The sequence below is a fragment of the Mesocricetus auratus genome, unplaced genomic scaffold, assembly GCF_017639785.1.
Source record: "Mesocricetus auratus isolate SY011 unplaced genomic scaffold, BCM_Maur_2.0 Super-Scaffold_100004, whole genome shotgun sequence".
NCBI classification, from domain to species: Eukaryota; Metazoa; Chordata; class Mammalia; order Rodentia; family Cricetidae; genus Mesocricetus; species Mesocricetus auratus.
In genome coordinates, this window is record NW_024429189.1 from 95997045 (window position 1) to 96069133 (window position 72089).

A 72089-nucleotide genomic window follows, 5' to 3' on the forward strand; every position below is an offset into this window, starting at 1 on the left:
TTTCCAAAAGTGTAGGATGCCACTGTCCTTTCATCAGTCCCTAGAGTATATATTATTGCTAAAACATCCTCGATGTATCTTAAATCTACCTGTTTTTATCACTACCAACTGACATCAGTTTCTGTCATATCACATTCATAGTGTCATGTCAGACATTTATTATGGTCTTTTCCCAAACCAAGATCATAGCTATCTGTTAAGAAACGCAGGCATGACCATGTGACCACCCAGAATAGAAATACTTGTTACCCTTAGGACAAAATCAAAGCTCATTAACAACGTCTACTTACTGCTTCTGCATCCTGCTTTTGTTCTGCTATATCCCACATTCCCTACATTTACTCTAACTGGAACCCTGGCTCTCCAGCAGAATCTCTTACTTGATATGTGTCCTTGTAGGAGGCACAGAGGTCTTTGCATTCATAGATAAACACTGGGAAACCTGGAATGTTAAACACACAGGGTTGTCCCTTCAAGGGAAGTAATGCTGTACCTGTTATCTGTGTGGCTAGAGACTTTTCTGGTACCAGATCCTCTCCAAAACCCTTATCATAAATATGCTTTTCTCAGTCAACATACTATCTTTATGGACTTTACAGTTTTATATTCAACTTGTATTTAGCTTACTTTGTTCCTCAAAGAAATTTATATATGCTTTGTTGTAAATGCAGGATTGGGTTAATTATCATCAGAATAAAATTTCTCCAAATCGTTCTGTGCTTAAATATGCCTAAAATACTCAGAGTCAGACTCTAGTAATTTGAACCAACATCTACTACTGAGACATGTTGACCAAATTGCCTTCTTGTCTCCTATGAATTGTCACTATGAAGGTCCTGGGGCAGGGTCAAAGAGACCCCTGAAAATGGTACCCAGTATGTGGGACTTGACCCTTGAAGAAGCTTCATTTTTTTTCCATAAGTAGAAGTTGAGGGTCAGATTTCGGTCATTTCACCCAACGGGTTTTGACATAAGTAAAAGAGTGAAATAAGCACGGGTCCTACCCATTGAGGTAAAATATTTTATACAATTATTGTGATGTCTGTTAATACCAGGGGAGCAAAACATTCAGAGCAGCATCTCTGCAATTTTGTGTAAATGACTGTAAAATTCAATCCTTGGTGTTCTGAACAGAGAACCACGGATGTTCAAAATTGAAGATGCATAGGGGCTAATGTAAAAAGAGACCCTGAAAAGGGGATAAAAGCTGCCCATTATTTCACAATCTGGACTGCAATAATGTACTACTACTTGGATACGCTCCAGGAAGACTATAAAGAGGAAAACCCTCTGGACACATCTCTGCAAGAGGGACCCCGAGGCCACCCCAGCCCTGCACATGTGTCTGCCTGCTGAGCACAGGCCACTGTCAGAGGCCTTTTGCCTTTGCCCAGGGAAAACTGGACTAAGGAATGATGAGGCCCCTTCACATGGAACACTTAAAACAGGCCCAACTTCATTTGGGGGGATTCTTTTTAAAATTTTTTTATTATATATTGAAATTAGAAATAAGCTTGCTTCACATGTCAGTCCCAGCTCCCTCTCCTTCCCCTCCATGCCTGCTCCCCATCCCACTAGCCCCACTAGCCCCCCCAAACCCGTACCCAATCCCCACTCCATTCCCCAGGGAGGGTAAGGCCCTCCATGAGGGATCTCTAGAGTCTGTCATTTCCTTCCAGGCCCTCCCCCAAGTGTCCAAATTAAGAGAGCATCCCTCATTGAGGGATGGGCACCCAAAGTCTATTTGTGTGCCAGGGATAAATACTGATCTACTACCCAAGACCCCATAGATTGCCTGGGTCTTCTCACTGACACACACATTCAGGGGGTCTGGATCAGTCCCATGCTGGCCTCTCAGCCATCAGTCTGGGGCCCAAGATCTCCCCCTTGTTTAGGTCAGCTGTTTCTCTGGGTTTCACCAGCCCAGTCTTGATCCCTTTGCTCATCACTCCTGCCTCCCTGTCACTGGGTTCCAGGAGTTCAGTTCAGTGTTTAGCTGTGGGTGTCTGCCTCTGCTTCCATCTGTCACTGGATGGAGGTTCTAGGATGGTATATAAAATAGTCGCCAAAATCATTATCAGGGAGGGGCATTTAAGGTAGTCTCTCCACTACTGCTTAGTTTGCCAGTTGGTGTCATTCTTGTAGATCTCTGTAAATCTCACTAGTGCCAGATCTCTCTTCAAACCTAGAATGACTCCCTCTATTATAGTATCTCTCCTCCTGCTCTCCTCTATTCTTCTCCCAACTCAACCTTCCTGCTCCCCCATGTCCTCTCTCCCCTCCTCTTCTCCCCCTCTCTTTTTCCTGGCTCCCCCCATGCTCCCAATCTGCTCAGGAGATCTTGCCTTGTTCCACCTTCTCTGGGGTACCATTCATATCTATCTTATGGTCCTTCTGTTTCCCAAACTCTCTGGCAGTGGGATTGTAGGCTGACACTCCCCTGATCCATGTCTAAAATCCATATATGAGTGAATACATACCGTATTTGTCTTTTTGTGACTGAAGTTTCTTCTAGTGTCATCCATTTTCCTGCAAATTTCAGGATTCCATTGTTTTTTCCACTGAATAGTACTCCATTGTGCAAATGTACCATATTTTCTCTACAGTTGAGGGGCATCTAGGTTGCTTCCAGTTTCAGGCTATTACAAATAATGCTGCTATGAACATAGTGGAACAGACATCCTTGTTGCATGAATGTGCATCTTTTGGGTATATGCCTGAGTGGAATTGCTGGGTCTTGTGGTAGACTGATTCCCATTTTCCTGAGGAATCTCCATACTGATTTCCAAAGTGGCTGTACAGTTCATTCAAGGGTGCCCCCCACTTTCTCTTCTAAGAGGTTCAGTGTGACTGGATTTATTTTGAGGTCTTTAATCCATTTGGACTTAAGTTTTGTGCATGGCGATAGACATGGATCTATCTGCAATCTTTTTCATGCCAGCCTCCAGTTATGCCAGCCCCATTTGTTGAAGATGCTTTCTTTTTTCCATTGTATAATTTTAGCTTCTTTGTCAAAAACCAAGTGTTCATACTTGTATGGGTTAACATCAGCGTTTTCAATTTGACTCCATTGGTCTACCTGTCTATTTTTGTGCCAATCCCAAGCTGTTTTCAGGACTATAGCTCTATAATAGAGCTTGAAGGCAAGGATGGTGATGAACAGGCCCAACTTCTAATAATTTCAGCCACAATGTATGGAACCTTCAGTCAGTCCTTGGAATTTTCCTATCTTTGTAATTCATAAAAGGGCAAAGAATAAATATTCCACCGTTACATGATCCTACTTAATGCTTTTTTCTGGTGGCTCTTCAAAAGGACAAGGAGCTTGTTTTATATACAAACTCTATATTCTGCACAAAAAGATTAATCACCCCTACTTCTACAGCTCAGCAGTCCGACTGACTGCAATCAATCAGCTGTTATTTGATGTTTCTCAGCCATTGATTGTTGTAACCGACTCTACATATTGTGTTCAAACTGTTTCTTTTAGAAATTGCAAGACTTAAACCTAAGCCACTACTAACATTATTTCACAATTATTTCTCTCCCTTTAGACATCTATATGACAACAAACTCAACCTCCCTTAATAACTCATGTTTGTTCTCATTTCATCTGCCAGGTTTGTGAGTATCCACGAATGCTCAAGCTAATGCAGCAGCCCATTCTTACCCCCAGTGCTTTCATTCCAGACAGCTCAAAAATCTCACAAGTGTCATCTTCTTGTTCTTCCTTCACACCACTGCCCTCTGCTGGCATAATTAATCCTTGAGGGTTAAAATCTAACACCATTTGACCAACATATTACTCATATCTTAGAATTTGGATGTTTAAAATATGTTCAAATGGTTGGTACTTTTTAAAAAATTATGATTGTTGCTTTTGCTCATGGGGTGAAACAACCTTGGTTACCACTAATCATTTATTATTCATCTTCTCCTTCTATTATAACAGAAAACTGATAATAGTCCTGTTTGTTCTAGCAAATGTTTTAAGGTATTTTGCAATTTATGGATTAACCATCTTACTGATATCATTTATGGTGCCAGTCTCTATTACCAACTTCTGTCTTCATTACTGTTCTGTTACTGTGAAAGAGATGCCATTAATGTCAAATTATAGAAGAAAGCATTTAACTGTGGGCTTGCTTACAGTTTCAGGGGGTTAGTCCGTGACCATCACGGCAGGAACATGGGGGCAGGCAGGATAGCATGGTTCTAGAGTAGTAGCTGAGAGCTTACACCCTAATCTACAGACAGCAGACAGAGAGAGCATGACTCAACGGGTGTGTGCTTTTGAAATCTCGAAGACCACCCCTGGTGACACACTTCTGACAAGTCCACACTAACAAGGTCACACCTTTAGCCTTCCCAAACACTCCCGGACTAACTGGGGAACCAAACATTTAAATATATGAGACTATTGAAGATGCTCTCATTCAAACCTCTACAGATCTATAAAAGTTTTTCTATCTTTTCTGAACTAGGGCTTTGAGAAGGGGTTGTAGAAAGACTAATGCAGCCAAGGAGATAACGTAGGAGAATGATTAGAGGGAAGGTGAGAGAAGAGTAATTTTTGAAAGAATGTGGAGTTCAGGTGTTAATAGGGGATCAGTCTCCAAGTCATTTAAAGCCTTAATTCTTGTCATTAAGTAAATAAGGACAAAGAACAGCTTTACAAACTATTACATGTCTTGTATATATGCATTAGACTGTGTGTGATTTCAGTGTGGAAGCAAAATTGACAGACACATGTCTGTCAATATATATATGAAGAGTTCAACACAGGAGCTAAGTTCAGTGTGTACAAAGATGCCAAAAACATCAGGAACAACAGGCAGAATATAACATAGATGCTGACAGACCATGAGCTTTAACCATAAGCTATAGCTAACCGCCTGTGTAATGCAGATGCTTGTAGGTCATGACAAGCACAGCATTTCTAAAGCAGCACAAGAGAACATGTATGTGTGAATACAGCAGAACACACAGCTGTAGTAGTACAGCACTACACATGTTTGAGCTGGTACTGCACTGCCCATGGATGCTCAAGTACCACAGCATCTATGCACATACTCTTACAACACTGCAGATGCTGGAAGAGTGGTATACAAGAGTGTGGTAGTACAGATGGGCACAAAGATGTTCTAGCAGAGAAATGTGCGTGAAGGTAGCACAGCCACAAACACAAAGGTGGTAGGAAAGTGGTGCACTTGGATGAATTAGTACAGTAATACACACGGATATGGTAGAGTAGCATCTATCTGTAGTCTAGTATAATAGCAAACACAGAAGAAAGGAAGTTGACAAAAAGGATGGACTGTAAAAAAACAGACAAAAAGAACAAAAGAAGAAATGAAGACAAAGGAAGGAAGAAAAAACTCTGAAATAAAGGCAGAAAAGAATTAAGAAACATGAAGACAGGTGGATGGAAAAATAGGAAGAAAGGAAACAAAAATGAAGAGAGAGAGAGAAAAAACAGAAAAAAGAAGGAAAGTAAAAAAGAAAAAGGAAGAGAAAAATAAAGAAATGAAGACAGAATATAAAGGATGAAATCAAGGCAACTAAAAAAAAGCCAAAGAAAGGTAGAAGAACAGAATGAATAAAAGAGAGGAAGCAATGGAGACAGAAAGAAAGACAAAGAATAAAGAAAGAAAGACATGGAAATGGAGAAACAAAGAAGGAAAGGCAAAAAGGAGATAAAAAAGAAAAAGAACAAAAGAAAGCAAGATAAAGAGAAAAGAGACAGAAAATGAAAAAAGAAAGACAAAGATGAAGAAAGGAAGAAATAAAAGGAATAACAGAATAGAATATGAAAAAATAAAAAGTAAATGTGAAAGCAAAAAGACAGAAAGAAAAGAAACAGAAAGAATAGAAGAAAAAACACAGAAAGGAAGAAAAAAGGAATAAAGGAAGAAAGAAAATTGAAATAAAGACAGAGAGAAAAACAACAACAGGAAGAAAGGTGTATAGAAAGAAGAAACAGAGAGAAGGAAAGAAAGGAAAAAGGAAGAAAAACCACAATAATTAAATGAGAAAGAAGAAAACAGCAGAGAAAGAAAGGAAAAATCAATAAAAGGAAAGGAAAAGAAAGGAAGAAAGTAAAAGATAGAAAAAGGAAAGAAGAATAAAAATGGAAATAAAAACAGAAAGGAATGGAGGAAGGCAGAAAGAAACAAAGAAATAAAAGAAAGAAGGAAAACAATGAATACAGAAGTTAAAAATTTGAAGAAAAAAAGACTGAAAGCAAAGAAATGAGAAAGAAAGGACAAATGAGTGACAGGGAGAAAGAAAAACAAAAAGAAATAAAAAGATAACAAGAAAAGAAAGAAGGTAAAAAAGGTAGAAAGACAAACAGGAAGAATTAAAGAAATAGGAAGAAGGTAAGTAAAGAAGAAAAGAGAAAGGCTAAGGGGAAGAGAGAAAATGGGAAGAAAAGGAAGAAAAACACAGAAATTACAAAATGAAAAAAAGAAAGCAAATAAATCAATCAGGACAAAGGGAGAAAGAAACAAAAGCAGGTAGATAGAAACAAAAGCAGAGAGGCAAAGAAGGAAAAAGAAAGACATAAAGAAATAAATGAGACAGTATAAAAAGAAAATAGAAGAAAGCAAGACAAATAAATGAAAAAAGGAAGAAATGAAAGAGAAAAAAGAAAGGAACCAAAAAAGACACAGATATGGGAAAAGGAAATATGTAATGACAGGAAAAAGAAAGAAAAGGTTAGAAAATTATGAAAGACAAAAAAGACTGGAAGAAAGAAAAATGAAAGTGGAGGGAAAATGAAGAAACAGAAATAGAGAAGATAGAAATTGCAAAAGAAAATTTGAAAGGAAGATAGGAAGGAAGGAAAGAAAAATAAAAGACAAAGAAAGTAAAAAAGAAAGGAAGAAAAAATTAAGTAAAGATGAAGAAAAATGAAAAAGAAAAAAGAAACTAAGAAAGAAGGAAATGCAGAAATACAGAAAAAGGGAGGAAAGATAAAAGAAAAAGAAAATAAAATTAAAAGATAAAAGATAAAAGAACTGAATCAAGAGAGGAAAAAAGGAAGAAAGAAGTGGTAGAGAAATAAAGACTGACAGAGGAGAGAAAATAGGCTAAAAGACAGAGTGAAAGATAAACAGATAAAAAAGAAGAATGAAAGACAGACAGAAAGAAATACAGAAGGACAGTCAAAAAATATAAAACAAAGTAAGAAAGAGAAAAAGGATGGATGAATAAAAGATAGAAAATATGAAAGGAAGGAAAAGAGAAAAGAAGAACAAAAGACTAACAGCTTTTCTGAAGGTCATAAAATGGAGCTTGCCACTAGCTACCCATAGAGATTTGGAGGTCTGTACAGACAGACAGGAAGTGAGGTAGCTGGGCAGAAAAAGGATATAAGGAGGGAGAAACAGGAACTCCCTCTCTTGCCTGCTGAGCCAGGCTGGCTCAATTGGTAGAGCATGGGACTCTTAATCTCAGGGTCATGGGTTAGTGCCCTACATCGGGTGCAAAAATGTAAATGGAGTTCTTAATTGGTGTAGATAATAAAAACCGGGAGCCAGATATAGAGGAAAATATTGGGAGATCCGAGAGAAGAAGGGGCAAGCCAAAGCCACACGTTACCTCCTACATGTTTCAGCAGACAAGAGAGGAGTTCCTGCTTCTCCCTGCTTGTGTGCTGTTTCCACCCAGCTACCACACTTCCTGTCTGTCTATTTCCACCACCCCACCTCTTGGGAATGTGAGTTTCCCATTCTTAAAATCAGTTCCTGTTGTCTGTGAGGGGCATTTTTAGGGGGCCCTGTAATAGTAAGTCCTGGAAGAGCTATCTATATAATTTGTTGTCCAGTCTCTGTGTTATGAGAAAGTTCAGGGCTTAACTGGGCAATCTTAGCTAGCTACTTTGAAGTTTTCTGGATGCAGTTTTTGAGGAAATGGTAATGGAGGATTCTGTGAGGCTGGATCACCTGGGTTACTTGTCTCCGCTGGTGACTGGTCCTTTTGTTTGAAGACACACGAACTCTTACAGGTCACACACATATCTGCGTTAACACAAATATAGAATGTGTGGTGTGCACAAATCAGTTAAAGATGATTTTCTGCTCTATGTTTGAACAATTCAAAGGCATCTGTCAACTTTATAACAAATATGCATTTGGATTGCATAACCAAACTGTAATATAAATCTCCATTAGTGCCACATGAAAGGATGGCATGTAATAAGTCATGAGGACTCCATAGCCAACAAGATTTGTCATGTCTTATCGAGTGTGAGAGCTGTTCTCATGTAGATGGATCAACATGTACATCACCTGTCTTGTAGTTTTTCTTGGTTTATTCCTTCATGTCTGCAGCCAGAATTCTCAGGTCTCCCCTGGTCAAATCTTTATGAATTTTGAAGGAATCCATAACTTTTCATTATCTGTGGAAACAAAGATGCAACCTCACCCTCAATGCAATCAATGTATTTCCTGACTTCCTGTTGGGGCCCATAAAAATGGTTCCCTTCCATATTGACTTAAGGTTAGAGAGTTCAAAACTATCCTTGCTCTTGTACTCAGTTGCTTTCCAGGAAAATTAGCAGAGGTCTCCCTGGGCTCTCTTTCATAAATTGTAAGCTTAGCTTGGTAGGGTCTTGTCTTAAGGGAACCCTTTGCTTTATTATAGTGTGTCTTAGTTAGGGTGTCTAGTGCTGTGATCAAACACCATGGCCAAAAGCAACTTGGGGAGGAAAGGGTTTATTTGGCTTACACTTCCACATTGCAGCCCATCCTTGATGGAAGTCACAACAGGGACTCAAGCAGGTTAGGAATCTGGAGGCAGGAGTTGATGCAGAGGCCATGGAGGGGTGCTGCTTACTGGCTTGCTCCTCATGGCTTTCTCAGCCTATTATAGAACCCAGGACTATTACAATGGGCTGGGCCCTCTCTTATCTATCATCAATAGGAAAAGGCCTTATAACTGGATATTATTAAGGCATTTTCTCAATTGGGGTTCCCACCTTTCAGATGATTCTAGCCTGTTCTTCACAGCAACATCCACTCTCTGGTACCAACTTCTGTCTTACTTTTCATAGTTTACTTTCTATTGCTATGATAAAACACCATGACCAAAAGAAAAGGGTTTGTTTGGATTACAATTCCCCCCGAAGATCCATCTTTGAGAAAGGCCAAGGCAGGGCCTCAAGTCAGGAACTGAAGCAGGGGACATGGAGTCAAGATGTTTACTGGCTTGCTGCCCAGGGCTTGTTCAGCTACATTTCTTATATAACCTAAGGCAGCCTGCTCAAGGGTGGTACCTCTCATAGTAAGCTGGACCCACCCATATCAATCATTTATCAAAAAATGTCCCCACAGACTTGACCACAGGCCAATCTGATGGAGGCATTTTTTTCTAAGTTGAGGTTATCTCTTCTCAAATGACCCAGCCTGTGTCAGGTTGATAGAAAGCTAATCAGCATACCAATTTCATGATTTCAGTAGTTAAACACCATGATCAAAGCAACTTATATAAGGAAGAGTTTATTTTGGCTTATGGTTCCAGACGGAGTTCATGATGGCAGTGAGGCCATGCAAACATAGCATCAGAAATAGGAGTCGTAGAGCTCCCATCTTGAAATGCAAGCAAGAAGTAGAGAAAGCCAACTGGAAGCATCATGGACCTTAAAGTCTCAAAGACTGCCTCCAGCAGTTTGCTTTCTCCAACAAGGCCGTGCCTCCTAAACCGGCCCATACAACAATGGACATTTCTCATTCAAACCACAAGTCAGTTTTAGTGGAAGAGAGAGAGGATAAGCACAGATCAAGAGTGGTGAAAATAATTAAAATTACCAAGGAATAAAAAAATAGAAATCAGGAAAAAAGTAAATGTGGCCACAATTACTAACATTCATTTCTTTCTGATTTATGCTCCTGGTTAGGTTTATTTAGGTTACCTAATTTCAACTGTGAGGGTTTTGATATAAAAGAACATTTTATAATGACATTTAAGCCACATTGATTCTACTGATATTTTAGGAGCACGTTTGATGCCATTTCTAGAATGCTTATGCAATGAATAATTTCCTTTAAAATATAAAAGCACAGCCACAAAGAAACAATAAAAAATAAATAACCACAATAATTTGAATGAGAAAATGTAGGTCAACAAAAATTATAAAACTATTCTAAGGCAGCATAGTCTTGATAGACATAGACATGTAGATTAATGGAATAAAGTGCTTATCAACACAGCTCCAGATTATAGAAATTTAATATGTAGTAAAGGAGGAAACAAGTATCAGTTTATATTGGATCACCTAACCTTGTAGAGAATAAAAGGTCACTGACACCTATTATACATACATGACCATCATAATCAGGAAGAGAGAAAGAGAGAAAGAGAGACTAAGAGAGTGAGAACACATGTTCAAAAATTGAGATTTTATTTTTGAGGTAACAAAGCATGGAAATGTTACCTACACTGCTGCTTTCTATAACCTGATTGAGGAACAAGAAAGATTCTCCCATGTGTTTAGAGATTAAGAAAAGAATGTCACAAAACTGTAATAGCAAAAGCATTGAACAAAGATTCAGTGTCCATTGTGAGATGGATTAATAAAATATGGCATACTGTTACAAGAGAAGACTGCACAGCAGTGCAAAATGAATAAAACAGCTATATGTTTCAACATTAATAAATTTACAGGGTGCATTAAGTATAAAATGAAATAAAGTTTCACAATGCTAAATGCAATATAATAGATATGAAAAATAAAAGCAAAAATACTATATGATGTTTAAAGGTTATGCATGTCATAACAGTATAATACCATGATTGAAAAAGAAAACCAGCAAATGCAGGGCAATGTTTAAAAGAAACTTGAAGACATGAGCAAAATGTTAACATTTTGCAAAATGTTATAGTAAGTCCAGAGATACTTTATGTTGTTTTTATCCATTTAAAGATAGAAAAATGCTTCTTTAACACTGCAGTAATTTTAAGTTTTGTGTCTGCTAAAATTAAATCATAAACTTAAATTTCTGTAAGAAATTCTACATACTAGTGAAAACTGGAAAGTTAAGGGTTGACCACAATCAGAGACAGTGAACATCTGTTTTCCTTGTCATTGAATTGCCTTTGGGTGTAAACAGAGCTCATTTGAAGTTCAGCATTTCGAGGCTGGAACATCCCTAGGTAACCCAAGTCCATGTCTGACAATGTACGGAGGGAGCACATCTGTGGAGAAGGTGGAAGAGTGAAGAACAGGAGTCTTGCATCATCAACAGGTCCTTGAATCTTCTCTCCATTTGAGCTCCCTAGAGAGGGTAGAAGGCAACATGTTACAGACCATGTAGAAGTGGGACAATCATTTTCTCATTTGTTTCTTCATTCATGTATTAATTCTATTGATTGATGAATACACAATAAGTAGTGGCCAGCTCTCTCTCTCTCTCTCTCTCTCTCTCTCTCTCTCTCTCTCTCTCTCTCTCTCTCTCTCTCTCTGTTCTGAATTCCTTATCAAAGCAATATCAGAAATGAAGCCTCTATTTATTACACCTCACACCTCTTTCTGGGTCCTGGCCTCTCTTCCATATGTGCAGTCATCTTTTCCACCAGTTGGTACATCCATTCTTCTGGATATGTCTTATTGGTTGACATCACAGGAAAATTTAATGTGTGGGCAGACTCTTTGGAGTTTGGGTCTTAATTATCATTCCATTTACACACTTTCAACTTTTATACCCAGAATCCCAAGGAACATAACTAGAAACATTTTCAACTCCAGGATACCACACAATTCACAGGGTTAGGAACCTCTAAGAACTCCAAATGATAGTTGGAGAAAAAAGAGATACTTGCAATCTCTTCTTGACACCAGGGAACATTTGTTGGACTCTTTGAAGGGCATATCCTGTGAATTCTGTGTATTTATTCTTAAGTCCTCTCGTACCCATGGCCAAGGCTGCAACCTTGTTCTTTAAGGACTAAGGCCCATTTTCAAACTCACTTGTTACAGGTTCCACCGCCTATATATGTAGATAGTGAGTACAGTCAGCACCAGAAGTCCCTTGAAGCATAGGAGGAAGGCCACAAAAATATGGACAGATTTCTCTGAACCTGAAATACACAGGGCAAAAATGCCAAAAAATGGGCTTATGTGAGTTGAAATGATCTATCTGAGGTTGGTAGCCAGGGAGTTCCCAGTATTTCCCAATTCTGATTCCATTCTTGGGTTCATTGTTCTATGGTTAGCTCTCAGAAATAAGAAACCTGTGAAACTTATCTTGAATTGTTTTTACAACACACACTGCTTAAAGATCTGACATTCATCAGTCAATGTGACAACATGAATATTATCAATCCCTTGTCTCCATGGTCTAGTGGTTACTTAAAGTAACCTTTGTTGTAATCTTCAAACATTGGCATTATTAGTAACATCTTATAGATGGAGAAATGGGATCTCTGAGAGATGGTTGACTGTGTTGCCTAAATTTACACAACTATAACTATTAAAATTTAATTTGAAAACAATTTTACATAAATTTAAATAGTAGTAACAGCTTAAATTTAGTGTAGACAACATATCAACTACATATCCATTGTATATTAACATTTAATCCTCAAAGGATTCTATAAATAGAAACTGATTTATACACTATTACAGGTAAGTAGACTGGTGAACAAAGGATATATGTTTGTGAAGTAACTACATAGAAATAATTATCATTAGAGTAAGCATAAGGCTGTTCTCAGACATGGCTGTTTAAATATTACAGAACAATGTACAGGCAAGCTTACCCCAATACTCCTAGGACTACCTTAAGCCAAACTCTTAGTGACAAACATCTCATGGTTACTAGTGAATCAGCAGTAAGCTAAACTTTCTCTAGGGCATTTTCAAAGAGGTTGAACTGACAGAATGTTCTCCCAGTAGAAATGGAAGAACTGTTCGGGGTGGTCACTCTACAGGAAGCCACTGGCTGGAGACCAGTCTGCCTATTCAAGAAACCACAGACTCCCAATTTGGACAAGACATCAATGATTATGAAACTCTTTATTTTCCTAGGGTCTTCTGCAATGCAACGAGGAAATCAAGGTGACCCTGATATGCCCAAGAGAGAAGAGGTGAACTTACTTAGGCTCCCAATGGCTTTGGACATGATACAGGGTGTCATAGACAATATAATGCTGGCCTGGATGGGAGGCTGAGCCTCATGTTCTACCTTGCACGTGAGTACTTGATCAGGCCTCTGCAGTGACGTGTTTACCGACTGTGAGATTTCCAGAGTGTAGGACCCATCCTCATTCCTCTTAGGTGTAGTTTGCTCTATTCTCTTGAGCACATGGCAATCCACCAGCCAGGTGAGATACACTTCCTGTGGATAGAATCTCTGTACTTGGCAAGTGACAGCCACCAAATCTGGGGCAGTTGAAGACTGGAACACTCTCACTGAAGGAGGAACTGAGACAAAAATCCATTTAAAGCAAATAATTACTGTAGGAAATCTACTGGAAGTCCTTTGAGAATGGGGCCATTTGCTAGGGGCCAAGCCAGTGCCTGCTACAAATAAGGATCTGGGTATCAGTTAGTAGGTGCAGGAATAGAGAAGTGCACAGTGGCATGAGAGTGAGAATTCAGGTTTGGATAGATGGCTGGGAAGATGAGTTGAGAAGAGACATCCCAGTATTTCTTCTTTTCATTTTGAGCTATAGAAAATGTATCAAATTCGTTTAGCAAATTACAAAAACAGTTGGCTTACTCCATGACTAGATAATTCTAAGACTTGAAGATTCACAGACACTAAGTGTTAGAGACAAAGATACTAAGTTTTTTTAAGTAGAAAATAGAACTCTTCAGTTTGGAGAAGTTAAATAGTACAGCGTCTCAAGTAGCAACTCTTGGGAGTAAAGCAGAGACAGAAGTTACATTATATTACAGTGACAAACCAAACCATTAGTCTTCTGAAATTAGGACCTAATGGCTTCTAGAATGGATTCGGTCGGAGTTGCCAGCATACAATACAATGTGTTCACAATGGCAGACAATGGGTGCAGGGTTGGAAATCCCATTATGATCCTTTACAGTGTCTTCACATGAGGTAGCAGCATGGTAGAAACAGCACACTGGACTGAAGGCTGGGTGGTCCAGATTCTGGACTCTATGCCAACATCAAAGCCAACCACACTTTGCGTATGCTGTTTTTGCTCTGTTTCTGAGATTTTGAAATTAAGACATTTTCCAAGGCCAAATCAGCTCTCTGATGTCTAAATTAGACAGATTTCAGCTCTTGGTCTAGTGTAGATAATGTAAAATCCTTATTATTACAACTTGAAGGGACTCAGGGTGTGATCCCAGAAGTCCTGCTTTTAGACCAAAGACATTTCTACAACAGAAAATCTTGCTGGAGACGAAGGTGCTGAGCAATGAAAGGTTGGAACCACAGCTAATTTGATAAGCAATCTGCTCATTTGTGAACATTTCTACGCTCAATGACTTTGCTTTCTTACACAATTGTCCTAGTTCCAGGGAATTATATAAGAAATACTTGGGTAAAGAGGCCTCCCTGAGAAATAGAAGAGATTTTGTGGGTGGACTGGGGGTAGGTGGAACTAGTAACATGAGGGGTCGGGTGGGGTGAGGTGGGGGGTGAGTACTGAAAGAGCCAACTGGAAAGGGGGTCATTTCAGGGTGTGGTATAAATCTGGTGCAAAGGAAACTCCCAGCAATCTACAAGGATGACCCAAGCTAAGACTCCAAGCAAAAGAGGATATATAGCCTAAACTGGCCACTTCCTGTGACCAGGCAAGACTACCAGTGGAGGCATTGGGACAACAAGCCATCCATATAACCTTTGACCTACAGTCTGTCTGGCTTATAGGATGTACTGGGGTATGGGTAACTCAGAGATCCTGGGAGTGGCCAACCAATGACTGGTCCAGTCTGAGACCCATGCCATGTGAGTGAGCCCACCCCAATACTGCCTGGAGTGCCAGGACCCAGATGTTGAATGGCCCAGAGACCTAGGATAGAACCTAACACAACTGGAGAAAAAATGATAATGTAATGTTGCCTAACGATAGACTGATATACTCATAGACAGGTCCCTAGCCCAACAGCCACCAGCGGGGATTCATCTAACAACTGCTGGAATCAGATACAGACCTGCAGTCAAACATTAGGCCAAGCTCAGGGAATCCTGCTGAAGAGAGGGAGGGAAGATTGTAGGAGCCAGAGCGGTCAAAGACATCACAAGGAAACACACAGAATAAACAAAACTGGGCTCATAGGAGCTCACAGAGACTTTCACAACACTAAAAGGAAGGCAGCAATGGATGGGAGAACATGTCCAAGTCCATAATCAGTGGCACATACAGGAGTTCAAAACCAGGTAGTCTAGTCCCAGGGTCTAGGCCTCTGACCTTATACTCAGTCTTTCCTTTAGTCATTGCTAAGGAGAGATCTCTTAATGCTCAGGCAGGTCATATGGAGAGGCTGGCAACATAGATTTTGGGGTCCACTCAAACTACATCTGTATATCTCACACACACACACACACACACACACACACACACACACATGCATGCACACACCAGCAACTTAACTTCCCATGCGTCTGACTCCTCATTAGCAAAGTGGGGTGAATCTTATTTCTTGGGGTTTTAAGGAAGCTGATGTTGAATGTTTGATGAATGGTAATCACTTTCAAGTATCAATGACAACACTAAAATCTCAGAGGATCTGAGAGAGTGTTATTATCTTTAAAAAAATAAACACAGGTAACTCATACATTGTTTTTTCCTGAAAAGTCTCATAACTCTGAAAGTGACATTTTTATGCTCTCAGGTTTAGTTCTGGGAACAAGAGTCACCCACTGGATTTTCCTGATGAGTTCTCCCTAGCCCATTTGCATAGTTCTGGCTCTAGAAGTACAGCTATCACAGTGGATCTTCCTAGTAAGTCTACCAAGAATCAACACTAACCATTCCATCTCAGAACCCAAGTCTAGCTCTTGTCACAGTTCTTGCACCATCTCAGTATGAAAGCAGGAAAGAATCATACTTCATACTTCAGACACTCAACCAAGGAAAGAAATCCACATGCCTAGGTCACATTGCAAAAACACAACTATGAATGACCAAGATGGCATGCCTTGCCCCCACAATCAGTGGTCCTATAGAAATATTTCCCACTGAAGGATACCTAGATGAACCATGAGACAAAAATGTAAAGGAAAAAATATAAACATTATTGAAGAATTCAGTTTTTAAAGAAGACACAGGCAGCCCAAATGAACTTAAAGGATATATTAGTAAATGCCTGAAAGATACTCAAGAAAAGACAAATGCAGGGATGAACAAAACAAGAAAAAATCCAGAATTGCAAAACTAAATTCAGTAAAAAAAAATAGAAATGTTAAAGAAAACTCAAGCTGAAATAAAAATGGGACTGAAAAACTCAACAACCCAATTACAAAACTCAGAAAAAGAGTTACAAGTAGGATGGACAAAATAGGAGCTATATTATCAGAATCTGAAGATAAAGTTGGACCACTCAAGAAAATAATATGAACAAATATTTTAATAACATTTAAATAGCATACAGAATTATGGGATGTCATGAAAAGACAAAATCTTTGAATTATAGTCATAAATAAAGAAGGATCTGAGGTCAATGGCATAGACCAGATCTTCAACAGAGTCATAGAGGAAAACCTCCCCAAATTAAGGAAAGCCATACAGATACAAGAAGCACACAGAATACAGAGTGGGACCAGTAGTGAAATTCTTCAAGGCATATTAAAATTAAAACATTAAATGTAAGCTGCAAGAGAAAAGGCACAAATCACATATAAGGGAGAATCCATCAGAATAAAATCTGACTTCACAATGGAAATAAGAAAAGCCAAATGAGCCTAGAATAATGTATTTCAAGTTCCAGAAGAACTTGTAAAAGTCTGGAATATATCTCAAAATAACAAAGGCTATGTGCAACAACCTAAAGCTAACATAGTTTTAAATGGGGACAAACTGAGAGTGTTTCCTCTAAAATCAAGAAAGAGACAAAGATAATCACTCTCCCCTCTCTTATTTGGTATCATGCTCCAAGTCCTACCTGTAGCTTTCAGATCAACGAAAGATGTGAAATTGATAAAAAAATCAGAAGGGATGAAGTTAAATTATCCCTACTTTCAGATGATATTATTCTTTTTTTCTTTTATTGAAAATAGATTTTCTTTTCATGCAATGTATCATGATTATGCTTTCCCCTCCCTCCACTCCTCCGACTTCCTCTCCACCTCCCCTACCATCTGGATCTACCCCTTTTCTATCTCTTGCAAGAAAACAAACAATGATGCCATGATTCTTTAAAGACTCTATTAAGTCTTCTAGAAAACTTTTGGACCTAATAAAAGTTTACAGTAACATTTCAGAACACAAAAATTCATTTTAAAAAGTAGTCTTCACTTATACCAAAAGTACTCTCAGAAAGAATTACATAACATTGGTATGCTCTTTCCTTGGGAAAACTGTTTCTTCCACTCCTAGCTTTCCTTAGTTACCTGTAGTTCTTTGTGTAGCATCAAGCCTCATGGTCTTTTCCTCATCCATTTTAGCATGTAGGTTGTTACTATCTTTGTTAGGTCATATTTAGTCAGTCAAGTTGGCAAAGCATTATGAGTATAGCTCCTGTCATTTCTAGGAGACAGAATCTCATAGTGAACTCCCTAATACTCTGGCTCTTATGATCCTTTCACTCCCTTTCACAGTGTCCCCCAGGCCTCATGTGTTAAGCCATTTTATAGATGTAGCCATCAGGACTGGACTCCACAACTTTGTATTTTTATTGATTGTGGTTTTCTTAATGGTCTACATCTGTTGCAAAGAGAAGGTTCCTTGATGGAGGGGTGAGGACTACACTCACCTGTGTACAAGGACAAATATTTAAAATGCAGACAGGGGTTATGATAGTTTAGAAAGTGTGGTTGTAGGTTCTCCAAAATCTATGACTTTACTAGCCCTGGGTAGTTGGCACCCAAGACAATAGCAATAGCCTGTATGTTTTGGGGTGTCTTGATCAACAACTCAAAAGGGGGCTTCTCATGCCTAATATTTACATTTTTCTTAGTCTTTGAGTCTTGGAGGGAGTATTGTTGGTTACCCAGTACCAAATGGTCAGCCCTGAAAATGTATCTACAAGCAACATATAGACTGAGCAGATTGTGTTTATGTGTTTAGGAGTATATATGTCATGTATTCAGAAAAATATATGTATACACACACACATACACAAGTGATGGTTGTTAACTATTCTTGGTTTTTAACTTGTCTACATGTGAAATTATCTAAAACCCAAATGACTGGCTATACCTGTGAAGTATTTTTTTCCTTAATTCTGATCCAGATCTTTTGAGGTGGGATGATCTACCTTTAATCTGTGTCACACCTTCTGTTAGAAGCCTATATAAAGGACGTGGAGGAAATAAGCTTTCTCTTTCTTTGCTTGCTCGCTCCCACACTTGCTAACAAGTTCATTCCTTAGCTGGTATTAGAGTCTACTTCTTTAGGATTCCGGTGGATATGGAAGACTAACTGAGACATCCAGCCTTGTAGACTGACCAACTACTGGATTCTTGTACCTTCCGTTAGTAGACAGTTATTGTTGGGATAGTTAGGTCACAACCTGAAGGTCATTCTAATAACCCCCCTTTATATATACATTAATAATCACCCCCATAGGTTCTGTACCTCTAGAGAACCTTGGCTAGTACAGCATATAACAATAATTAATGAAAAAAAGAGGCCATGAATTTGAGAGACCAAGAAGGATTATATAGAAGGGTTTGGAGGGAGGAAAGGGAAATGATGAAATTATATTATGATCTCAAAAACTAAAGGAAATAATTCTGAAAAGAAAGAAAACAAAACGGTATCCCAATTCAAAATAACTCCAAAAATATTTAGTGCTTAGGAATATATCTAAACAAAGAAGTAAAAGATTTCTACAATGAAAACTTCAAGGTATTGAAAAAGAAAATCACAGAAGATACTAGACAATAGAAAGACATTCCATGCTCCTAGATTTGTAGAATATTGTGAAAATGGCTAAACTACCAAAATTAATTACAGACTTAACATAATACGTATCAAAATTCTGATGTCATATTTCACAGATTTAGAAAAAGCAATGCAAGGGATTAATATGGAACCACAAACAACCATGAATAGTCAAAGCAACCCTAAGGAGTAATAACACCACTGAATTCTTTATAATATCTGACCTCAAATTATAGCACATAGTTATAGTGATAAAGTACTAGCATAGTACTAGTATAAAATAGACAGGGAACCAACTGAAAAGAATAGAAGGCCCATGAATAAAAAGTCAAAGCTATGCATGCTTAATTTATTTTTACAGAGGAAGTAAAATTATACATTGAAAAAAGGTAGCCTATTCAATAAATGATGCTAGCAAAACTTGTTTTCCACCCGTAGAAGAATTAAATTAGATTTTTATTTTTTTACCTTGTAGACAGATCAATTAAAAAATAGATCAAAGACCTTAATTTAAAGCCTGAAACTCAAATTGCAGAAGAAAACATATTCAAGATACCTGGAGATCAAGAACTTGTTGAGTAGATCACTAACAGCACAAGAACCAATCCCAAGTATCAACAGGGGGAACGACAGAAAAATAAGGAAACAATCATCAAGCAAACAGCCCAAAGAATGGAAGAGAATCTTCACCAGCTTCAGACAATGGGCTAAAATCCAGAATTGATAAAGAACAGCACAATTTAAACACCAAAGAAACAAAACTGTCAATCAACAAATGGGTAAATGAACTAAACAGAAAGTTTTCAACAAAGGAGGCACAAGTGGCCAATAACTATTAGTAAAATGTACATTAAAACTAATTTGAGATACCACCTCAACCCAGTGAGAGTGGCTATCACTGATGAATCTGAAAACAAATGTTGGAGGACATGTGGAGAGAAAGGTACCCTATTTACTGTTGGCAGAAATACATATTAATACAGCCATCAAAGAAAGCTATTTTTTGAGATTTCCCAAAATAATTACAAAAGGAACTACCACATGAATAGTGATTTCATTCCTGGGTACAAACCAGAGACCCTCCCACAGAGATATTTGCAGGTCATATCTATTTAAGTAAACATACATACATACACACATAAATACATACATACATAACAATAATTAGGAGATTATGAAGCTGAGAGGGAATGGGGGCCATGGGAGTAGTTGGGGAGGCAAGTGTGGAGTTGAAATGATGTAAACACAGTAGTCAGGTATAAATTCTCACAATAGTAATAAAACAGAAAAAAATTTAAAAATTTAATGCAACTTGCTTTCCATGAAAAAGCATTATTTTGGAGTTTGTTACCTAGATCTGTACATCCCACTAGGTGGATATTTTTCTTATTTCTGCTGGGAAACCAAAATAGGACCCAAAGAAATTTGAAGGTCTGTGGAATCATTACCTCTGAGAATTATCACAGAAACCAGAAAAGGCTGGTTCTGCCACAGAGCTGGATAGAAATCAAGATGGAAGCCTGCTGTGGGAATGGGCTATTTGGTTGCCTGGCATCTCTCCACTTCTCTGTAGCAGCTACCTGCTCTGCAATATACTGCACAGAGCCCACATGCACAGTAAAGAAAAGCTCACACATTGCCTTACTCAGGCCTTGCCCATGCCTGACCTAGTATTATGTTTCCCTGACTGTGCACCTGCACCAACACCACTGCTTCAGAACAGGAGTTTTGCCTCCCTTATATGAAGCATGGCTGGATCAAAGGAAGCTCTGGGTTGTAGCGCCACAGTGCCCCCTTGTGGGAGAAATAGTATGAGTCTGGAAAGACTGAAATGGGGAAGAAATAAAAGAAATTACCACCAGCAGCTTGTGTGCATGGGAAAAAAAATAAAAGGAGCAGAGAGAAGGGAGTGACAGGGGGGTTACACCCACTTTGTGTGACCCTTTTTCTTAGCTGAGGGAGGCAATGATTATTGAGCTCCTCAAACTTAATTTCCAGAAACATCCAGCTAAATTCACTGTCCTGATTAGTTAGTTGTCTTCCCAGAGAATATCTGGAGTCCAGATACCTTTAATCTTGGCAATGTCTTGCAACCAAGGGTTAAGAAGAAAAACCTGCAATAGTGTAAGTGCAGCAAAGGAGAGTCCTTTCATGGTGGAAGGATCTGGAAGAAGGGGGTGCAGCTGGGGTTAGCCATGCAACAGCATTCTCACCAGGAAGGGCTTCTTGTCTCCACTTTCATGAAGGGTTTCCCTGAGTCTCTAGCCCTTCAGCCACAATACCCTGAGGATACAAAGGGGACAAGGCACACACTTCTACCCTTACGGGGGACCTGAGCTCCCAGGGTGATGTTGACCACCAGTGGATTCTGGTCATATGGGAACACGCAGCAGCTAAATTGGGTGCTCTCATTCAATGTGACTTTTTCCTGCAAGGTGTGTTTTAGAGAGTATGTCCCAACAGAGTTTCTGGTGGCCTGAGGGACCTCCAGAGTCAGGATCTTGCCCATATTCTTAATCCAGAGGAGTTCCACATTTTGGGGGTAGAAGTTGTTTATGTGGCAAGTCAGGTTCACTCTTTGATGCCCATGATCATGGATCTCCAGAGGTTCCGTGGTAATCTTCAGTGTGGGGATAACTAGGCAGGAAAAATAGGTAAACAGAGGGGAAATTTAAGTACTGTCTTATTTCCCTGTCCCAAGGACTCTCAGTCATTTTGTTAAAACTTGATTTAGTGGGGCTGGAGGGATAGCTTAGCCTTTGAAGGCTAGGCTCACAACCAAAAATATAAAACATGACCTTGAAGTCACTATGTAGCCAGGGATGATCTTGAATTCCTGATCCTTCTACCACCATTGAGCCCTTCCTTCAGCCCCTCTTTTCTTACAACCCAGCCAGTCTAATATGTGCTGCTTATATACTCATGGGTTTGGGACACTGGAGCATGCTTGCCCTGCCAAGACCACACCCTTAATGAAAACTCACTCTCATTCTTTCAGCAACTACCAACTGTCATTAGGTCCACAGCTAGGGAAAGGGGGGGGGGTCCATGAGGACCTCCATTCCATGCTGGAATGTCAAGTGGCTTGATCTTGCAAAATTCTTATACAGGTGCTGTGGAGTTCACGAGTGAAGAGAGTTCATGAGTTTACTCTCTTTTTAAATGAGCAATTTTTGTATGTTTCATGTAAGATAAATAGGGACAAGTATAAGTATTCATGAAACGAGGCTGGAGATATATGGATATCTAATCTGGTCAGAGTTTTAAACATTCCATATCATGACGTATAATTATGGGAATTATTAAAGTGAATTGTCCCACAAGATCAGGGACTCTATAATCACAACACCTACAACAGTGCCTGGCACACAGCAGCTGTTCATTATTTATTAAGTGAATAATATTTTACACAATGCCGAAGATTTCCCAGAACGCAGGGTCTTCTGCATAGAAGACAAGCACTCCACCAAGGGAAGTAGGTCCTTAGCCCCACTTTCCACTAATTTTATTTGATTTCACTAAGTTGTCCAGGCTGGCCTTGAACTCAGTGTTAATCCTTACAGGCCTGGAACTTGTTATATACCTGCCTGTTTGCCAAGGAGCTGAGATTGCAAGCTCCAGCTAATAATATATATTTAGAACCTTTTAAACATTACCAATGATAATAAACAGGACAAACATGTTTATAGAGGGATGATAGGCCTATACAATAGCAAGGTCAAACATTCATAAACAACCTACAGCGTGTTAGGCATAGTTCTTGGTGTTCTAGAAGGAAAAGCTGGTTTAATATTTAGAGGAAACTCACAAAATACGTGTTGGTTTCATTCCAAATTTTTAGGGAAACTGGGACCTGGAATATTTAAGACACATGACCAATATTCTGCAGTCTAGGAAATTATTCAGCTAAGATCAAAGCCCAGCTAGCCAGCCTGTGGAATCTCAGCCCATATTCATGTGTTCAACACTGACAATGATCAATTTCTATTCCCCATGTGTAAAATGGGACCTTCAGCAAATCCTCCATGCTACCAGTGTGGCCCAAGCACATATTTCACTGATCACTCACCTAGGAGCACTTGGGAAAGATTCATGGCTACTTTTAGGGGCTCATTGAGGTCCGCGTGGGTGACTTCACAGGTGATCTGAGAAAAGATATCTTGTTTGGCCAATGCCACCTATGCCTTGCTTGTGACATAGTAAACATCTTCGTTGATATACATTTGTGGGGCTGAGGCTAGGTGTTTATTATTGTCCTTCAACCAGTCAAGTCTGAGGTTCTGGGAGCTGAAAGGGCCAGCGGTGCAGTTAAAAGACACTAAATTTGAAGTGGTTGTCCTCTGATCTGGGCCCTTCAGAGAGATGAAAGGCTTCCCAGCTGAGAAAACAAAAAACAAACAAACAAACAAACACCAAAAAAAACCAAAAACCAGTTGTGTTCACTTTCTCATTGTTGGAGGAATCGATATACAACAGTAAGTGACCCCTACCAAGGCCTGTCCCATGAGTAGTGAAAACTGTCCTTTTTCCTGAGTCCACACTTCCAGAGACATAGAGCAATGGCTCACTCAAGTCAAAATACATTCCTAGCACACATGCTCAAAGGAGAATACACTACCTCTGATACCTGCCTTTGAGGAGAATGGGAATGAACCATAAGAAGTAAACAGAAAATGAAATATGACTGCTGTGTGAGAGTGAATGTCCTCAGGACACTCAGCATGTGCAGCCACAAAACAATGAGGAGTCCTTCTGAAAGCGTGGTCAAGAAGGACATTTTGAGCTTTTAAAAAAAGTGTGCATATAACGGTGCATGAAGTTAATCCCGGAACGCAGAAGGCAGAGGCAAGTGGATATCTGTGAGTTCAAGGCCAGTCTGGTCTACAGAGTGAGTTCCAGGACAGTCAGGACTACACATAGAAACCTTGGCTCAAAAAACTAACAAAACAATAACAACAACAACAACATACCCCACAACACCTGAGGAATGAATCAAAGCCATGTATGAAAGAAGACACAGTAATGTCATTCTGGGCCTGAGGACAGAGGGTGCAATGATTGGTCATGTGCCAAAGAAATGGACCATATGACCCAGCTGTACTGCTCTTTGGCTGCGTCAGGCAGCAAGACTTTAGGAGGTTTCAGCAAAAAGTTCTACTACAAGACTGCAGCATTGCTTTCCTCATGTGCAGGCCTAATTCTGTAGCTTGCACCGTCTTTTCCTGCTGGCTTTCTCTGTCCCACTCCTACCCCTGCACCGTGCCCAGACTCACTAGCTTAGTTCTGGATATGCAGCCTGTGCATCACCTTTGCATCCTCAAGTCCTCACACTAGCTTCAGACACACACCTTACACACCCTTTTGGTTAGGACATCCTCTGGTCCCCACCTGCCCCTGTATTATGTCTAGACTTATAGGCATGTCTCTGGATACTTACCTCACATATAGCCATTGTATACTGAGTCCCCCTGACTCACGCCATCTCTGTTTCATCTCCACATTCCCAGACCTAATTCTAAATGAGCCAATCAAACACCAGGTATTTCTAGCCTGCCTCCATTCATTCAGTCCCTGCACTGACACAATATAATGCAGCCTAGAATCTCACAACAGGCATACAGTCAAAGAAAGAAGTCCATGTGCCCAGGTAACATCACAAAAACATACAAGAATATGAAAGGACAATAAAGTATTCCCTGTCCCCATACCCACCAGTCCCACATACACGTCCTCCAGGGTGAATTACAGAGTTGAATCCCAGAACACAGAACTTAAAAAGAACAATCAGAAACTTTATCAAATAAATCATGAAATTTAAGGAAGATACAAAAGCACAGCTTAATGGATTTGAAGAGGAAAGCAATAAATGCACAAGAAAATATCTGTAGCTGAATGAAATGAGGAACAAAATCTAGAATTCAGTAAAGAGAGAAATGTTGAAGAAAAGTTAAGCAGTAACAAAGAGAATCAAATAATAACACAATTAGAAACCCCAGGGAAAAGCTTTACAAATAGAATGGATCAAGAGGAACTAGAACACTCAAGCAAATAATAATTATAAAAATTTAAAGCACATAAAAGGAACATTCAGAAACTAACTATACAACAACATAAAAAGACCAAGTCTTCTAATTATGGAAATAGACGAAAGAGAAGAACCCCATGTCAATGGCAAAGATCACATCTTCAACAAGATTATGGGAGAAAACTTCCTCAAACTAAGGTAAGTTACAACCATATAAATACAAGAAACACACAGTCCAGCAAATAGACAAGACCAAAAGCATGCATGTTATAGTTAAACTTTAAATATACTGAACAAAGAGAGGGTACAAAAGGCAAAAAGAGAAAAATTCTCAACTCCCATATGAAGGAAACCCCATCATATTAACTGCTGATTTCTCTGTGGAAAATCTAAAAGCCTGAAGTAATGATCTTCAACTTCTAAAAGACTACAAATGCCAATCTAGATTGGCATCTGTACCCAGTAAAACTACATGCCATGGAATGAAGGCCTTTCCATCACACTAACAAGCTAAAAGAATCTATGTTCATCAAAAAAGCCCCGCAGAATACTGGAAACAAGCCCCAGAGAGAAGGGAGAAATTAACACCACCAAGCAACTAAGAAAGAAGGTAAGTGAAGCTACAGTTACACCCTGCTCAGAGCTGATCGGCTAAGATCAAGAACTAGCAACAAAGGCAGGTGAGGACGTGGGGAAAAGTAAACCCTTAGTTACTATTTATGTGATTGCAAACTGTTGCTGTACCTCTGAAAACTGGTGGAGAGAAAAACAACCCTGTGGGGAATTCTCAAAAAGCTAAAAATAAATCTGCCCCATGACCCAGCTAAACTGCTCTTCGGCATATGCCCAAGGATTCAAAACCCTACCCCAATACTTGCTCAACCATGTTCAGTTTTGCTCTATTCTCATAGGAAATAGAAGCAACCTAAAAAACAGGAGCACATTCCACCCAAGTATGTTTCATTCAGCCCCATGAAGTCAGGACTGAGACAAAGCACTCACTACTCCTATCATAGGGTCTGTCCTCTGGAGTAAGAAAGGTTGCCCACCTCCTGGAGACAGTGTTTGGAGATTCAGAGCAGTGGTTTAATTGCCATGTTGTGTGCCATTGCACCCCTACTGTGCTCAGACTGTGAGCTAAATTCTAGGGTCCCAGTAACAAGAACCCTTTTTTCAAAGTCAAGTTGCAAGAGGAAGACAAGTAGTGCTGCGATGACAGAGAAAGACAGATGGCAGAGAACTGTACCATGGGCTCTGACACCTTCCACATAGCACCCGATGGCTTAGAAACCACTTCCAGATATAGGGGCTCATCTCACCCACAGCCCAAATGTTGAAGGATAGGATTGTTGCCTTCACTTCCCTGGGGAGCAGAGACTCAGACAGGTTTAGGAACTTGCTCATAGTCACATTGTCTGTCTGTGACTAAGGAAGGCTTAGAAAGTTCACCTGATGCTGTTGGATCCAGGATTCGCTACTTGGGTTTATTCCTCTCTCTCTCTCTCTCTCTCTCTCTCTCTCTCTCTCTCTCTCTCTCTCTCTCTCTCTCTCTCTCTCTCTCTCTCTCTCTCTCTCACTCTCTCTCTCTCCTTCCTTCTTGCATTCTTCCCTGCCTCTCCCATCTCCCTCTCTCCCTTCTCCTCTCTCTATATATATACTTATAAAATACATTATATATGTATATATATGCTTACATATAATTTCAGACTTCTAGACATGATAGCCAGGAAGTCTGGAGTTGACATCACAGAACCCAGGCTCCTTCCTTGCCACCAGGCCTCTTAGCCTCCACCTCTGCATTACGTTCTTCCTCTGATGCCCGAGCTCTCACTACCTCCCTGTCCCCAAAAGGTCTACAGTATGGATAAGGTACAAACAGCCCAGGAAGGTTCCCTGGGACTCAGTTCCTGTCTAGAACACAATTTTGCCACCTTGGAGTGCTGACCTTCATGTCTCCATGGCCAAGACTCACCTGCAAATACCAGCAGAAGTGTTGGCAGAAGAGGCCCCAGGACCAGAGCCTTCCAAAGTGTAGTATCCATGATGGGAATGTTCATGTGACAAGCTTGGATGAAGCTCTACATGAGCCCATAAACCTCTGGAGCTGGTCTCTTCCCAACCTAGGCTGCCCTATATATCCTTGCTGCCCACACTTAGCAGAGCCTGGGCAGAAATTTGAGCCACAGTGAGGGAAGTGGTCATTGTGGCTAAGATCTCTCTCCCCATCCCTCAAGACAACAGCCAAATAAAGTTTATCTTGTTGCCTGGGTGCTGATTTTCTGGAACCCCATAAGCCAGGCTAGGGAGGGACTGAGCTCAATCCCAGCTTCTAGACACAGAGCTGGAGTCTGATGTACTGAGCCTTAGCCTCCCTATTCCTCGAGAGACCAATACATTCAGGAGACATTACCGTCACTCAGAGTTTGCTCTATTACATCCCTGGGACAACCTCTGGCCATATAGAATGGATGCTGAGTCCCAGAAATGCAAGTAGAGTGAACCATGTCAATACAACCAGATACGATGAAGATAGAACATGGACTTTAGAATCCAACCGTTGGTCTCCATTTAACTGGGTTCATAAATGTTGCCTGGGCATTGCCTGTTGCTCAGAATCATATAATAAGCTACAGAAAAATAAACCCATGACATAGCAGCCTGTTTCTCTGACCTGATAGGGAAAGGCTCTCCTCTGGATTTCTCTCTATCCTTTACTCTGTTATATCTGACTTCTCAGTTGTTTGCTTTGTTGTTGTGGGGACTTTGATTTGGTTTGTTTGTAGTACTAGGAATTGATCTAATGATTTTATGCATATTAAGTAATTATGCTACTTCCAAGATACAGCTCCAACCTTAACTGATTTTTTTTTTTGGTTTTATGAGACAGGGTTTCTCTGTATTGTTTTGGAGGCTATCGGTCCAGCCCGGCCTCAAACTCACAGAGATCCACCTGCCTCTGCCTCCCGAGAGCTGGGATTAAAGGCGTGCACCACCAACACCCGGCTTAACTGATCTTTTTTATCTTTATCCCCTATGAAAAATAATTTAACATGAAAGATGTTGTGTGTCCTAGGTGCATAGAAGAAATACCATAATAATAAGGAGCCTCCGCCGGGCGGTGGTGGCGCACGCCTTTAATCCCAGCACTCGAGAGGCAGAGGCAGGTGCATCTCTGTGAGTTCGAGACCAAGCTTGGTCTACCGAGCGAGTTCCAGGACAGCCTCCAAAACAATACAGAGAAACCCTGTCTCGAAAAAAAAAAAGGAGCCCCTTGGTGTCAGGTGTGTCCTTAAGAGTGATGGTGAAGCAAGCCTGCCTTCTCTGCCCCCTCAGGCCACGCTCCATCTCCCTTTTCCAGTGTGTCCACTCAACTAATGTGGGAGGGAACTGAGTGGAATCATCAGCCTGAAAGGGAAACTTTTATGGAAATTTCTCCAGTTCTTCTAACTACTACCACTCAACTAAGCAGGGTGCTCCAAGAAAGAGAACTCTCAGAGACCCCAAGCTTTCAGGAGGAAGAAATGGGTCCTTTCTCTTCTGGTATAGGTTTGATAGACTATATCTTCATTCCCTGTTGATCAGGGAGAGAAAGGAGGAAGCCAGAAGAGACAACCTAATGGGAAATAAAATGGAAAGAGAACAACCTGAGCTTCCTCCAGCAGAGTGATGGTGAGTGAGGGGGAGGGAGTGGAGAGGCCTGTGTAAAGGAAGAACTCATTCTGGGGTACTGGGTCTCCACAAGAGGCTCCAGAAGCAAAGATTCAGCATGAACTCCAAGGTTGGAACAGTGGAGCTGAGTCATAACCTAATCCAGGCAGGATGACAAAGGGCACAGACCCGTTAGCAATGAAGGTGTGGGTTACTTCTCCAGGAAAAGAGCCAAGATCTGCTAAGGTGCTTGCTAAGGGCAGAGAAACTGAAGAGTGGAAAGAAGAGGATGGTAATTATAAATACAAGCTAAGGCCACGTGACCAGTTGCAGAATTGAGGATTATAACTGACTTGAGTGCTTCTGTCATAGTTTAAGAAGTATTTATACAGATATTTGTGCTTTCTTTCAATTTCTTTATCATGCAATGTACCGTCAAGTAAGAGAATATCAGTGGTTATCATATTTAAGTTTGAGATACTAAAAGAATGTCTCTCAGGAGACATTTCCCCCTACTCTAAAATTTATAATGCATTTGTGGTTGTATGAGGGACAATTATATCAGCCATAATTATAACTTAGTTAAATATATAATGCTTTTGTTATTGTACATGGGATAGTTATACCGTGTTAGGCATAATTATGATCTGGTTATTGTTTTCATTTAGAAATTAAGCATGACATAAGAAGATAGATTGTGTGTCAAGTTGACAAGGGGTGGACAGAAGGTAGCTATTTTTGATTGTCAACTTGACTACATCTGGAATTAACTAAACCCAAGTGGCTGGGTACACTTGTGAGAGGTTTTTTTAATTAAATAATTTGAAGTGGGAAGACCCACTTTTATCCAGATCTTTTGATGTTGGAAGATCCACCTTTAATCTTGACCTTCTGATAGCTGCATATATAAAGGATATGGAAGAAGGAAGCTTGTTCTCTTTGCCAGCTTGCTTCACTGGAAAATCCATTCCTTTGCTGGCATTGGAGCCTACTTATTCAGAATTCCAACACATAGCAAAGACCAGCTGAGGCATCCAGCCTCATGGACTCAAAAATTACTGCATTCTTGAACCTTCTGTTGGTAGGTTGTGTGTGTGTGTGTGTGTGTGTGTGTGTGTGTGATCTATCTATCTGTCTGTCTGTCTGTCTGAACCTATCTATCTATCCATCTATCCATTCATGTCTATCTAGCATCCATCCATCCATCCATCCATCCATCCATCCATCTATCTAATCTATCTAAAAGCCCATGGTATGGTATGAACTATTTTACAAACTTAAGGAGACAAATGCATTTGATTATCCTGATTCACAAATTGTGAGAGGGACAGATCTCATAACTCTGTATATAAAACTTTTGACAATTTGTGGAAAAATAAGGAAAATCAACTCACTCAAGAAAGGGATCTCACAATAGACTAAAGTAATGATTGTGCCAATGTCTAGTTTGGAGAACTAATGAGTTTTTATTGGAATTACTAACATGTGTATGGATTAGGGTTACTTACAAGGAGCAGGGATAATTCAAAAGCAGTTGCATCACTAGGAAGCCTACCCAACATGGGTTATGACTCCCAAAACCCTGCACTCCAGAGCTACTCTGCAGCTTGTGGCCACTCTATGGTCCAGACATACATCTCTTTACCCAGGAGCTGTACTCCTGTTGACACTGTTGGGGAGGGGCCTTCAAGAATTGTCTTATTCTCTCAGGCATATCCTTTGTTTCTCTCCTGTTTATGGCTAGGGAGTCTCCCTTTCCCTCCTAGAGGAAATATTCATTTGTAGGGAATGTTTCAATTGTAGGGAACATGCCATATAACACAGGGACAAAGCTCCCAAAGCACACCATAGCCAAAGCCCAGGAACTAGACATCATTTCTGTGACCCTCAACATTCTGAGGGAGAATTCCTGAGTACTCTGATGTTTTTGGAAACCTGACATAGAAGTCAGGTACAATTTCCCCTGGTCTTATTTTACATTGTTGTATTATTTTGGCCCAATCAGTAGCTTGTGGGAATAATTTTGGTATAAGATCAGAAAGATGATTTCTTAACCTACTGCTAGCATTTTAGTATCTGCATCTATTTTACAAAAGTCCTCAAGGTGGGGTTTCCACTCTTCCAAGCAAAAACCATTCTTTTGACTTTCTCCCTGAAAACAATAATTAGATTAATTGATATAGGCTAGAAACACCTTGGTTCGTGTGCTAATAGAGTTACATGAGATTCTTTACCACATCCTAGAACTTCTTTCTAAGGGTCAGAGAATGATGGGGGTTGTCCTTCTGTATATATGTTTCTCTTATTGGTTAATGAATAAAACACTGTTCGGCCAATGAGGCAAGAAGATAGGTGGGTCTAGGATACAGGGAGAATTCTGGGAAATGTAGGCAGAGTGGGCCTGCCACATAGAGAGTCACAATGCTGTTGAAGGAGTAACAACACGCCAGGGCATTACCAGGTAAGCTACAGTCTTGTGGCAACACATTGACTGATAGAAATGGGTTAATAATGAAGACAGAGCTAGTCAATAAGAAGCTCTACTCATGGGCCAACAGCTTTATAATTAATATAGCATCTGTGTGTTTATTTGGGGCCCAAGGGCAGCGGGACCAGGTGGGACAAGGAAAACTTTCAGTAATAAGAGAAGCCCATAGGCAAAGATTTCACTTACTTTTGCCCAGGGAGTATAGACAGTATCCAAGACCCCTCTCCTCCTCAGTTTTAGTTTTAAAGGAGCTGTACTATTTTCCTTTTACTATAGAATTTGATTCCTCTTGAGCATGGCATAAATCTCTGGGAGTTTCTAGGGAGAGAGTAGGATAGAAGGGTAGTAAATGAGGAGGAAGCTGAAGTTCTGTTGGAGGAGGCGAGGGGACAGAGGGACAGATGGCAGCAGAGGGTTGAGATGTGTTGGGTTCTTCAGTATTTATCTTTACTTTTGACACATTCTCTGAGATTTTCTTTCTGGTCTCCTGTTCCTCCAATACCTTTAATTCTTTAATTCTGATGCTGTTTTTGTTGTGGGATATCCACCAGAGACAACTGCTCTGACATAAGTTTAAGTCAATAGAAAGTCTTTATTAGCCAGCTACTATACTGGGTGTTTGGAATCCCAGAGTGGCCCAGAACCTTTCTCAGGGTGAAATTTTAAGCACAAAAACCAGATTCTGGGTTGATGTATTTCACTTAACAAGAACAGTTAGCCAGAGGTGGAACTACAGAAGCCAAATGCAAGGTTAGTACATTTAGAGACTTTCCCAGAACTATGGGCTTTGATGGATTAGGTCTTTGTTTGTTTGCTTGTTTTGACAAGTGGTGCTGTCTACATGCTAAGTTTTATGGCCTGAATGATACTTCCATCATGGAATCAGTTGTGTTAAGGGCTGAGACCCTACTAAGATTTAGGGCCCTGTTACATTTTTCAAATGTTTTCTGTTCATTTTCTGTAAACTATCAATTTTAGTGTTTCTTCTCTCCAACCGTCCTAACGCTTCAACCCTTTAATACAGCTCCTCATGCTGTACTGACCCCCAACCATAAAATCATTTTCATTGCTACTTCATAACTGTTATTTTGCTACTCTTATGAGTCTTGTGGTCTTAGGTGACCTCTGGGAAAGGGTCCTTAGACACCAAGGAGTCATGGCCCACAGATTGAGCACCTCTGTCTCAGAAGCTTCTAAAGTCCAATTAAAGTAGGCTATTCATTCATTGTCTTTTGTTAATATCTAGGACTTATAGTTCTGTATGCAGAAACACCAATTTAGAAGTAGCAAATGTTCTCCATGGAGGGAAACTTAAAGCCAGGTTTTTAACTAATTACATCTTCCTATTATTTTCCAAATACCTGAAAGTTGAAAGTCTGTAATTATACATAAAGCTGGCTGCAGTACCCATAAGTTTATCTCTAAACATTCCCTCATTCTGGGAAACCTTGTTATATATTTGACAGGCAATGCTGGCTAGAGGATATGTATTTTAGGTCAGTCTTACCTGCTGCTTTTGGGATTGACTTTTTCATATTTTACCCCAGACCATCTTCTCAATTTGGGTTTCAGGTTATCCTGCACATTTATGCAAGAGGTTACTCAAGATGCTGGGTGACCAGTTCCTTGTGTGTCTTTCTCAGCAAGCCAATAACATTTCTTTTCTGATCCAGGCATGGGGTTTGTTGAGTTTCCATTGTACATCCTGGGGTGTTCCCAGGGAAAGTCTGCCTTAGTTAGGATTTCTATTGTTTCAGTAAAACACCATGACCAAAAAACAAGTTGGGGAGGGAAGGGTTTAATTGGCTCACACTTTCACTGTTCATCATTATGGAAGGAAGTGAGGACAGGAGCTCAAATAGGAACCTGGAGGCAGGAGCTGAAGGAGAGCAGAGGCCATGAAAGAGTGCTGCTTACTGACTTGCATCTCATGGCTTTCCTTATTTATTTATTTATTTGTTTATTTATGTATTTATTTATTTAGTTTTTCGAGACCGGATTTCTCTATGGTTTTGGAGGTTGTCCTGGAACTAGCTCTTGTTAACTAGGCTGGTCTCAAACTTACAGAGTTTTGCCTCCCAAGTGCTGGGACTAAAGGCATGAGCCACAACCTCCCAGCTCTCATGGCTTTCATAAAGAACCCAGGACTACCAGCAGGGACGGCTCCACCCACAATGGTCTGGGCCCTCCCCCATTGATCATGAATTGAGGAAATATCCTACAGGCTTGCCTACAACTGATTTTATGGAGACATTTTCTCAATTGAAATCCCCTCCTCGAAGATGGCTTAACTTACGTCAAGTTGATATAAAGCTATCCAGCACAGGATTTTTATGACCTTCATGGGCAGTAGAGTGAGGAGCCATAGGAGGCAAGAAGACAGTTCAGCACAACATCACCCAAGAGCCAGTGTTGGTTCAAACTTTGGGAGTCTGACCCAGAGTTGTCTATTTTAGGTGTACTTAAACACAGCACAATCTAGTGAAAACTATTCTGTGATGACCAACTCAGTCCTACATACACAACAAAGCTTACCTAATCTCTTTGAGGAACAAACTCAGCTAGATATAGATCAGATGTGACTACATCGAAACTCTTTGTAAAGTGCATGTCACACCTTCCATAAAGATAGGTTCTATAGATTGACCGAGAATAAAAAGTTTATGAGACTGGGTATAGAGGAGGGCCCAGTGCCAGAAAGTTTTTGGCCACATAGATTGTGCAAAGGTCACCAGGCTAGAAAGCATGTCCACTCCAACCTTCTTGGTGGAAAACAGGTTTTGCATTCCTTCCCTTGTAGGAACAACCCTGTGTGCTTAGCATTCTGGGTTCCCCTAGTGCATGTCTGTAGCCAAAGACCTCCACGCCCTACACCCCCTGACACTGCCATACTTTTGAGTGGAGAGAACAAGTGCCTCTTTTCTTCAGAGTCTTTATCTCCAGGTGTTCACAAAATTCCTAAGCTAAAGGCTTAACAAGTTCACAGGAAAAGCATCAGAAAAACTAAAAATTATGAGTTTGAGGAAGAGTGTCAGATGATGGTCAAATGACAATAAATGAAAACATTCCAAAGACAAAAGAAAGCATAACAAACAAAGCATAACCCAAAATGCCTTCAAAGTTCTAAAAGTAAACAAAAATCCAAATGCCTTTAGAGATCAAAAAACAAACAAGCAAAAACAAAACAACCACAAAAGCCCTAAAAAACAAATGCCTAACCAAAATGCTTCAAAGCAAACAAGCTACATACGTTCAACTAAATACTTTGAAAACAGAACAAAATAGAATCTATCAAATTAGAATCCTTGATTAACCAGCTCAGAATAATCAAATGGGCCATCAAGGAAATAAAGAGAGGTTCAGTGCCATGGGAAGAACTTACCAACCACCTGCCCGGGGAAATCACACCAGATAGCTTGGACTCAAAGCAGGTATCTGACTTCCATTCAAGTGATTGCTCTGGAGAAAACTGCATCAGTACCCAGGCCCCACACTGTGGCACTGCAATTGTCAATCACTGATGAAGAATATGCCCTACTACTGGGCAGTGGAGGCACATACCTTTAATCCCAGCACTCATGAGGCAGAGACCAGACAGTCTCTGTGAGTTCAGGGCCAGCCTGGACTGAGAAAGTTCCAGAACAGGCTCCAAAGCTACAGAGAAACCCTGTCTCAAAAAACAAACAAAACAAAACAAAACAAAAAAACAGAAAAGAAAAGGAAAATGCCTACAGCTAGATCTTATACAAGATCTATAGAGCATGGGACTTGTACTGGCTAGTTTTATGTCTACGTGACACACCTATAGCCATCTGAGAGAAGGAAACCTCAACTGAGAAAATGCCTCCTTAAGACTGGGCATAGGCGCCTGAAGGGCGTTTTCTTAAGTGCTTCTCAGTCAGAGCTTCATCTTCTGAGAACCCTCTTTATTTCTGTGCCCCATTTTAAAACTGGGTTATTTGTGGGTTTTTTTGATGCCCAGTTTTGTATTGGATGTGCTGGTAAAACGACCCTTTGTCCAAATGATGGTGTCCTTTTCAGTTTCGTGAGGTTCATTATTGCTGTTCTTTGTACCTGTGCTATAAGTGTTCAGAAAGTCTTCTCTTGTGCCATGAGCTCAAGGCTACTCCCCATTTCCTCCCCTGTCAGATTCAGTGTATCTGGCCTTATGTTGAGGTCTTTGATCCATCTGGAGCTGAATTTGGATGAGTGGTAAGTATAATCTATTTGCATTCTTTTACGTGCATCTGCCCAGTTTGACCACCATTTGCTGAAGATACTGCCTTTTTCCACTGTGTATTTTTGGCTTTTTTTTTTTTTAGCAAAAATCAGGTATCCATGGTGTGTAAACTTATTTCTGGGTCTTCAATTTGAATCCATTGACCAACAGGTCTGTTTTTGTGGCATCACCGTGCAATTTTTATTCCTATATCTCTGTAGTACAATTTGACATTGGAAATGGTGACACCTCCAGCAGTTATTTTGTTATTCCAGGTTGTTTTAACTATCCTGGGTTTTTTGTGCATATGTTTCTAGGTGGTTATGAAAATTGCTCTTACAAGTTTTGTGAAGAATTATGTTGGAATTTTGATAGTGTTGCACTGAATCTTTACATTGCTTTTGGTAGGATTGGCATTTTCAGTATATTAATGCTACTGATCCATGAGCATGGGAAGTCTTTTCATCTTCTGATATCATATATATTTAATTTATTTATTTAATTTTTTTAGTTTGTTGAGACAGTGTTTCCCTGTAGCTCTGGCTGTCCTGAAACTTACTCTGTAGGCCAGGCTGGCCACAAACTCACAGATATTCTCCTGCCTCTGCCTCCCTGGTGGTGCCAGGCTCTTCAGTATCTTAGAGTGTTTATCATTCAAGTCTTTCACTTGCTTGTTTAGAGTTACCCCAAAATACTTTATATTTTTGAGGCTATTGTGAAATGTGTTGTTTCCTTGATTTCTTTCTCAGTCCATTTGTCATTTTTGCATAGTAGAGCTTCTGTTTGTGTGTTGATTTTGTATCCTGCTACTTTGCTGAAAGTGGTTATCAGCTGTAGGAATTACCTGGAGGGATTTTTAGGGTCACTGTACCTTATCATATCACCTGTAAATAAAGATACTTTGACTTCTTCCTTTTCCTATTTATATCACGTTTACCTCCTTCACTTGTCTTATTGTTCAAATTAAGACTTCAAGTACTATATTGAATAGGTATGGAGAGAGTGGATAACCTTGTCTTGTTCCTGGTGTTAGTGGAAATGCTTTGAGTTTGTCTCCATTTAAGTTGGCATTGGTTGTCAGCTTGCTGTAAAGTACCTTTATTGTGTTGAGGTATGTCCCTTGTATCCCTAATCTCTCCAGGACTTTATCATGAAGGGGTGTTGGATTTTGTCAAAGGTCTTTTCTGCATCAAATGAGATGATCATGTTATGAGAGACTTTATCATTTATTATAGAAGTAGCAATTAATATTCTAGATATCAACCCACCAGAATTAACTTCTGATGAGAAAACTTGCCTTGCAAAGTCTGCAAGAAATACAGACTCCAGAATATCTGTTGCTATGAATTTGGCTGCATAATCTTGATATACAGAACATGTACTGGGTACTTTGTATTCTCAAATAGGCCCAGAAGAAGGGGTTTTTCACTGGGGTGTCCGTGGTAGAGACACCCCATTGCTTACCCTGAGGCTGGAAGCAGCAGCCTCTGGATCTCATACTACATAGCCTTTGGTTTTCCCTTTGATATAGAATTGAGAAGTACCTTTTGATCAGTTAACAGAACGTTTTACAAGTCACATACCCTGAGACTCAAGTTTTCCTGGACTTGCTTTTGTCAGTCCCTTGTCTGTCTTCCTGGTTCTGAGAGATATGCATGCCTGGTATCCTTGCTATTGTCAGAGACTTGCTAAGTGTATCTGTGGGTATGTAAACTGGAAATATTGTAGGATCTAGGGGAATTTTTAAGAAGAACACCTACAGAAAACTTTAAGAGAGCTTTTAAGGAAAGAACTTTTGAGGAGAAAACTTTTAGAGAGAAACTTTTAAAGAGAACTTTAGGGAAAAACTCTTTTTGAAGAACAAGGAGCCTTGAGAAGAATATATGTATGAACTGATTCATTAGCCATTTTTAGTCAGCCCAACCCACCTGTTGTAAGCCTCCTGCCTGAACCTTCATTAATCATGTGAATTTGCCATTCAGTCTGGTTATATGGTGAATTATATTTATTGATTTACATATATTGAACCATGCTTTTGTGGAATAATGTCTACTTGATCGTGGTGGGTGATCTTTTTGATGTGTTCTTGGATTCAGTCTAGAAATATTTTATTGAGAATTTTTGCATCTATGTTCATAAGAGAAATTAGTTTGCAATCTCTTACTTTACTGTGTATTTATGTGGTTTAGGAATCAGGGTAAATACCTTGTAAAACGAATTGGGAAATATTCTTTCTGTTACTATTTTGTGGGATCATTTGAGGAATATTGGGGATAAGCCTTTTTTAAAGCCTGGTAGAATTCTGGCCTTGGTCTTTTTTTTTTTTACTGGAAGATTTAATTACTGCTTCTATTTTACTAAGGACTATAGGTCTGTTTAAATTACTTATTTGATCTTGATTTAACTTTGGTAGCTGGTCTATATTAAGAAATTATCCACTTCCTTTAGATTTTCCAACTGGTGGAGTACAGGTTTTTAAAGTATTTCCTTATGATTTTCTGGATTTTTCCATGTCTGTTTTTATGTCTCCCCTTTGTTTTGTTCATTTGGATCTTCTCTCTCCATCTTTTAAATTGGCTAAGATTTGTCAATATTATTGATTTTTTCAAAGAACCAACTCTTTGTTTCATTTATTCTTTGTATTTTTTGTTTGTTTCTATGCTATTGATTTTAACCCAGTGTTAGATTACTTCTTGCCATCTATTTTTTTCTTAGGCATTATTACTTCATTTTTTTGTTCTAGAGATTTCAGGTGTGCTGTTAAGTTACTAATATGAGATCTCTTCATTTTTTAATGTAGGCATTTAGTGTTATATGAACTTGAATCTTAGAACTGCTTTCATTATGTACCATAAGTTTGGGTACATTGATTTTCATTTTCATTAAATTTTAGAAAGTTTTTTATTTCTTTTCTAATTTCTGTCCTGATCCATTTTTCATTCAGTAGTAGGTTGTTCAGTTTCCATGAGCTTATAGGCTTTCTGTTGTTTTTGTTATTGTTGAACTCCAGCTTTAATCTGAGGTGGTCTGATAGGATGCAGAGTGTTATTTCAATTTTCTTATGTCATTTGAGAATTGCTTTGTGGTCAAGTATGTGGTCAGTTTTGGAGAATATTCCATGAGATGCTGAGGACATATATTCTTTTGTATTTGGGTAAAATGTTCTGTAAATATTTGTTAGATCTATTTGGTTTATGACATCAGTTAGCTCCAGCATTTCTCTGTTAATTTTTGGTCTGGATAACCTGTCTATTGCTGAGAGTGGGGTATTGAAGTCTCCTATTATCAGTGTGTGTGATCAATATGTGATTTAAGCCCTGGTAATATTTCTTATATGAACTTGAGTGTTTGGTGCATAGATGTTAAGAATTGTAACATCATCTTGTTAGATTTTTCTCTTTGATTATTATGTAGTGTTCATCCCTATTTCGTCTGATGAGGTGCTTTTTTTTTTGAAGTTTCTTTTGCCAGATATTAAAATGACTATACAAGTTGGTTTCTTAGGTCTGTTAGCTTTGAATATATTTTTCTATCCTTTTACCCTGATGTATGTCTGTGTTTCTTTGGTGTAGACAAAGGTTTTCAAATCCATTCGGTTAGTCTATATCTTTTTATTAGGGAATAAAGGCTACAATTCACAGCCTCAGACAGGCTAGATAACAAAGAGGGCCCATAGAAGAATGCATGGGTTTCCCTGGGAAGGGGAAATAAGGAAGATCTCCTGGGTAGACTGGAGGCAGGGGTGGGAGTTATGGGGGCATAGTAACTTGAGGGAGCAGGTTGCATAGGCTTGGAGCAGGAGGCAGGTTGGAGGCAGGACACAGGGGGAGAGTAATGAAACAGATGTCTTGGTGGGGGGCATTTGGGGTTAGGGAGAAACTTGATGCCAGGGAAACTCCCCAGGAACCCACAAGGATGACCCCAGCTAAGACTCCTAGCAATCGTAGAAAGATGACCTGAACTGGCATCTACTGTAATCAGATGGTGACTTACCCTAATTGTCATCAGAGAGCCTTCATGCAGTAACTGATGGAAACAGATGCAGAGATCCACAGCCATGCACTGGGCCAAGCTCTAGGAATCCTCCTGAAGAAAGGGAGGAGGCTTATATGAGCCAGGGGGGTCAAGGTCATGACTAAGGAACCTACAGAGACAGCTGACCTGAGCTCATGGGAGCACATGGACTATGTACCAACAGTTAGAGGAACCTGCATGGGACCTACCTAGGCCTGCTGCATGTGTGTGACAGTTGTGTAGCTTAGTCTGTTTGCAGGTCTCAAAGCAGTGAGATCAGAACCTGTTCCCCATGCTGGATTACCTTGTCCAGACTTGATGCAGAGGAAGGAGCTCAGTCCTACCTCAATTTGGTTTTTGGAGATGAGGAAGGAGGGGTGGATGGAGAGGAGAATGGAAGGAGTGGAAGGACAGGAAACTGTGGTTGCCATGTAAAATAAATGAAAAAATCTTAATTAAATAAAATACTTTTTAAAAATAAAAATTGGACTGTAGTCAAGCCTATAATTAGTGATTGATGTAGAGGGGCCCAGCCCATTATGGGTAGGGACACCCCTGGGTTTGTGATCCTGTATTCCTCAGGAAAATGGGAATCAGTCTAACACAAGACCCAGTAATTCAACTCTTAGGCATATACCCAAAAGATGCACATTCATACAACAAGGATGTCTGTTCCACCATGTTTATAACAGCATTATTTGTAATAGCCAGAACCTGGAAGCAACCTAGATACCCCTCAAGTGAATAGTGGACAGAGAATATGTAGTACATTTATACAATGGAGTACTATTCAGCGGGAAAAAATAATGGAATCTTGAAATTTGAAGGCAAATGAATGGCACTAGAAGAAATCATCCTGTGTGAGGTAACTCAGTCACAAAAAGACAAACATAGTATGTATTCACTCATATATGGATTTTAGACTTGGATCAGGGGAGTGGCAGCCTACAATCCCAACTGCCAGAGAGTCTGGGAAACAGAACCTTCATCCAGTGACTGATGGAAGCAGAGGCAGACACCCACAGCTAAACACTGAACTGAACTCCTGGAACCCAGTGACAGAGAGGGATGACTGATGAGCAAAGGGGTCAAGACTAGGCTGGTTTAACCCACAGAAACAGCTGACCTGAACAAGGGGGAGTCCTTGGATCTCAGACTGATGGCTGAGAAGCCAGAATGTGGGTGTCAGTGAGGAGGCCTAGGCAATCTATGGGGCCTTGGGTAGTAGATCAGTATTTATCCCTGGCATACAAATGGACTTTGGATGTCCATCACACAATGAGGGATGCTCTCTCAGCCTGAACTCTTGGAGGAGGGCCTAGGCCCTGCCCTGAACGAAATGACAGACTCTGGAGATCCCCCATGGAGGGACTCACCCTCCCTGGGGAATGGAGTTGGGATTGGGTGGGGGACTGGGGATCCTGGTGGGAGGGGGCAGGGAGAGGAGGGGAGAGAGAGGGAGCTGGGATTGACATGTGAAGCAAGCTTGTTTTTAATTTAAATTTTAAAAATCTTTAAAAAAAGTTAATAAACACCATCCCTCCATGGCCCCTGCCCTTAGGTTCCTGCTCTGCTTGAGTTCCTGTCCTGACTTCCTTCAAGGATGAACAGTGCTGTGGAAGGATAATAAACCCTTTCCTCCCCAGGTCATGGTGTTTCATCGAGGCAATAGTAACCCTAACTAAGACAGCACTTTAGGATGGTATGTTTAATAATTAGAGTTTATTAGAATTCCTAAGGTGATAATGACCTATTCTTGGTAACAAAAACTAACTTAAAAAAACTTTTTAAAAGCCAGGTGCGCTGTCACATACCTGTAATCCCAGCACTGTTTGAGATCAGCCTGGTCTACAGAGTGAGAGCCAGGGCAGCACAGAGAAAAACAAACAAACAGACAAAAGTGTGTCTAATCCAGATAATCACTTCAGTTGTTTGATAATTCTGTTAAACTTTAGCCACTTGGGGAACCTGAGCCATATCTAAGCCAGTTTTATTTAAAACTCCTTGGGTTGCTTTGCTTAGACTTTATCTAAATGCTATACAGAGTTTAAAGCATAAGACCAATAAAGCTGTCCTTCTGGGTGTTCAGCAAATCTTGAAATCCTACACAAAAAGGGATAAAAGGCTCAAAGAGGACACCCAATATTTTGGCCCTTGAGATCCATGGTGAACCAGAACTCAGGGGACAACGAGACCTCTCTGATAAGTTGCCCGTCCTTTTGATCAGAGAAACCATTGGGCCTACAGAGATTAAATTCTAGCCAAGTGCATCCTACAATAAAGGAAGTCACTTGAGTCCTGGGGTTATATATGGTACAATATAGAAGTTATAATTATATGGGGTCCACACCAGTCTACCTCACGTGTATGTGACGGATGTGCAACTTACCATTGAAAAGGAGGTTATGAAAACTAAAATATATTCAGATGGCAATGGACTACATCTTCAGATAGACAATGATGCCCCCCCCCCAGCTGCTACTGCTGATAATGTGGGTAAAATCATCTGTCCCCTGATACGTGCAAAAGGGAAACATTGCTAGTGCTGGGGCAACCACAGAGCAGATGGAGAAACAGAACTAGAAACTTCCCTAAAATTGGGGGAGGGGAGAACTGGCATTTGTGACAAGCCACATTAATTTACAGCCTGTTAAGTAAATGGGACCCCAATTGCAACAGGAATGGCTGTTTAAGACTGAAAATGGGGGCTATTGAACATTTAAATATGAAAAGATAGCCATCCTGAGGCCATTGTCCCTGCTTTTGTTAAATAGCTCCGTGAGAGAACTCATGTGAGCCAGGCAGCTCTAGAAACCATATTAGACCGACACTTTTATGTTTCCTGGCTTGCCAGAATATTCGATGAACCTGTGAACAATGAGACCCTGTTCCCAAAATAACTCTTGACAGTGACTTCCCAAAATACAGGATTTTAGAAAAGTCCAATTTAAAAAAAAATTGTTGTTGTCTTTACAGAACTTCCCCAAATCAGGAGTTACAAATACTTGCTTGTCTTTGTACTTTCTTGGGTTGGATAAAAGTCTTTTCTATGCAGTAGCCTAACTTCTAAAAGAAAGTGCCCCTGGGCCTGATATTCCTATTATTGTAGGGTCAGACAATAGGCCAGGATTTAAGGCAAACTCTACAATACCTTGTTATATAAAGAACATAATGCTAATAGAGTTCACTTTGGTTTTACTTTTGCAAAGTATGCTGATAAAAATTAGATATGGAGATTTACTACTTCAATAATATGGATCAAATGTAAAATACATGACACTTGCATGATATTCCCCAGGCTAAAATAGTACTCCTTCTTTGGATGGGACACAGACCCCACTGGAATAATTGCAAGTTAGGTGCTGCATGTTACAGAATAAGAACACTTGGGAAAACAGCTCTCACCAGAGCCTGTTGCTCCTGTTCCCAAGTGTGCAGGCAGGGCCACCAAACCCCCTCCTTACTGACAGAGGTGAGCTACTCCTCAAGTTTCACACAACAGGAGATGGATTCTTTTGCCTAATGGGGCATTTTGGAACCTGGACCACACTATGAACATCTCAAACAAGGGAGGGGCAGATGGCAAGTACTCTGCACTCATCCCACAAGTTGAAATATGATGGCGCTATGGACAAGGGACTTTTTACCCAAGCCTACCACCAGTGGCTGGGACCTGAACACTGGCTCATCAGCCATACCATTTACCCTGGTCTTCCATTCTCCTCCTCTAATCCCAGCGTTAAGAGGACAACACCCAAGTCCTTTGATATCTACATTGTTCTCCAAAGTTGTACCAGGCTTTACAGCTGCAGCATTTTAAACACATTTTCTGACAGCACAATTACAAAACTAACCCAGCCACATAAGAAGGTAAGTAAAGTCAAGCTTTAACTCTCAGAATACAGTAGAGTCCCTGGCATTGCACATAAAACCCTGCTGGAAATGAGTGCTTGTTTTTAAATCTTTCCCTATTATAATAAATCTGCTGGAGATGATTTCCTGGCCTCAGCACAATAGAATGAAGCCAGCTTTTTACAACTGGGAATGTTCCTGACCTGTCAACACTATGTAAACTGACCATCCGGAGAGGCCATGCTCTGATGCCAGAAGAGTCACTGAGTGTGAGGATTTGACTACCTACAGAAACAAGTAAATTATTTTTTATGTCTTTATATATTGCACTCCTTGACATTATCTGCATTTGTTTTAACCCCTGCTGTAGGCCCGATTGCCACAACCCCAGCAAGCAGAAAACATGACTAAAAGCTTCTGTTGGTTCCTAGATGAGTGATAGTTGGGAAAAATTTTATTTTGTCTCTGTTTTGTTTCTAATACTTTTTTAAAATATGTAGATTATATATAAATACAAGTATTTATATATATAAAATATATAAAGACTTTTAAAATATATATATGTTTAAAAGCTTTTGTTAGCATTCTTGTCTTTTTCACTGTTAATGATTGAGCTCCCTAAGCCAGTCACCATGTCTTTTGAAATATGTAAAACAGAATCTGACAAACTATGTGCTAACCTTGCCTTAGAACAAGGATATATCTAAACACACATGCACACACACACATACACATGTATACACACACGCACACACAGACACATATACACACACGCACACACACACATACACACACACACACATACACACACACACACATACACACACACACACACACACACACACACACACTAAGGAATCCTGTCCTCTAATACTTGGAGACTCTTGCAGATAAGTGGCAGCCCCTGTCCAGGTATGTTGATACTGTTATATTCTCAAGGTATCTGGATTAGATGGTGCTATTTTGACCTTGTGATAGCTAGTCCTATGTCAACTTGATATAAGTTAGAGTCATCTGCAGCTGTGAAAATGCCTCCATAAGATAGGGCTGTAGGCAAGCCTGAAAGACATTTCTTAACTAAAGGTTGATGTAGGAGGGCCCAGCCCATTGTGGGTGGAGCTACCCCTGGGGTGGCGGTCCTGGGTCCTATAAGAAAGCAGGCTGAGCAAACTACAGGGAGCAGGCCAGTAAGCAGCACTCCTCTATGACCTCTGCATCAGTTCCTGACTTTCCTCAGTGACACAGTGTAACCTGAGAACTGAGAATTGAAATAAACCCTCTTGGTCATGGTGTTCATTCTCAGTAACAGAAGCCCTGGTTAAGATAGACTCTAAAAGGGATTTGAGCATCAAAATGGAGAAGTTTCTAAGAAGCTGATGGAAAAACGTGCAACAAGCTGGATGGTGCCCTTGTGGTCTATCGCTCTGTCTGGCCCGTAGCCAAGTTACTCACCTCTCCCCTCGGTGCTATAAATGATTTGTGGTTAATTCTTCTGCTTGAGGAAAATGTCTGCTTATGGAGGAATTTAGCAAACTCCGCTAAACAAGCTTAATATAGCCAATCAAAATATGTCACTCTGGGTTGCTATGTGGGGGTGAGGAAGCAGGCAAGGGACAGAAGCGGCATAAAACGCTCTATCTAACTAAACCGAAGCTCGGTTTGGGGACTGATGTTGCCTAGGCCCTGTTATATTCACGCAATAAAGCTGCTTCCTAACTTTTAATCTTGTGTCCCTTCCCTTGTCATTTCCTGCAGCACCATTGTCCCAGGAGAAGTCCCAGGACATCTTGAAAGCTGAAAGACTCTACAGACTGCACCATTCAAAACAGAATGGAGGCCTGGGGAGTCAGCCCAAACCTCGGGAGAGGAGCACAAGAAAAAGGAGGGGGTGAGAACCAGTCCTAATCCAGACAGGGTCATCAGCATAGCTGGTCACTGTGAATCTCTACACATAGCTTTACAATAACCTCTATGACCAAAATCATCTGGGAGGTGTCTATCCTTTATCCCCAAATGGGGTTGATTCAGCTCTCGCCTCAAATAGGGTAACTAGTATTCTAGAACTAGAAGTGGCGAATGAAAGGAACATAGAATCCATCCCTGTCTGCTCTCCCATCTCCTACTCTAATATTAGTTCTCCAGCATTTTCTTGGCCATCAGGTTCTATTGGTTTTACCTTCTCAGTATAGACACTAACTCCTTCTTACCATGTTCTGAGCTGCCCAGACATCAGCTGGGATGACTCAATAGCACCTCCTGTTTGGTGTACTCTGCTGCTAATAGGCATATTTGTGTGAAGTTACCTTAGAACACTGAAAACTTTTCATACCAAATTATCTCTTTCACTCATCATTAAGAATTGGACCCAAATAGTCTAAGAGTGCTAGGCATTAGGGTTATTAAACGTTCCCTCAAATGGTCTTGGCACTTACTAGAATTGACCCTCTACTTTGTCAGCACTGGTGCAACCCTGATTCTTTGCCTCCCTATAGCCCTCCTATCAATGAGTCTAACTTTCATATAAAACCAGCTAAGAACTGTCTTGGGGTTGTGCCACAAATAATCCTTAATGAGTGGGAGAGGTATGTCTTCCAGAATCCAACAAGGCTCGGTCACTGTGAAGACTCCTCATGGATAACACTTACCTTATGCAACACAGATCCATTATTGCTTGTCGGAAGATATGCTGCAGCACCCAGTAGGCAGCCACAGCCTTGCTTCAGACCAGGAATTTTTGAACAAAAAAGAGCCATAGTCTTCCAATCACTTTCAGAGAACAGCAAAAAGCTACATTCAAAGAACCCTGATGATAATGAATATGCTAATATGATTTTTACCAGGTCTCTACACACTTTCAAAGAAATACTTTGACCTTCCACATAGATTCAAAGCTTCCATTGAAGTCCGAAGGGGGTTTGGGCTTAAATAACATGAAAGTTTTTACATAAATGGATACAACTAAGGAGTTATGAATTAAAAGTGAATTTCACATTGTCCCCAAAAGCTCTGACCTTGAATGAGACACATAGGTCCTAATTGGTTGCCAGTGGACCTTCTGGCCAGACAGCTGTTACCTTTAGGAAGAATGAGCCAGGAAGCATTAACTGGAGTCCTTTCTGCATGACAAGTGAGCTCTGGAAACGTGGATTCAAATTCCAGCTCTGCAACTCATTAGCCGCAGGCTGAGCTGATTGCACTCAACTTGCTCAAGTGTAAAAGGCTTAGTGATTCCTTGCTGGTAGTCTGTATTCCAGAGGGGCTAGGCATCTACCCAATCACAGCACATCCAAGGCATGGAGATCCCACTACCATACCACCCCCAGCCTCCCATATTCTCCCTTCTTCCAACACATAGAGAGGAGGTACCCCGGATTCAGCTGTCAACAAGCCAGATGAATGGGAGCTGCCATATCAATGAGAGGAACTGGAGCTAAACCAGGAGCAACCAACAATCTCTGAGAGGTGCAAGTTGCGGAGGAGAATGAAAAGAGCAAAGTCTTAACCACATGCAGACCTGCATTCCAATCCCATCTCATGGTTTCCTGGCTGTAACTCTTAGAAGAGGCTTTTGATGGCATTATTCTCATTGAAAGACCCCAAGCGGGGGACTTTCACGGGAGGGAGACCCAAACCCAAGGATCAACGAAACCACGAGCTTGGATGCAACAGCAAGAGGCTTTATTGATAATACACGGGTACCCGGGGCATCTCAGTCTCGGGAACTGAGAGCCCCGAGCTGGGGACTCAGGGGTCCTTTTATAGCAAAAAGCGGAGTACAGAAGCAAGAAGCCTAGTTACAGGACCTTGATTGGACAATGAGGCCGGGGCTCACAGAATGAGGGCTATTGAGGTTTCTCTCAGAACTCAAGTCTCGGCCTTGGCCCTATCTGAGGAACAATAGGTCTCTGTGCCTGCCCAATCTTGCTGGGCTGGCTATGCGGACGCTATGCAGATAGCAGACACCTGTGTCCTGCCTGGACAGAGATAGTAGTGACTATTCAGCTGTAAAGACCTTGAGCTGAGCTTCTTTCTGATCAAAAAAATGACTATTCGGCCGAGCTGTGGGGGAAAGGAATTTTCCATAGGCCTCAGCCACCTGTGCTGGGCCGGGGTCTTTCATCATATGTTCAAAAAGACCCACATTGGTCATTCTTCCACTCACTGAACAAATATTTAGGAAACTGTAGCCCGTGTCTGAATGCACTGCTCTGAATGCTACAAAGCCCACAATGAACAGAACAGACAAAATTCTTGCCCTTGGAAGCTTAAATTGTAGGGAAGAGAAATAGACACTCAACAGTACAATCTTCCCTTGGTAACCATGGAGGACTGGCTCTAGGATTCTTAATATAGAAATCCTTCAGTGAGTAAGTCCCTTATGTAAAATGGCCTGTGTGTGTATAACCTACTCTCCAATGTACTTTAAGTCATCTGTAGATTAATTATACTGATTAATCATAATACCTAATAGCAATAAGTAGTTGCTACACTGTTTAGGGACTAATGACAAGAAAAATATAAGGCTTCTGGGAGGCCTGCTCCTTTCTGAATGGAGTGGAGGAGGACTTGACTGGGGGAGTGGGGGTCGGGGTGGATGGTGGGTGGGAGGTTAGAGGAAGTGGGGAAATGGGAAGAGTGGAAGAGAAACTGATGTCAGTATGTAATACAAATGGAAAATGTTATTTAAATGAAAACAAAACAAAAAAGAAAAATATAAGGCTTAATTTTGTTCTATTGTTGCTCCTATTGTTGTTGTCTTGAGACAGGGTTTCTCTGTGTAACAGTCTGGCTGTTCTGGAACTCACTTGTAGACCAAGCTGATCTCAAACTCACAGAGATCGACCTGCTTCTGCCTCTGGAGTGCTAAGATTAAAGGTATGTGACATCATCGCCTGCTGCTTTGTGGAACTGGGCCTGACTTCAGAAAGGATCAGAAACTCAAGACCACACACCTGAAACAGCTGTTACTTGTTTGGCTCTGTGCAAGTGCCCAACAGAGAATGGCTTTTATTTGTGGCATTTTTCATTGTTTTTTTTTTTTGTGTGTGTGTTCTTGTGGGCTCTGTGAATTGATCACTTTCCTTTTCTTCTTTCTTCTTTTCTGAGTGACAACAAGCAAGGATAATCCCCAGGTTCCCAGCCAGTAGGACTCTCTGCTTCCAGTCCCAGACAAAGCCAACAGGCATGTCTAATGTATGTGGTGGTACAGTCATGGAAAGGGTGTGTAATGTGTGAGTGTTGTTGAAGGATGATCATAGCATCTTGCATTTCGATCCCCCTCTACAGCCTCACAAATTAGATGCCTTGGAAAAGCTGTACCTTCATCTTGGATGGAAGATACCATCTGCTTAGCAGATGTATCCTTTTTAAGAGCTGGTGTCTAATTAAATTACCTGGATCTGGTATGGGCAGGCAGAGCTGAATGGAAAGGCACAGTCCAAATCATACTCTTCCAAATTGAACCACCCTCCTCTTGCCCAGGATCCTTCCACATACCCATTGAGTCAGCCAACCTGGCCCCTAACAAGCCATACTTCTCAAAGTACATGTCCTTCCAAAACCCAGATCAAATAGCAACAGCTCCTCCATGTGGCCTTTTCCAACCTCTAGGAAACACAAGAATTACCTCCCTTAAGATCTTGCTTTACAATACACTTTACACATTACTTGACTGAAGCATCCATTTCATTCCAGTTTCGTAAAGCCTACTGTTTCATGAGATCCTTGTGACTGGAAATCATTGGTTAACTTAGTCTTTAAAAAGTAATATTTTTATTAATTCTTTAAGAATCTCAATGTATTTTGATCATATTTATCCCTCTTTCCCAGATCCTCCCTAACTCCCTACCCACCTGACTTTATATTCACCCTCAACCCCCATTAAGTCCAGTTTGTGCTGACCAGCTGCACCTGGACACAATATGGTTGATACACCAGGTGTCATAGACCAGGTGTCACATTATTAAAGAAAACTGACTTTCCCTCTCCCAAAAGCAATCACATGCAAGTAGCTCCTCAGCTAGGGCTGTGACTTTGTGCCCACCTACCCTCTTAATGCTAGCTTATGGTCTGGTTTGGACTTCTAGAGATCATATGCATGCTGTCTGCCTTAGTTAGGGTTTCTATTTCTGTGAAGAGACACCATGAACGTGGCAACTCTTACAAAGGAAAACATTTAATTGTGGTGGTGGCTTTCAGTTCAGAAGCTCAGTCCGTTATCATATGGTGGGGAGCATAGCAGTGTTCAGGCAGACATGGTACTGGCTATATCTTGATCAAAAGGCAACAGGAAGTAGATTGTAACACAGAGAGTATCTTGAGCATAGGAGACCTCAATGCCCACCCCCACTGTGACACATTTCCTCCAACAAGGCCACATGTTACTCCAACAAAGTCATACCTCCTAATAGTGCCACTCCCTTTGGGGGTTATTTTCTTTCAAACAATCACATTCCACTCCCTGACCCCAAAATGCAAACATGCATTCAATCTAACTTCAAAAGTCACCATGGTCTATAACAGTCTCAAACCTGCTTCAAAATCTCTTCTGAGACTCATGGCAATCTCTGTAAAATTAAAATAAAAAAGCAGATCACCTACTTACAACAAATAATGGCACAGCATATACATTACCGTTCTAAAACATAGGGAAGGGAACGCAGTGAGGAAATACTGGACCAAAGCAGGATGGAAAACCAGCAAGGCAAACTCCAAACTCTGTCTCCATATCTGATGTTAAAACGCTCTTCAGATCTCCAACTCTGTTCAGCTTTGTTGACTGCAACTCACTTCTTTCTCTTGGGCTGTTAGCAGCTCTCCTTGGCAGGTATCCCACGACTCTGGCATCTCTAACAGCTTGGGGGCTCCAAGGCAATTCAGGCTTTAACTTCACAACTTCATGAAATGACCTCACTAGGCTTCCATTAAGGGACACCCCTGACACATACCTAGCCTCAGCAGCTTTCCTCAGGTGCCAAGGCAAATTCCATACTTTTGTCTAAAGCCAGAGCCAAATGGTCGAAGCTGCCAAGTTCTCCTGCTTTCTAGGGCTGGAACATGGACCCCTTGTTCGACTGCATCTTCACCAGCTTTCTGTTCTTCACTGCCTAGGTTTGGCTGTCATGAAACTGGATCTTTAGACGAGGCTGGCCTCAAACTCAAAGATCCACCATACCTGGCATGCCCTACCACAGCCAGCACTAAGCTTTTCTTTAGTTACTTTTCAGAAGTTGGAAATTTAGCTGAGTGGATCTTGCCCTAAGTTCACTCCCTTTATTCTATTTCTTAATCTGTTTATCCCCTTGAACACAGGATTTAGCTCTATTCAACTTCCTGGTACCCATTTTCTCAATCTGTACAATTTGTATTTTTATTTGCTCAGCTTACTCCTTTTCATTCTAAATCTTCACTAGAGTTACCACTAATAACCACACAACAGGGTCTATACTAGGTTGTTTTGAGATTTCCTCTGCCAATGCCATTAATCCAAAACTTTTCACTTTAACCTCAGGCAGGCCTTTCACAGAAATACCCCAGTCTCTGGTACCAACTTCTGGGTGGTGCAGGCAGACATGGTGCTGGCTACATCTTGATAGAAGGCAACATGAAGTGTACTGTGACGCTGGGAGTAGCTTGAGCAAAGGATATCTCAAAGCCCACCCCCACAGTGACACACTTCCTCCAACAATGCCATACTTATTCCAACAAAGCCACACCTCCTAATAGTGTCACTCCCTTTGGGGGGAGCATTTTCTTTCAAAACACTACACTATCACAATCATTTTCTAAGTGTTTGATCAAGCCTACTAGGGTTTTGACTGATGAGACTTTGCCCACCCCTAAAAGCATCAGCCTCAGGTGCCAGAACTAGGCACAGCACTGCCACCAGAGGGCCCCATCCCTCTCTATTATTTTCAGGTACTTTGTGACTAGGCATATGAAACTGCTGCAACTAAACTTTCAGAGCAACATTAGACCATGTGTTTACTGCAGGATGTCTCTGAGACCTCCACAGTCAGAAGAGTGAAGATCTGTGGGAGGCAAGAAGTCAGTTCCATTCAACACAACTTCAGGAGTCTGACCCCAAGTGGTTTATTTTAGGCACATTTAAGCACAGCACAATTTGGTGAAATTTTTCCTGTTAATAATTAACTCAATTCTGTGTGCACAATAAAACACATGTAAGACTCTTTGGGGGAACAAAGTAAGCAAAAATAGAGATTGAACATGCTGATGTGGGAAGTCCTGTGATATGTCAATAAAGCACTGTTGGGCCAATAGGAATCTAGATAGGTGAGACTAGGAGTCCAGGAGAACTCTGGGAAGGAGAAACACAGAGAGTCAAGATGTAACGCCATGGGGTAGGAAGCCTGGAACTATTCTCCGGTAAGAGAAATACTTAGATTAACAATTATGGGGTAATTACTTAAGTCAGAGCTAGCCAGTAAGAAACAAGCAAGGCCAACAGCTTCATAATTAATAAAGCCTCCTGTGTGTTTATTTGGGACTGATGCGGCTCTAAAACCAGGCTGGCGGGAAGGCTTCTCTCAAGAAAAAGGCTTCCCTTTACAAACATGCCATCTTCCATAAGACAGGTCCTATAGAGTGACTAAGACAAATAAGTCTATGAAAAGGGTCTGGGGAAGAGTCCAGTGTGGTCTCCTGCCACACCAGGCTAGAGTGTACACCCCTCCCCAGCCTTGTGGGTAGATAACAGATATAGCATTGCTTCCCTTTAAGGAACAACCCTGTATGCCAGCATTATAGGTTCCTCTAATGTTTAAATGTGAGCACAAGGACGTCCATGCCTCCTACACGTTTAAAGAGAAAATGGTGGATATAGTAGAGGCTAAGGTCATATACATTACTTGCATGGCTATTCTAACTAGTACAGGAGAGCATAACAGAATTATAAGACTAACTAGCAGAGGACAAGGGAAAGAGGAGAGTCATCTTAACCATGATGGCCATTCAAAGGTCATTTGAGAAATTTTGTTTATCTCTTTATGCAGATCATTAATTTCATCATCGATAGTATGAGAAAAATCAGCCATAGTATAGCAACACATGCCAGGAAATTGCTGACAAACAAGATTATGCTTGAGCAACAAGTAATATGTGTAGCAGTAGTTTTGATCTTAGTATTTTTCTGTTCCTCCAGTAAACTCCCAAATAACAACATGGAGAGTTCATATTAATTATGAAAGCTCAGCCTATAGCTTAGGCTTGTTCCTAACTAGCTCTTATAACTTAAATTAACCTATTTATATTAGTCTACATCCTATCACATGGTGTTACCTCTCTTCCATCTTGCACCTCCTGTTTCCTTTCGGTGTCTCCTGGCATCTCCTGCACACCTAGATTCCCCCTCCTCTTCCTCTCTTTCCCTGGAAATCCCGCCTATACCTCCTGCCTAGCTATTGGCCATTCGGCTTTTTATTACACCAATCACAGCAATACTTCTTCACAACAAACTCTAGTTTGTAAAACTGTGGTCCTCAACTCACCCATTTCTCGGTTAATTTCTGCTAATATGTTTGCTGTAATGTTTGTAGTTTTCCTAGTCATATAGAGGCTGGGCAGTGGTGGCATACATCTTTAATCCCAGCACTCAGGAGACAGAAGCAGGTGAATCTCTGTGACTTTGAGGTCAGCCTGGTCTACAAAGCTACACAGAGAAACCCTGTGTCAAAGAAAAACAACTAATCATACAGAGCATTTTTGAAACCTCTCTTTGCATTCCAATAATCATGACTGGTACAGGCAATAAAAACAATCTTCAGCGTGGCAAAACAAAATCATACTGTCTTCTATTAGGGCATGTGTTTTCTCCCCACTGACATTGGATTCTATATTGACAAGCTGAGAATTCACATGTAAAATAGTTAGTAAATATAACAGCATCATTTTGGGGTCTTAGTATTGTGTCCTTATTGTCTTCACAAGGTCTTGACAATGAGTTAAAGTCTTAATGTCTCCCCAAGTCAGTGCTATCCTGGTCAGGTATCTGGAGCTGGAGCCATCTGGGACGTCATTTATCATACTCACTCTTACATTAGAGGAACTAGTCATTTTCATTGATTAGTTTCTAGATATTTTCATTTAACAAAGACTTTAGGCTGTGTCACTTTTAGGGAAAATGTTTTGGGCAACAAAAGAAGCATTACCCTTCAAAGTGAAAAACTTTCAAGTAAACATGGCTACATGTAGCATAGAATGTAAGGATTTAGGTGGGTGTATTGCCCTCTACTTTTAAAAATTTGCCATTAAAGTATTAGATGGTGTAATTCCACGATAGCTTGACCCTGTGAGTTGTAAGGGATTTCAGTAACATGATTAATATTCCATATATTGCAAAATTCCTTAAAGCACTTGCTAGTACAAGCAGGCCCATTATCAGTGTTTAGTTGTAATGGGAGTCCTAGAAAGGAAACAGTGTATAATAAATGATTGATGGCATCCAAGATGTTTTCACCCTTGTGAGCAGAAGCAACAATCATATTTGAAAGTGTATCAGCTGTTACTTGAACATATTTTAAATTTCAAAATTCTGAGATATCTGTTTGCCAAATGGCATTGAATTTTAATTCTTGAGGACTAATTCCACCAGCAGAGGGCAGTGGGGTGAAAGAAGAAAAAGCGACAGGCATAAATGATATGCTGTGCCTGTTCGTGAGGTAAAGAGAATTGTACTTATGATGACTTTTCATTTTGATGAAGAAGTTTTTGAGATTTTGAGTGGCCTGTACAGAAGGCAGTAGGGGCGAGGAGGCAGTCAGTGCACCGTCTTGAGCATTAGTGGATGCTAACTGTCCTGGCGAATTAGAATGAGCAGGAATATGAATTATGGAAAAGGTTGAGTTTGTTGTCATATAGACATCTGAAGGGAGAGAAATAATTATGAAATAAGATAAGTATTGGGCTTGGGTTTAAGTCTTGCTGTTTCTAAAAGAGAAATGGTTTGAGCACAATACACAGAGTCAGTTACAATATCCAGTGGCTGAGAAACATCTAATAACAGCTGACTGATTTCAGTGAGTTCAGACATCTGGGGAGGGTACAGTATTTTTTGTGGAGGATATAGAATTTGTATATAAAACATAAATTCCCTGTCCTTTTGAAGAGCCATCGGTAAAAGCATTAAATGAGATCTCTGTAAGAATTATTAGTTGTAATTTTAGGTAATATTCATGGGGTATCTTCAAAAATATCTTAAAAGGGGACCTTTGGGATAATGACTAGCTGTAGATCCCGGGTAACATGATAATATTACCTGTCAATCAGTATCAGTGTGAAACAAATAATCAACATGCATTTTATTTAGTGGCATAGTGATTTCTGCAGGTTCTTTACCAGTAAGTAGTTCATGTAGTGTCCTTCGCACCATTATCAAATCTATAATTTTTTTGTAAATAAGGAGTTACAGATAATTATGACATCCATAAATTTCTATAATCCCATTACCTTGTTGGTATATAATCCCAGGAGGTGATGAGGAGGAAGGAAAGACAAGTCATTGATAAGGAAGTAAGGGAATAATTCTATGAGCTACCACTTTAGCAGCAACATTATTTAATAAGCTAATAATTTCCCTCCACTTCAGGTGTTATATTTCTTATAAAGTTTACCTGACAGTCTCTGGAAAATAACGTAAACAACACAGCCATCTTTAGTAGTGACAGACAGATAAGGACATACCAACCCAACGAATGACCAATAGCTTGGGAAATTCAATCAGCACCAGCTTAAGTCACATAGTGGGGCTATTTTTTTAAAGCCCCTTTTGATAAAACTTTCCACTGATTTCAGGTCACTCGTTGGCTGTTGGTTGTTTAAAGTAGGAAGAGAGAATGGAAAATATTTCTTATAATCAGGATGTAAAGGAATAGAGAAAGGGCCATCTTTTGAGTCAAGTATAACATTGACTGTCCTTGAGGAATCATAGTAGGAGCTGGAGCCCTTGCCGGAATTCCCCACTGTTCTCCTGGTAGCATTTATGCCCCTGAGATCATGTAATGGTGGACATTTATTCTTTGTCTTTTTATGAATTACAAAAATAGGGGAATTTCAGGGACTGACTAAAGGTCCTATGTCCTAGCTGCAATTGTTCCTGCACTAGAGGTTGGGCCTGTTTTAATTTTTCCCCATGAAGGGGCCATTGATAAATCCATACTGGGTCATCAGAGACCCATTGTATTTTTAAAGGCTGTATGGATGGCCCTTGATCAATGACCCCAATTAGGGGGGTTATACTTCCTTGTATTCTAATTATCAGATGATTCATTGTAGCAATGGCAAGCACTGCTTGCATTTTTGTTACACTGTATCTCTTCCCCACAGATTATATGAGAGTCCTGGGACAATAGAAGCCTGCACAGTGCCAGAGGAAGAATCTTCATCAGTCCATTTTAAGATATTAGTATTTTTTTATGAGACAGGGTTTCTCTGTATTGTTTTAGAGGCTGTTGATCCAGCCCGGCCTCGAACTCACAGAGATCCGCCTGCCTCTGCCCCCCCCCGAGTGCAGGGATTAAAGGCATGCACCACCACCGCCCGGCCTGATATTAGTATTTTTAAAGAATCCTGTTACCCCTAACATCTTGTAAAGGTGGGCCTCTAGATATTGGCCCTGTTCTTGATAATCACTGAATAATCTTTCCCAGTATCTAAAATGCTTCTAATGGAATAATTTTCCATGTATAAAGTCAACATATAAGGTTCATCCTCAGATGATCTTGTCCTTAATGCTACGGGATTTAATGACTGGATACTACTTTTGAGTCTGGTTCATTTTTTATTGTTGGGGTCAATTTCGCCCTTGACTCTGGGGCTGGGGATTGCCCCTTTGGGAGTTTAAAGGCTTACCATCCTTGTCAAATTTGGATTGACATTCCTTAGCCCAGTGTTTTTCTCTTTGACATCACGGGCAAAGGAAAGGGGTCTGATTACTAGATTTTTTTTCACTTTTTTTTCAGTATCCTTTATTTCTGCATTCAAAGCAAGGTCCCCTTTGAAAAGTTTTTTGAATAGTTGCTGCAGTGACCAATGCAACAGGAGATGGCTGCCAACATTTTGAGTGACTGTTACCCAGTTAGAAAAATCACCTTGTTTTACTAGTGCTAGGGCAGCTCTACACTCTTTGGTGGCTCCAGCAAACTTGAACTGCCTGATGAGTTACTTTCCCCGTGAGTTACTTTCTGATGTACAGCCTCTTAACTTGAATAGGAAACTTGGACCAAGACTCACTGACCTTCCATTTTAGTAGCCAGAGAGTCTACGGTTTCTCCATGATCAGGAGCAGAGCTCTGGGCTTGTAGTGCATAGGTGTACTTGGTCAAAACACTGGGCCAGATGGGGCGGTGGTGGTGCATGCCTTTAATACCAGCACTCGGGAGGCAGAGGCAGGTAGATCTCAGTGGGTTTGAGGCCAAGCTGGTCTATAGAACGAGTTCCAGGACAGCTGGGACTGTTACACAGAGAAACCCTGTCTCACAAAAACCAACCAAACAAACAAAAAACCAACAACACTGGGCCAAACCATTCATCTATAGTAGAGCATCACTATAGTGTCCCACTCCCCAAGGTGAATTAATGGGGACATTATTGCTATGGTTTCTTTCTGCCTGTTCATCACATTCATCATACTATTTTGCTTTCCACACCAAGTATTGTCCTGGGTGGAAGTTTCACATACGTGCTTATTATCCCAAGGATGTAACAATATCCCTACTTAAATTTTCCCATATAGTGTCAGTCACTAGAGCATGCATGCCATTAGCAGCAACAGATTTTCTGAAACTCTCTGAGAACTCAAAAGTAAATTGGTAATGTTGATACACATTTGGGTCTGGAGGGTTTAAAATCACAGGCATTGTAAGAGCTGGCATGGTGAGAGGTTCGGTCCGATCATTTTCCTGTTCATTATGTCTCTCATCTTCTATGAGTAGTCTCTGGAAATGAGGCAGCAGAGATGGAATTTCTGAATCAGATTGATAAGGACGAATATTTGCTGTACATGGTTATAAAATGGAGGTGTTTGAAAGGGGAGGCAGCAGACATATCCAAATCAGTCTCATTAAATGTAGGCACAGTGGCCGCCTACTGAGATGGGTCCAGAGGATCTCCCTCTTTACGGTCCTCTTGGAGGGGATCCAGATAGTACATCACCACAGTCGAGACTGCAAAATAATTTGACAGGGATTTTGCTCCCCTTTTCAAGGCTCTTCTCACATTAGCTCCTATGCCTCTCCAGTTGGCACCATCTATGATTCCTTGTTCAGGAAACCAAGAGTTTTACAGTCACTTGTATGAAGTCTCTGCATATTTTCCTAAAAGACGCCTCAATAATTGCATAAAATGCTTAGCTCAGAGAACTGAGAGGAAGCCATGGTATTTCACCCTCGCTTATGGTTAGGGCTCCTTGGATGGGAAGACTGAGTTCCTATTCTCAGCTTCTATTTAAGAATTTTCTTACCATCTCCAAGTTGTGGGGTCTCTGCAACCTCCACGTCCAACAGAGTGATCATCTGTGGGAGGCAAAAAGACAGTTCTGTTTAACACGGCTAAGTAGCCAAGGTTGTTTCAAACCTTGGGAGTCTGACCCCAAGTGGTTTATTTTAAGCATATTTAAACACAGCACAATTTGGTGAAATTTTCTTAGTGATAATTAACTCAATCCAGTGTGCACAATAAAGCATACATAGATCTTCCTTAGGAATAAAGTAAGCTAAATAAAGATCAGATGTGACTACATTAAAACTCTTTGTAATGTACATGTGACACCTTCCATAAACATAGGTTCTGTAGATTGACTGAAAAAACGCACACACACACAAAACAAAAGACAACAGCAAAACAAATTTATGATAAGGATCTAGGAAAGGGTGTGGTCTCCAGCCACAAATAATAGCACAAAGGACAGTGGGAAAGAATTCACATTCACTCCCAGCTTTTGGGGTGAGTACCAGGTATAACATTCCTTCCCTTGAAGGAACAAGCCTGTGTGCCAACATTCCAGGCTCCCCAGGAGCTTATCTGTGAACACAAGGACCCCTGTGCTGCCTACAGTTTACTGTGTAACAGAATCGGAACTGATGTTTCTGACTGTTTTTTTTCCTTAATCTATTTTTTTAATAGAAAATAAAATAAACTGGATTTTCAAAACCTATTTCCTAGGAGTAAGGGGAAGAGGGTAGATATTGCTTCCTGGTATATTTAAGCATCAGTTCTCCAGTCAATCTTAGAATCTTAGGGTTACAAAGAACAGTGTAACCACAGTCATGCAATATGGGAGCAGTGGACATCCCTAATTTTGTTCTAGATTCCTAGGTCTGGTGTTTGAATGAGAGTGGTCTCCATAGGCTCTTGTATTTGAGCACTTGGTCCCCAGCAGGTGAAACTCTCTGGGAAGGATTAGAAGATGTAGTCTTGTTGGAAGAGATTTGTCACTAGGGGTGGAAGTTGAGGCCCAACAGCCCAAGCCATTCCCAGTTTCTCTCTGTTTCTCTCTCCCCACACTCCTGCCTTGTTCTTGCAGATCAGATGTGAGGTTTTAGCTTCTGTTCCATGTGCCACACTCCCACCATGGTGGTCATGGACTCCAGTCTTCTGGAATGCTGAGCTCCCAATTAAATTGTATTTTCTAAGTTGGCTAGTCATGGCACTTTGTAACAGCAACAGAAGAGTAATCTTTCCTAGAACTCTAGGACCTTTCTTAAAAGATTGAAATCTTACCCAGCCTACAATCCATAACCACAGAGAAGCTTGAACCCTCTTCCAGAAACAGATGGAAGCAGATGCAGAAATCCACAACTAACCAGTGGGCCAAGCTCCTGGAGAACAATCAAAGTTGGGGAGGAGCAAAAATATGAACAAAGGAGTCAAGACCATGATGGGGAAACTCACAGAATTAGCTGACCTGACCTACTGAGAGATCACTGACTCAGATCTGACAAATGGGGAACCTGCATAAGACTGAACTAGATTCCCTTAATATAGGTGACAACAGTGTGACTGGGACAATGTATGAGGCCACTGGCAGTGGGACCAAGACCTAACACTAATGCACAAACTGACTTAGTGGAACCTGTTCTATATGGAGAGATACCTTGCCCAGCCTAGACACAGGGATGTAGGGGTGGAGAGGTGCCTTGGTCCTGCCTCAACTAGATGATGAGACAGACTTAGTAACTTCCTATGGGAGACCCTACCCTCTCCATGGAGCAGATGGGAGAAGGGGGTAGTGGAGGGAGTGGGAGGAAAGTGGGGGGGGGCGGACTGGGATTGGAAAGTAAAAAATAAAATAATTTTAAAAATCAATTACGCCAATAGAAAAAATTTGGAATCTTACAGTCAGACCAAGTTAGACTAAAAATCTAGAGGGCTCCCAGGAGCCCCTCAATTTCTTGACTTCTGCTTCCCATGTTCCTGCCTTAGAGGGACTTTCCTGACTTCTTACCTGCAACTTGCCCTGGCCAATGATACTTTCTTTTGCTCTACATTTGCCCACTTGTTAGAACTGTTTATGATCGAGCATGCAATGCAATTTTTTCCTTATTTGCTTGCTGCCCATCTCCCATATACATTATATTAAGGTCAAGAACTTCTGTTGTTCACTGTTAAAACAATTCTTAAAACAGCCCTGGCATGTAATAAAAGCTAAAAACAATTGTCCATTCACTCAACAAATATTTACTGCATACTCACTTCCTGTTTGTCCCTTGGAGATAATCTTGTCTCAGGATGGGAGAAAGGGTCTCATTGAAGGTCAAATACAGTTGGTAGCCGATAACTGAGGCACTGTGTTGAAAAGCATTCTCAGAGATCTGAGAATCCGAAGTGCGTGTGGAAAGTGACGAACAATGTCAGGCATGAACCCACAAAGCAGCCTCCTCTCCCAGGGCCTCTGGTTTTATATCAAAGAGAAGTGCGCTCCAGAAAGAGATGGAGTACCTGGAGTTCAGACAGCATAGGAATCCCCATCATTCTTTCTGTGTCTTTTGTGGATGGAAGGCCATTGATAGGGGACCAGAAAATGAAGCCTAGTCCCAATTAAGGAATTGTCACTAGCCTTGAAATGTTGCATACCATAGAGCCAAATGCCCTATGATCAAAACTTTTGTTCAGGATGGAACTTTAGTCAGCCAGGGCTTCCCAGATTTGCATAGACCTTATTTGCACGCCACAGATCACAAAACTGGAAACTATGTGTGGGGCAACTCATGTTAACCTCCTAGACTGTACACCAGCTAATCTGAGCTACATTTCTTTTGCATGTCATTATGTACATGCTAGGAAATTGCACACAAGACACTCATCCTACCCCAAAGTGCTTCTCTAAATGGAGACATTGCCTTCCAACAGAATGTTATAGGCAGGACTCTGACTGTGCCTCAGACCTCTTGCAGTCTACTAAACAAACGACTTTTCCTATTTTATTGTAGACGGCAAATTCATTCACCACCTGTGTCTGTCAAACCCTTCCCTATTATCACAGGGTATGTACATCCTGTTCACCACGCTGTCAATCTCTATATGAGACCCTGAGCTAGAGTGCATCTCTGTCCTCCCCTGCCCCCATTAATCTTCAGGTTCTCCCTCTTTGCCAGGCCTTTGAGGGGGTTCAAAGGATGCAGAAGTTCCTGGCCCTGGACCAAACCTGGAACCCAATTCTGTCTGAACTCACAAGTCAGTTATTTTTAAAAATCCAAAGAGAAAGGGAAGAAAGAAAAAAAAAAAAAGAAAAAAATCCCTGACTGTTTCAGTCATTGTACCAGCCAGCTGAGAGAATAGAGATTTGAAAGGAACAAAGGGTTTCCTCAAACATGCAGATCAAGGGCTTGGCTTAGGTGGTAACCAGTAACCTACCACCGGGAGCTTTGTGACTGAGTCTTCAGAGCAGCAGCCTCTCTTCCTGCCCCACTCCTGGCAGGGGGATGGGGACCCTAGGGACACTCTCCTCCCATGCCCTGAGGTCAGCGGCTTACAATCGAAGTCCCTGTCACCGTGGCACATGCAGCTCCAAGCCAACCTTAAGGACATTGTTATCTGCCTATGAAGCCCGAGGGCCGGTTTTCTCCATCCTCCCTGTTACTGTCCTTCCCTTTCACCCCTGACGTTGCATTTTGGCTGAGGACACCCATCAGAGCCTGGGAACAGGTGAACTCTAGGACTAAGATGGAGGGAACAGGAAGAAGGGACCTACCTGACATTCTTGAACACAGGACTAGAGTCTGGGGCTCTGAAGGTGTCTCAAACCAAGTACAGGATCCCTTGTTAAACAGTCGAGCTACCTACTACCCAGAGCCATGGAGACATCTGGACCTGGGCTGCAGCTGAGGGCCATGTCTGGGGTTCATGGCCCTACTATAGCAGGGGACTGTGTTGACATTCCTGCTGTCGTGGAAGGCAGTGTAGAAACTTGGGGTCTGAATCGAAACCTGAGGCCATGTCCGTGTCAGAAGGTCATGCAGCTGCCATGGCCATGCAGATCTGGTGCCCACTGGGCCGAGCTGCAGCCTGGGGCCATATCTGGGTCTGTGACTCTGCTGCAGCCATGGTCTGTGGTAACATCCATAGCTCCTAGTACCATTGAAGGCCAGGCAGATGCCCAAGATCTGGGCCACCACCTGGGGTCATGCTGTTGTTCAAGGGCCACCTTGCAGCTGGTACAGTGCAAATCTGAATGTTCAGTCACCTGGGGCCATGTGACATCCAGGCCAGGGATGTCCATGGTTCTTCTGCAACCTGGCTCTCTGGTGATGTTCATGGTCCACATTGCCACCAAAGACCCCTGCCTCTGGGACACCATCTGTGACCATTTTGGAGTCTGAAGGACATGTTACTTCCAGGACCATGACACCCTCAGTGGTTTGCGCTGCCACCTATGGCCATCATGTTGTCATGGCCTGAATCGCTGCCTAAAGCCATGTCTGTGTCTGTGGCCCCACTATAGCCAGGGCCTGCATCAATGTCTGAGGTTCCAGTTTGTCAGGGCCCACAAAGATGGCTCTGCTTCATCTTGACTTAAGGTCAGAGAGTTCAAACCCACTATTGCTCTCTCAAGGTTAAACAGCAGAATGTTTGGCCTGAGGTTTGGCTAAACTAATGGCTATCTTACCTCAACAACAGGATACTTGGTTTAAGGTGTGGTTACTTGATGTTTTGGGTATTGAAAAGGTAATTACATTTGCTTGTTCTTTGTATCTTGGTAAGGAAGTCTCTTGGCCTTCCCCCACTTTTGATTTGGGGTATATAAAGTGTGTAATAAACTGGGGACTTCTCACTGGGGAGCCCTCCTGATTCTATCTTGTGTCTCTGTCTTTTATTTAGCATCTATAATTTTTCTGCCTGCCATTTCTTAATTCACATACTTTCCTCCAAACAAGGACTGGATGTGTAAGTTGGATGGGGCCCAGCTCTTGTGGTCTCCTGGATGTGGGGCACTACACCTGTTACCACCAAAGGCAATGTAGATGTCCCAGCTGACACTTTAGGCCATCTTGGTGTCCTCAATCAGGGTGGCCAGCACAGGGTGTATTGATGCCTGGGCCTGAGCTGTGGCTTGGGGCCATTTCCAGGTCTGTGGCCCTGGCACATCCAGAGTCTGTGTTGTGGTCTGTGGCTCCTGTTGCCATCTGGATGATTGATTGCCTGGGATTTGAACTGTCACACCATGCCTTGTTGGAGCTCAAGGACCAGGTTGCTGCTGGGCCCATCCAGATTCGAGAGGCCTGCGCTGCCACCTGGGGTCATGGTGACATCCAGTTCCAAGCTGCTGCCAATGACCGCCTCTGGGTCTGTAGTCTTGCAGCATCTGGGGTCTATGTAGATGTCTGTTGCCCGTATTACCACAGGGGCCCATGCAAAACTCTTGAAGTACAAGGGCCTTGCTGAACTGACCCCACACCCCTCACTGGCTCAGAGTGACCTGCTCCCACACACACAGGAGAGATGACCCTGATCCTCCCCCAGCCCTGGGATAATGGACACTGAAGACCCCTGCATGGGAAAGCTGGCCTTACCCCAATAGAAGAGCTGGCCTGTCCACACTTGGGAAAGCTCGACCCATCCCTCACCATGGGCCTAGGAGAACTGGCTCCACCCCTCACCTGAGAGGAGCGGTCTTAGCAGCCTGGACTGACCAACTCAGCTACCACCAAGGCACACATCCAGGACTTGGAGTTGACACACCCCAACATCTACCCCATTTATGACCTGCTAGAGGGTGTGAAGGGACTGGTGCCGTGGAACCATAGCTGCAGGATCTCCAGGGGTCCAGTATTGATGGTGCACCAAAGCCAGAGGTCTTGAACCTGACCAACAACCCATCACACAATGAACATTTGCAAATAAAGCTGTTTGGAGAAAAGTGTATACTACATGATACACAGCAGCTCCCAGTGCCACTAAGATGAATTGAGGAGGGGGTTGGGAGGTGGGAAAGAAGATGGGAAGATGGGTTTTTCTTTCTTTTTCTTAGTTTAATTTTTGTTTATTTTTATCTTATATTTATTCACTTTTAGCTTTCCTTGGTGGGGGGGGCACTACAAGAGTGAGTGGCAGATATGGAGGGACTAGGAGATGAGTGGGATTGGGGAATCAATAAAAATGAAAAAAGAAAAAAAGAGTAGAGCTATCACAATAATCATAATATCATTAGAAATGTCAGTAGGGGACACTTACAACGAACGGGAACCCTGCAGAGTACTTGGTGTAGTTCATCCTAGCCAGTGTTTCAGGACTATTGCCACCTCTGTGGGACAGGTGAGGAGACAAGTTCAGAGAAGAGCAGCAGCCGACACCCTCCCTGTGAGCCGACGGGGTCAGGACACTGGCCAGAGGAGCTTGACTCTGGAATTCTCTGTCTGTTCTGAGACACACTAAAAACGCTGACACTTCAGTGTCAGAGGGAACTGACTCATTGCGCTACAGGGAACAAGTACTTGGTCACACTCCTCCCTCGCGTCCCAGCTTCCTCGTTTTTCTCAATGGTTCCCATTTGAAAATTATCGACCTCAAAGACACTGTCTCCCTAAGCCTAGAAAAACAATGTATCTCCTTTCCTGGGAAAGAGGAAGCTGGTGGAGGCAGAGCGTTTCCTTTTCTCCGGGCAAGACTTGGTTTACTCAGTCAGGCCTTCTCTGGACTCTCTTTGAAAGCCCTCAGGGACCTGCCAACCTCTTCTATTAAACTCTCAGCCTCCGAATTCTTGCCCAAGGCGGCTCCTGATTCCAACACTCTGGCTATCTTGCTTGCCCGGGTATCTACATAGTCTCTTCCTTGGTATATTTGCTCCAGCTCTAGGCTTCATTACAACAGCAACCTTGTCCCTTTCAAACAAAGTGACAAGTCTCCTCCTCACACCCGTCACGAGTTCCTTCCCTCATCAGATCTGGGGCTAAACTGCTTGTTCTGGCTCTGCTCCATGTCCTCTGCCTCCCTTGCAACAGGACCCAGCACAAACCAGATTTTCTACTCCAAGCTCCTATTCCTTCCTCATTTCTCTCCCGGCTTCTTCCTTCTTTTCTTTGTGCTCAAAAGCCACTCCTTCTCCGTGGTCTTTTTGAATCTCATCTTCAGCCCCTCCCTCCACGAGCGTCATGCCAATATGTTGTCCACATCAATGCATTTCTAGTGTGTGTTGCCTCTGCCAGCTTGCTTTTGCAAACTAGGAAACTTCAAGGTCTCATTCCTTTATGGAAGCATCAAAATAACATGCTCAGGAACAGGATGAATTGATACAGAAGCTCTGGATAACAGCCCAAGGTTTATATATACATATGTGCATACATTCATACATACATACGTATGTACGTATCAGCCACTTTCAAAACAGTAGGAAAAGTTCCCTGGCCTCTGTTGAGCTCAACCCCAGTGTTTCCCTAGTGCGGCTGCAGTGCTGGACTAGACAAGGTAGCTGTCCTGCACCTGGTTTTCTGCCTGCACACCTTACTCGCAACATGTTGCGATGCCACTTGCATGCTACTCTCTGGTTGTTTTGACTCTGATCTCTCTCTAACAGCAACAACCCGCAGGCTCTGCTAAAGAAACAGGAGCAGGACACACAGTAGGCCACAGATGCTTGCGGCCAAAGACTATGGAAGGCATCCATAATAAGCCATCTGTGACCCCGGGCAGAAGCCGGGAACCTCAGTGCTACTTTGCACCGTGGCATGTGCAATACAAAATGCACATGTATGTTCAGAACCAAAGCTTCCATGAAGTTCAAGATGCAACATGGGTGAAGATGGCCTGAAACTTCAGATTTGTTCCTCATTTGATTTTGAATGCTGCTTCGTTGTTACACATTCAGCAACCTTTTGCTGCTGCCCGATTTTTCCCAACTCCCACATTCAGTTATAAGATCTCACAGGGGTTGAAAGTTACAGTTTAAGAAGTTGGGATATGTGTGATGCCTGTGAAAGCCACGAAGAAATGTCTTCACTCTGACGGGTCATAGAACTACGGGTGTTTATAAATATGGGTAGAACATATTTTAAATGTACATCAACAGGTGAGATCATATATGGTCAGTGTGGGGTGAGTCACCAACATGGCTACCTAAATGAGACCTGGACAAGGATGTCACCAATAGACATGCTAACATGTAAGACAGAGTATCGCGATGCCTCAACCTTAGACAAAGAACTGCAGGCAACTCAAGAATGCTGAGAGCAGGAGAAATAGTCTTTCCCAGGGAAGAATGCACCGATTGTTTATCCAATACCAAATGGCCATTCCTGAAAACATATCCATGCAAGTAACATTATATAGACTGATCAGACTGTATTTATATATACTAAGATATGTATATGTGTAGGTATATACATAACAACAATTAAAGAAAAGGGCAAGAATTTGAAAGAGAGCAAGAGGGTTAAAGAGGGAGGGATTAGAGGGAAGAAAGAAAAGGGGGGAAATTATGTAATCATTGTTATAACCTTAAAAAATAAAAAAATCCTATTTTTCTCTAAGGTTATTTTCATTTAAAAGAATGAATATGTGAGTATTAACTATGTTAATATATTACAAAAGTGCATATTAGTTTATGGAGGGGTCTGGGTCATACTTGTATGGCTGTGTGTGGCCACTGAGACATTATGTTTCTCAGAGAGAGCACAGCAGGACCTGAAGTTTTCTATAAAATAATTCAATGACGTGACCAAATAAATTTCTCTCATTTCACCAGACTGCAAAAGCCTCCTAGGAATTTCCATTGAAATATTAGCTTGAACCTTTCTAGCTTTATTCTACAATAACTGTTTTCAACTCCTTGGAAGCAGCAGTTGGGAAAGCACTTCTTATTAGTTTAACTTGGTCAATAGGGAGGTTTCTTGGAGGGTGCGGTTATTTGTAGTTATTTTGCTATATTGTTGTGTTGGCTGGTGGAGGTAAAGCAGCAATTGTTTGATAATTGTCTGCATCACTGTTTTACTTTAATAACTTTGTGACTGCTGACTAAAATCTAAGATATGTGAGGGTAATAGTCAATACCCTAAATTGAATGTCTTGAAAAGACAAAAATTTTAAAGTAGGAAATACTGACTGGTAACAATATGAAACTGTTGCTGTTGTGTCCCAAACAATGAGACAAAGCTAGATGAAGTTTCATGAGACTCTAAGTGGAAACATTTAAAGTATAACTAAATTTATTAGAAATCAAGGAAAGAAGAATAGTAACTTTGATCAGGATCAATATGTAATACAGCAAAGGAAACTAAAAGACCATGGGGAACCCCTAGGCATCATTCAGTAACGCTGCCACATGGGAGAAAAAGACCAGGACAGACAGCTAGACCTGGCTTTGTTTACTAAGAACAGAGAAAGAATGATCTTGACTCCAAATTAAGGAAAAAATTCCACAGCATACTTATTTTAAAAGAATGGGTGCATCATTGCTGGGCATGGTGGCCAGCACCGGTAACCCTAGTTCCCAGAAAGAGGCAGGAGGATCACTGCAAGTTCCAGACTAGTCTGGTCTACACAGACATTTCAAACCAGCAAGTGAGACCTTGTCTCAGAGAATGAAACATTTAGAGGGGAGATATCAAAATACACAAAAGAAAATAAGAAGGAAATAAAAACAGAACTACAAAAAACAAAACAGCAAAATACAGAAGAAAGTGGTAGAAGAGGGAACGAAGGCAAAATACTGGAATATGGGGAAACAACAAAATAGCAAAAGTATCAGAAACTCATTTAAATGTATGTAGATTGAACTTTTCAGTCAAAAGTGTAAGGACTCAGGCACTATGCTGGCCTGCCCTGTCACCTGGCAGAATGCACTCAGGCAGTACCCTGGTCAGCCCAGGCTTCCATGGATTCGTAGTCTGCATGAAGATGCAAAGGACCCTTAAAAAAAGAGCCCCACCCACCTGTAAGGAGAGGTCTTAGGCATGTGTACCATTGACCACATCCACTAGGGCGTGGTCACAGGTACATAGTAGGGAGGGGATATAAGAATTTGGGAGAGGAGGTGTACTCTCTCTTGGGGTGCTATCATAATCGGAGATCAGAGTGTGCTGACCCTGGTTCTCGGCTTTTCGTGTAAGTGACTTCTCCCTCTCAAATATAGATAGTACGACCCCGTTTCCAGTATCCTTGGCGTGGTTAGTTTCACATCCTCACTTTCGCTCTTTCCTGCTATTCCCCAGGGGCAGACAGGACTTTTCTGTCCCCCTCTTCTCTTCTGTCCTCTCCCTGTCTGTCTCTTTACCTTACTTTCCTACCTCCCCCTCAGTAAAACTTTCAATATGAGTCCGGTCTACAGGTCCGTTTCCCCAACCACACGCCATCTATCCCCCGGCCCGGACCAGGGACCTACCACCTGCGGTCCCAACCCACTATTCTTTATTCCTAACCAAAAGGCGTAGGCTCAGTGGGTAAAGCACTTGCCATACAAACACAAGGACTAGGTTAAAGTCCCCAGGACCCACATAAAGCCAGGCAGTAGCATGCTCTGTAATCTTAGTCCTGTAGCAAGACAGAGGTGCAGATAAAAGACTCTCAGGACTCTCAAGGGGCCAATCGGCCAGTGCACATAGTATCAAACAAAACAAGAAAAACACTCTCTTAAGTAAGGTGGGAGATGAGGACTGGCACCTGAGGCTATCCTCTGGTTTCCATACACCACCATGGTGACCACACATGCACGAATGCAAAAACATGCATGTGCGTGGGAATGTGCACACATACACATGAATACAAACGCATGTGCGTGCACACTTCATACATGCACAAAGGCATAAACTAGTGAATGAATTAAATTAAGATAGAATTCAACTATCTGGTGTCTATAAAAAACTTTCCTTAGATCCAGCAATATGCAAAGAACGAAAGTGAAGTGAAGGAAAAGGTATTTCATGTAAAGGGTAACCAAGAGAAATGTGGGGTGACTATATTGTCATATAAAATGCCCTTTAAATCAATTGTGACTTTGAGAGACAAAGAGGAACATTATATATTTATTTTTAAAATGTCAGTTTGCTGAGAAGACGTGGCACTTTTACATATCCATGCAGCGAATGGCAGAGCTCACCCTTTGAATGAAAGTCCTGAGGGCAGGAACCAGGTGTGGCTCACTCCCTTCTTAACTGCAGCACCAAGATTTATTGTACTTGTTTGCTCATTTCCCACCATTCCCAGCAAGTGACCACCAGGAAAGTGAATAGGTAAGGTCTGGGGATTGTTACTGGCCATCCTTATTTCGCCTGGATGTTCCATTTGGGAACTGGGTGTCTGTTCTTTGCTGTCCAATCATGAAGATGAGAACAAGAGTTCTTGGACAGGTATGTCTAGCATCCCTAGTCAAGCATTCTAAGGTTTGTGAGTACACAGAAGGGGAGTATGAAAACTCTAAAAAGCTTCACCATTGGAGCTGGTGTTTCCTAAGAGACAGGTAAGGTATGAACTAAAGGTCACACAGCAAGCATACTGACCGCAAAGCTGGCTAGCATTCAGAGGGACTTGAGTCTATTCATTATCCTGCCTGTCACACGCTATTTCTTTAGGAGGCTAACAGTCCTCTATGACCCCTCTGTCATACCCTATCCATCCACTTCCCTTGATGCTCTGTCCTCTGCCCTCTGCCACATAAGACCTATTCTAGCCGTTTCTGTATTCATGTTATACCAAATGACAATTTTACTCCTATAGCGGCCCTGAGGGTTAAAAAAAAATGTCAGGCCATCAAGATGACTAAGCAGGTAAAATAACTTGCACACAAGCCTGACAATCTGAATTTTATTCTGGGAAACCACAGTGAAAAGAGTGAACTGACTCCTAAAAGTTGTCCTTTGACATCCACACTCATACCATGGCACTCATGTGCCCACACACGCACATATCATAAACCTGGATACATGAAACAACAGCAATAAAACATTTTTTTAAAAAAAGCTCTCTTTTAGTCTCTTGGCTCCACTCTGTTCCAGGGACAGCCACATGATCTCGTGAAGTGCCAGCAGCATCCCCAAGACTCGATGGTGGGGTCAGATTGAACAGACTTGGCCATATTAGTCGCCTGGTTACCAGAACTGCTTCGTGTCTGGATAAGTGGAAATTGTTGCCATAAATGACCCCTTCATTGACCTCAACTACATGGTCTGCATGTTGGTGATACCCATGGCAAGTTCAATGGCACCGTCAAGGCTGAGAATGGGAAGCTTTTCATCAACGGGAAGGCCTTTACCGTCTTTCATGAGCATGATCCCACCAACATCAAATGGGATGATGCTAGTGCTGAGTATGTTGTGGGTCTACTGGTGTCTTCACCACCACGGAGAAGGCTGGAGCCTACTTGAAGAGTAAGATCAAAAGGGTCATCATCTCTGTCCCTTTTGTTGATGCCCCGTGTTTGTGATGGGCGTGAACCATGAGAAGTATGTCATCCATGGCAACTTTGGCTTTGTGCAAGGACTCATGACCACAGTCCACAACATCACTACCACTCAGACGACTGTGGATGGCCCCTCTGGGAAGGTGTAGTGTGGGCTGCCAAGAACAGCATCCCTTCATCCACTGGTGCTGCCAACGCTGAATGGGAATCTCACGAGCATGGTCTTTGGTGTTTCTACCCCCAATGTGTCATGCTGCCTGGGGAAATCTGCTAAGTATGATAGCATCAAGAAGGTGGTGAAGCAGGCATCCGAGGGCCCACTAAAGGGCCCTGGGATACACCAGGGACCACATTGTCTCTGCAACTTTAACAGTGATGTCCAATCTTCTGACTCTGATGCTGGGGCTGGTGTTGCTCTCAATGACAACTTTATAATGCTCATTTCCTGCTATGACTGAATATGGCTACAGCAAAGGGTGGTGAACCTCGTCATCTGCATAGTCTCCAAGGAGTAAGGAGCCCTGGACCACCCACCCCAGCAAGGACATGAGAGCAAGAGAGGCCCCGATGCTGAGGAGTCCCTATGCAACTCAGGCACTGACACTGAGCATCTCCCTCACAGTTTCCTCTTCAGACCCCAGAACAACAAGGGTTTAGGGAGCCCTACTCTCTTAAATACATCAATAAAGTTCACTGCACCCACAAGAAATAAAGGAAGACGAAGACGTTCTCTCTTAGGCCTTATTTTAAAGATGAGATAACTAAGCTGTTCAGCTGGAAAGAGACCAGCAGTTGTACTTGGATTTTCTGTTAACTTGATGCAAGTTTGAGTTATCTGAGAAGAGGAAGCCTCACCTGAGAAAATGCCCCCATCAGATTGGCCTATGGGGCAGTTTCTGGACTGGTGATTGATGTAAAGTGGCCTGGTCCACTGTAGGCAGTAAAATTCCTGGGCAGGTAGTCCTGGGGCATGTAAGAAAATGGAGCAGGCCAGTGAAGCAATCCAGTAAGCAGTGTTCTACCAGTCCTGGCCTCCCAGTTCCTGCACCGACTTCCTGTCATGGTGGACTAGAAGCTGTGAGGTAAAATAAACTTTCCTCCCAAGGTTGCTTTTGCTCACAGTGCTTCATCATAGTGATAGAACCCTCGCTAGGTCACCAGCCAATGATGCTACATGGGCTCAGAGCCACACCTACCTCCTGTCTCATTTTGAAGTTCTCATCTGTCCTCAGAAGCACCACAATCCCTAACAAATATCTATAAATATTTATCCTTATACCCACAGATAAATGTAGGCTTGACCTCCCATCAAGGAAAAGTCTCTTTGCAACAGATGGAGACCACTACAAAAATCCACAATCAATCAAAATGCATAGTTGTAAGAGCCCAGCCCCAGTGGATGCACTAAGGCTCAGGGAAATTGCAGAAGAGGGTCAGAAATATTGTAAGAGATAGAGGATCAGGGAGTTTGCTGCGAGACCGTGTCTGCTAATAGCATCAGAAGATACCCCCATAATGACTGCCCAAATGAGTACCGAACAAGGATGAGACCAACAGACATGCCACACTGGATGGGGAAAAGTCCAGGAGGACTTAAACAGACACAAGGAACTATAGGCAACTGAGGAAAGCTGACAGAGGTTGCCCTGTACCAAATGGACAGCCCTGAAAACACACATACAAATAACATCATGTGAACTCAACAGGTTATATTTAGGAACATATATGCATATACAAAATGAGAGGCCATGAATTTAAAGTAGAGCAATGAGGTGTATATTAGGAGGGTTTGGAGGGAGGAAAGGGAGAAACATAATTATGTTATAATCTCAAATACAAAATTTAAGAAAAAGTATCAAGAGTCTTGATTTGCTAAAACCCATTCTGTCTGCTTCCAGTTACACATACACACAGACACACACAAAACTGCTCCGATTCCTGTTCATTTAAGCACGAGCACATCCCATGAGTCTCATTCTCCAACATT

At 41.5% G+C, this 72089-nt stretch overlaps 1 protein-coding gene and 1 long non-coding RNA gene across 2 annotated transcripts; one reads left to right on the forward strand and one right to left on the reverse strand.

Annotated features, from left to right (window-relative positions):
* Window positions 1–11974: 11974 nt before the first annotated feature.
* On the reverse strand, window positions 11975–27087 carry LOC101825390. Its single transcript, XM_040744990.1, is given in 7 exon segments — window positions 11975–12081; window positions 13100–13539; window positions 14048–14177; window positions 21089–21184; window positions 21298–21657; window positions 23090–23398; window positions 27018–27087. Coding segments are annotated over 7 exon segments (1512 nt in total).
* Window positions 27088–41051: 13964 nt separating this feature from the next.
* LOC110340651 lies at window positions 41052–47221 on the forward strand. Its single transcript, XR_002382458.2, has 3 exons — window positions 41052–43563; window positions 45022–45154; window positions 45862–47221. It is a non-coding gene; the product is annotated as an uncharacterized LOC110340651 (long non-coding RNA).
* The last annotated feature ends 24868 nt before the right edge of the window (window positions 47222–72089 follow it).